General features: G+C 35.0%; 1 protein-coding gene and 1 long non-coding RNA gene across 5 annotated transcripts; both read left to right on the forward strand.

Moving 5' to 3' along the window:
- Nucleotides 1-11338: 11338 nt before the first annotated feature.
- LOC125668002 (N-acetyllactosaminide beta-1,6-N-acetylglucosaminyl-transferase-like) lies at nt 11339-48511 on the forward strand. Of its 4 annotated transcripts, XM_048901727.2 has the most exons (5): nt 14788-14896; nt 14986-15059; nt 17240-17483; nt 32812-33915; nt 41563-48511. In XM_048901727.2, the coding sequence occupies exons 4-5, from the start codon at nt 32835-32837 to the stop codon at nt 41838-41840; spliced, it is 1359 nt and encodes a 452-aa protein (XP_048757684.1). In that variant the 5' UTR covers nt 14788-14896; nt 14986-15059; nt 17240-17483; nt 32812-32834; the 3' UTR covers nt 41841-48511. The 4 variants fall into 4 exon arrangements, with proteins under 4 accessions (XP_056020042.1, XP_048757684.1, XP_048757685.1 ...); XM_056164067.1 differs by lacking the exon at nt 17240-17483 and having other exon boundaries at nt 11339-14896; XM_048901728.2 differs by lacking the exon at nt 17240-17483 and having other exon boundaries at nt 14986-15054.
- Nucleotides 48512-67647: 19136 nt separating this feature from the next.
- Nucleotides 67648-69421, forward strand: LOC130054408 (uncharacterized). Its single transcript, XR_008802719.1, has 2 exons — nt 67648-67748; nt 68226-69421. It is a non-coding gene; the product is annotated as an uncharacterized LOC130054408 (long non-coding RNA).
- Nucleotides 69422-72089: the final 2668 nt, after the last annotated feature.

Raw genomic sequence — 72089 nt, forward strand, 5'->3', positions numbered from 1 at the left:
ATGCACGTGCTGAGCAGTAATTCTAATTGGAAACAATTTGGAAGGAATACCAAGACACACCTAGAACCTAAAAGTAAAAAGAATTTGATTAAAAACAAAAACGTTATCGTCCTTTAAAAATTAAGTTTTGAAAGACGATGCACGCGCATGTGCGTGTGTGTTGGCATTGTCATTACACCAATATATAGATATACATATTATCTACCTATGTGGTGAATATCAACTCATTCGCTTGATTCATAAGAGAGTTATATTGGGATTTATGAGATTGATTACTGTTCGTTATCTTGAACTTTCATGAAATTATAACAGTTGTCAATGAACATTCATTGTTACATGCAGTGTAGAATGTGATAAAAATCATGGCCGCACAGATAGAAGAATAATCTTATTTTGCAGATGAAACGATAAATATAATCGCTTGTAAAATCTACAAGACATACGTTCAATTACTGATAGATGCGATAGCTAACAAATTCATGAGTTCTGTATAGAATTCCTTTAGAGATAAGTGAGACTGGTGTAAGGGTAGCTATAGAACGATTTTAATCCCGAAATGTAAAACAGACACATATGGATTTTCAGTATCTCTGATCAGCACGTATTGGCTGGATTAGGGGATTAGGGAATGATTACTCTTCTAGTCACCTGATCCCAACTCTGGTATATCCAAGGGTCTGTGTTTACCCAACTCTCTATTTTGTATTCCTTGTATGAGTTATGCGATTGATCACGTTGTTATCTTCACCTTTCACGAGAAGTTTAAGTAAATAATGGAAAAGGCTACCAAGTGATAATACAGCCGCGCACGCACGCACGCACGCACGCACGCACACACACACACACACACACACACACACACACACACACACACACACACACACACACACACACACACTGGAACATGCAAAACAAACATTAGAAACATGCACGTTTTCAAACTGTCCCAATATTCTCCTGGAGAGATACTGTTCTGCAGCTAAATAAGTTCTGTAACCGACGTCAAACAAGGGAATTTTGTCCAACTTAGGGTTCATTGTGTACATTTATGTTTGCACTCAATATGTCCTTGGCAAAATCTTATTTTTGAATCAAAAAGTCCTTAATACATTTTCACACAAAACTATCTTGTGTTTTAAATAGCATTATTTCTTGTTCATTTTTAGGCACATTTAAGGAATAGAATGTTCCGTTGTTTGAATCATTGTGTACATTTTATTTGGCTATATGTTCTCTCTTGTACAGTCATAAAGATCTGTAGCACGAATAAAAACAACAACAAAAAAATCATTCTGTATTACAGCAGAAAAGATGTTAGTACAGTTTTTCATTGTCATTGTTTTATGAACACGGCCATTCTTTATCGGCTCATAATAAAAGTTTGCCTAGTAACTCAGGTATCTGTAAGCCTCAACAATTGATAATCTTCAAACAATGCCAACAAGAATCAATATTTTATCTAGAGAGTAGTTTGAATCAATAGTCAAACCTCGTTTTGATTTAGATAACTGAGTCAGAAGTTGATTTATAAGAACATGATCTCAAAGCAACTTGTATTTTTACTGTAACAAGCAAGTTTTGTCATTTCGCCATTTTCTCGCCGTAAAATGGCTGAAATATTCCCCAAAACGACGTAAAACCTCAATCAATCAATCAATAAAATTAGTAATATTGACATTTTCTACTGTTTTTTCTGCGATGGCTCTTTACAGCTCCAATGTGGTAGTTTTTCTCATATATCACATAAACATGTAAATTTCTCACTTGCATGTGAACCACAAGTTTCGATGATATCAGTGTGCTGGGACTATGAAAATTAACATGGAATGTTATGTGTCTGGATTTTATTTGTTTTTATTTTGAATTTGAATATAAGGAACCACTGTCTAGTTTCGTGAGTATATGAAGTAACCAACTACAATGGAAAACGTTATGCTATATGCCCAAAGGTTTCGTCGTTATAGAAATTAGCATTCTTTTTCATTGTAATTACTCACATCGCATACCTAGCAGACTAGACAGTGATTTCTTCAATACATGTATATAGTATATTATATATAGTCTACTGATTATGACTTTCAGCTTTTGGGGTAAAACGGAATTGTGTGCTTACAATTTTTTCTATTCCGAAATCGCTTAGTTAAGGATGAAAATGTTTTTAAATTAGGTAAACAACTTTTAAGGCAACTTCATACTCGCAGTTTTATCTACTAAAAGTATAAAAAGTGTATTTATTTCCATTCATTAGAGTTAAAACTAATTAATTATCAAATAAAATATATAGGCCATCATACTTTTTAAAATGCGAGACATACATGTACATAAACATAATATTATATCCACGTCATAAAATAGCAGTTTTCCTTAAGGGCATGGACACGATTTGAGCTTAAATTTTCAACTTTTGTTTTTCCATATTTAATGATTAGAATGCTTATCTAAGGCATCTCTAATGGTCAACAAAATTTTGAATGTCAGTTATCGAGGTGTATGGGAGATACAGAGCTCGCAATTCTTTGTTATACAAACAAGATTTGTGCCATGTTTTTGTTTACATAGGTTGGATATATTAGGGAAAGTTCGTTTCAAGCAAATTTGTCAATTTACAACTTAATTCAGAACACAATTAAACAGTTATACGGATGTATATTTAATTGCTGTGATAAAATTTAGAAATTAATTTCAAAATTAAGGATTAGTTCCCTCAAGCATAGCTCTTATCCTTAGACGAATTTGACTCCACTTTTTGGCACTCTGTTTTCCCTAAATTAGCTCTTACAAGTTTATTGTTATTTCGGATTTAAAAATGTTCGGTTAAGCATCACTTAAGAGACAATATTTGTCAAAATGCGCATCTGGTGCATCAAAATTCGTACTGTATAAGTTTTACATTTCTAATGTTTTGCACATATCATTTTCTTTTACGCATGCGAAACATGACACGAAACTTGTTTATGTAACAAAGAATTGGAAGTACTGTATCTCACTTGTAACTAAAACTGTGTATTGGAATTTTGGTTGACCATTAGAAATTACTTTAGCTAAGCATTGTAAACAATAGTGTAACACACAAGTTCTTTTCACCTTTTATTCACAGTTGTAGTGTAATGTGATCAATCAATGATGAATCAATGAATGAATCAATGACAGTGCTCCTATAAATATAAATAAATAAAACACATTATAATTTGTTCTAGTGACTTAACCAATGTACAAGATTTGCTTGACCTCAATCATATATACAAACATATTTCCTTTGCAAGGATTCATATGTAGTACATGTATTATAAACATGCATAATTAGCAACATGAACAAATAGCAATTGCAAATACGCAAAGTTCACAAACCTAAACAAGGCACGCAATATCCGGCCCAAAAAATGGCCACCACGACAGGTCAAGGTCAACGTAATACACTGATCACCTACATTTAGACCTATTAATAAAATAAACACTGTAAATATACTGAAACACACATATAACTCAAACACCGTTGTGTCACCGAAGTACATGTATGTAAAACTCAATTATATTCTCCCATTAAGTATAAATAGAAAACATTAAGCTACAAACTAGTTCTCAATTCTATATGTCTGATTAAAGCAAATGCTAAATATTGAATTCTGCTTCCTAACAGCATTGTTTAGCAAAGAATCTCTTACAATACCTTGCACACGATATAGTGAATCTATGCACTCAAAATATTCACTGACAAATTATTGTGTACTTGAAAATGACAAATATATCACCAAAAACTTACACAACATCAGACACGTCTTTGTTGTTCTGTATCTCGTGCAAAAATACCGCCAATAGCAGGTTCTATTATTACACACACTGACCAATCACTGACCGTCTTCATAAGTGTGAAAAATATTACACGAAATTATTTTAACTCAACAAGAGATACTTTTACCCAAAATTAATAGAATATAATACTCTTCAAAGTCAATTATAATTAATTTTACAATAATAATCAGACACACAGAATACCAAAAATATCTACGTAGTTGCAGAGTCTCAATGGCGCAGAGGTTAATGCCTATCGTCCATCACACGCGACCTTCTCTCGGCACCCGGTTCGAATCCCATCTGATACAACTTATTTCTTTCTTTTTTTTTTTTTTATAAAAAATGTTCTCCCCTTACAAATCTCCCAACTTTTTATCATTGCTTACCACAGCAATGGGAAAATTTACTTCAACTCTAAAAATATGTAAACATTGACATCAAAATAAATTTTAAAAATATATACAATATTTCTTTCTGCACAAGACACTCTAAACTATGTCTCTATTTAGTCCAAGAATCACTAAGGGTTGCGCTTAATGTAACACCAAGATTCACAATAGCATCACTAAGTTCCTTAAAGTTTGAATTCTGGACCGAAATCTGATTACAAGAGTTTGACGACACGACACTTTGCGGTAATTTAAACGGATTGGAATGTTTTCCAGCCGTTGTTCGTTTACTCCGGCGCGGCTGTTCTGGTTCAACGAACTCTTCGTCTGATTTGCGATGACTCGACGACTCCTCAGCCTGGATCACTTCTTGTATTTGTTCTGGAATGTAATCACTATCTGAATCCTCCATCTCGGAATCATCACTACTAGCGGTAACTTTTTCACCGGTGTCTAAAATTTCCTTCCTAGTGACGTTTTTTATTGGACCAGATCCATCCGCGAGTTGAATAGAATACACATTATCACCAAGATATTTCACAACTTTATACGGAGTGGAACACCACGTGTCTTGTATCTTGTTGCGTCCAAGAACTCTGTTCTTCGTTAGAACTCGGGTTCCTATCGGAATAAATGAATCTGTAGACTTTTTGTTCCTCTGTTTGTTCCTTTGTTCAGCCGATTTCCTCAAGTTAGCGGATGAACACTCGTAGACTTCACACATCCTCTTTTTGTGGCTCTCTAACCAATCATCAAAGGATACAGGTACGTTAGCATCACTACTTGACGAATTCCTGGTTCCAAGGAGGAAGTCCACCGGTAAGACAGGTTCTCGACCAAAGAACAAGAAATGTGGAGAGTATCCCGTAGATGAGTGCACTGTGGAGTTGTATATATAAACCAACTCTGGAAGATACTCCGGCCATCTCTGTTTTCTTTCAGGTGGTAACGTTTTTAAGCGATCATGCATGGTGCGATTGAATCGCTCACATTGTCCGTTGCCTTCAGGGTGATAAGGCGTTGTGCGTGATTTTTCTATACGATAAAAATTACACAGTTCTCGGACAACAGAACTTTCAAAGTTTCGTCCTTGGTCGCTATGTATACGTGCTGGAACGCCAAACTTGACAAACCAGTCTTTAACAAGGATTTTTGCCACATTTGTTGCTTTTTGATCCTTGCAAGCTACAGCTTGCGTAAATTTGGTAAATATGTCCGTCATAATTAACACGTTTTCACGTCCATCTGACGACCTTTCCAACACTGTGAAATCAATAGCGAGAATTTCTAAGGGTTTGTATGCCATAAGATTGCTGACTGGGGGGTTAATGGCAGGAAGGGGAGCCTTCCCTATCAAACATCTCTCACAGGACTTGCACCATTTTTGAACATCTTGTAGCATGCTTGGCCAGAAACATCTTTTCTTTAGCAATGAATATGTCTTTTCAATGCCTTGGTGTCCCGCATGATTGTGAACACTCTGTAGAACTTTTTGTTTTAGAACTTCCGGAAGCAAAAGCTGATTCTGTTCTCCTGTTTCATCCTGAATTTTCCTGAATATCACAGAGTTCTCAAAAAATAGTCTGTCTCTTTGATTAAGTAGTTTCCTGACACTTTTGTGCTCCTGTTTCAATTCATAAACTGACGGTTTATCGTCTCGATCCATCCAATAACGCACTCTACTTAAGACCGGATCATGTTCCTGAAGTGCCGCAATGTCTGTTGGGATAAATTCAGGTAATGTAGCTGTCGCACACACGGAACGCAACTGAACGTTAGCTGCTTCTTCACCAATATAGTTCATGCTTCCCTTTAACACCTCCAATGATGTACTCTGCGTAATCCTGTTTAGTGTATCCACAACACTTTCTATCTCCGATGAAATAGGTCGTCGACTCAGAGCATCCGCATTTCGATTGACCCTTCCAGAACGGTATTTCACCGAGAAGTTGAACTGAGCCAATTCTCCGATCCAGCGCATTGTAGTTGCGTCGACACGCTGCTTGGCTTTGTGGATATAACTTAACGGATTATTGTCAGTATACACAATAAATTTTGATCCAAGAAGGTAGTCCCGAAATTTTTCGCTAACTGACCACTTGAGTGCTAATAATTCCAGTTTCATAGAACTATATTTCTCCATGTTTTTCTCTGCTTTTCTGAGTGATCTTGATGCGTAGGCAATCACTACTTTACCATTTGGTGTCTCTTGCGACAAAACGGCTCCAAGACCTTCAAGACTAGCGTCCGTCTCCAAGATGAATTCTCGAGTGAAATCAGGAAATCCCAACACTGGTGCAGACGTAAGTCTCTCTTTCAATGTTTCGAATGCCCGAGTACACTCTTCAGTCCATAGTGCTTGAAATTGTTCGGATTTCAGTTTGGTGTTTTTCGGTTTAGACAATAAAGAATGGAGAGGAGATGCGATACTGGCAAATCCCTGTACAAACTTACGATAATAACTAGCCAGTCCAAGGAATGAACGTAGTTGTTTTTCGGTGACTGGAATGGGCCATGATCGGATTACTGCTGTTTTATCTGGGTCGGTTGCAACACCGTTCTCGGACACAATATGTCCTAAGAACCTAACCTCCTTCTGGAAGAAATGACACTTTGACATTTTCACTTTAAGTCCATGTAACTTAAGTTTGGTAAACACTTTGTCCAGTCTAAGAATGTGTTCTTCTATAGTCCGTGAAAATACCAAAATGTCATCTAAATACAGTACAAGAATATCAAAGTTTTCATCACCGAGACACGCTTCCATCAGTCTTTGGAACGTTGCCGGACTGTTACACAAACCGAACGGCATTCTCACATACTCAAACAGTTCTCCAGTTCCTACTCGGAATGCGGTCTTTGGAATATCCTCAGTTTTGACGGCCACTTGATGATATCATTGTATTAGATCTATGCTGCTGAAGTATTTGGCTCCATTCAACACATCTAATGCTTCTTCTATCCTCGGTAAAGGGTATGCATCCTTTATCGTTTTCGTATTGAGAGCTCTATAATCTACACAGAGTCTGATACTATTGTCCTTTTTTCTAACTATCACCACAGGCGATGCGTAAGGACTGATGCTCTTTCGGATTATTCCTTGATTTAGTAAGTTTTCTATGTGTTATTTCACTTCCACTATCTGATTTGGTGGTATCCTACGATGAGGAATTTTTACTGGTTGATCGTCTGTCAAGGTAATAGGATGAGTGACAGTTTGTGTATATCCTAAGTCTTCGTCAGTTTTGGCGAAAACATCATGATGTTTGACAAACAGTTCACGTAGTTTATCCTTTTGTTCTGTTGTGAATGTTTCATGTCCCACATCCAAGTCAGATAAAATGTTTTCAACATCAAATGAATCTGTATAAGGCGACGTTGAAACTCTACGGATGTTGATTTCAGATTTCTCAATGTCAACAACATATTCATCCTCTGTGGATTTCAAAATATCAACAAGGTGTAACATACCGATGCGACTTTTTGGTTGAATCCAAACGTCTTCATGCCCAATGTTTATTATCCTAACAGGAATTCTTCCATTGTCAACAACACCAAGAGTGTCTATCACCATGACGTTTCTCGGCAGAGATCCATTTTCTGCAGTGACAGCCTGTACAACTGCAGTGTAGGGTTCGTTCCGCTTGTTTTGTCTTGTAGATCCCATGACAACTTTCATCGAATTAGCGGGAATTCTAACACACTCTGTACCAGCAACTTTAACAAGTCCAATTTTTACAAAGTTTTCCTTGTCGGCTAAAGTTAAGACAGACATGACATTATTCCATACTGGGTTATCCATTAACGAACAAGAATGTTCTGAAGTTCTGATGTTCTTTAATACATTACATCCTAATATCACTTGAATAGCATTTGGGTCTTTTGTCCACGACGCCATTTGTAACACACAAGTTCTTTTCACCTTTTATTTGTTCTAAAATGGTTAAGATTTCCTCGCCGGTTTTCCGTTGCTCTATAGGAAGTAAGCGGACTTCTGTTTTTGCACTACCAGCCAAATGGTCCATCACAAAATCTGCATGACCGTCTTTGGATGTTGTTGCTCTTACGTGTTCCCTCATTTCGGTTATCCAGTCGTTGACATCCGGATCTGTATCTTTCTCAGGACGTCCACTGAATTTTTGAAATTTCCTCTCACTTTTCACATACACAACTGGTGCAGGTTTCTCTCTAGACTCCTTCTCCTCGTAAGATTTTAATTTTTTCTGAAGTTGGTGCAACTCCTTCTTCATATCCAGATTTGCCTGATGTTCCTGTGTCTCCCTGGCTTCCAAGGCCTTAACTTTGTCAACGAGGCCTTGGATGAGCTGCTCCATGACTCGTCGAGTATTGCACACTGTCACACGAACACTAAATCGAAGTGAATCCTGTCCACGACGCCATTTGTAACACACAAGTTCTTTTCACCTTTTATTCACAGTTGTAGTGTAATGTGATCAATCAATGATGAATCAATGAATGAATCAATGACAGTGCTCCTATAAATATAAATAAATAAAAACACATTATAATTTGTTCTAGTGACTTAACCAATGTACAAGATTTGCTTGACCTCAATCATATATACAAACATATTTCCTTTGCAAGGATTCATATGTAGTACATGTATTATAAACATGCATAATTAGCAACATGAACAAATAGCAATTGCAAATACGCAAAGTTCACAAACCTAAACAAGGCACGCAATATCCGGCCCAAAAAATGGCCACCACGACAGGTCAAGGTCAACGTAATACACTGATCACCTACATTTAGACCTATTAATAAAATAAACACTGTAAATATACTGAAACACACATATAACTCAAACACCGTTGTGTCACCGAAGTACATGTATGTAAAACTCAATTATATTCTCCCATTAAGTATAAATAGAAAACATTAAGCTACAAACTAGTTCTCAATTCTATATGTCTGATTAAAGCAAATGCTAAATATTGAATTCTGCTTCCTAACAGCATTGTTTAGCAAAGAATCTCTTACAATACCTTGCACACGATATAGTGAATCTATGCACTCAAAATATTCACTGACAAATTATTGTGTACTTGAAAATGACAAATATATCATCAAAAACTTACACAACATCAGACACGTCTTTGTTGTTCTGTATCTCGTGCAAAAATACCACCAATAGCAAGTTCTATTATTACACACACTGACCAATCACTGACCGTCTTCATAAGTGTGAAAAATATTACACGAAATTATTTTAACTCAACAAGAGATACTTTTACCCAAAATTAATAGAATATAATACTCTTCAAAGTCAATTATAATTAATTTTACAATAATAATCAGACACACAGAATACCAAAAATATCTACGTAGTTGCAGAGTCTCAATGGCGCAGAGGTTAATGCCTATCGTCCATCACACGCGACCTTCTCTCGGCACCCGGTTCGAATCCCATCTGATACAACTTATTTCTTTTTTTTTTATATAAAAAATGTTCTCCCCTTACAATAGAAACGGAAAAATAAAATTTTCATCATAATCGTGTCCATGCCCCTTTAAACAGCGTTATCAAATTTCATAAATGCTGGTTAAACGATATGATAGAATTCATCACAGTTTTATAAATTTGTTTCTTCACAAAAATATACAAAATGTCTGAAAAATAAAGGAAATAATCACACAGTAGAGTTGATAAAGAAAGTAATAAAAAGAAAGTTATTGCCCTTGGATTCAATATTTTGAAATACATCATTAATTCTTCATATATAATTTAGACTTTTGAGATAGTTTATGTTTAACAAGATTTCTTACAAATAAATATAAGAAAAAAGTCCTGCAAAACCTATGTTCCTATCATGCACACAATCTTGTAAATTGAAATGATTCATTAATTTTGTAAACTCTGATGACATTGCAGGAGGGTGAAATCACTTTAATATATGTGTGTTAATAATGTTTTGCCAAAGGAAAGTTTACTTTAGAGTTTTGGATAGTCCAAATTTTATTTCTTTGAAGATGGTTACATAGTCCCCTAGTTTGTAAAAATGTTCCTAGAGAGAGAGAGAGAGAGAGAGAGAGAGAGAGAGAGAGAGAGAGAGAGAGGGGGAGAGAGAGAGTTCACGGTGGATGTTGTGATCGGTAAACAGGACACGTTTACTCTTCTTAGTCACTTGATCCTGTCTCTATCTTTTTTCATTTTGCATCCGATATTTTCACCATTACCACAATTATTATTTTAAGCATTACCAGTATCAATATACATGTTATAGCGTTAACTATACTTCTTGTGCTAGTAAGACCGTATGATAGTTGCTAAAATTTATGGGACACATATAAGGTAAACATAGTAGATCGTATATCTTTAACAATATTCAGTTTGTCAAATATTCTGTTTCACTGTAACTAAAATCTTTTATTTTGATGGCACTTTATAAAAATCATCTAAGCTTGTAAATAAAAATGACACTTTACCTTTCTGTAAGGCACATGTACATGTAAATTGAATGAACCGTTCTTAGATTATATGCTTTGATATAATAATAAACATCTACAAAATAGTCAATATCGCCATTTTACCTTGGCACTCCCTCGATTCCACACTGACACCAGAAGGTGCAGGTACATGTATTTATCGTGTATTTCTTTTCTCAAATCTTATCATAAAGCGACAAAAAAGATATTGTTATCACGAGTGGACAGGGAAGGGCTGGTACAGCTCAAGATAAAACTAGCAGATGAATTACCATTCAATAAAATGCCACTGAAAGCAGTATGATTACATGTAATTGTTAATTGACTACTAATACTAATGAAGACGTGGTTTTCGTATTGAGCAAATATGTTTTACAAGGAATTTATTTGAAAGAGTTTATCAATTTATCTTTATGAAAAATCCCTGGCAAAGTTATTGAAAATATATGCTTGGTATCAAAACGAATACAGAATATTGTCTGTATGCTGATAAGCGTTGATAAGTGAAGTGACAACATAATTAGACACGTTAGATAGGGAACGTGTTTAAATTCCAGCCAATAAAACTTTTAACAATATTGTCTTTGTAAGGATCATTATTACAAATGTGTTTTAAACGAATTTGGCTCTAATTTCACATTTGGGAAGCCTAATTACTCACCAACATTCCTTTCAAAACATGAAAATCTTTAACATCATGCTTCAGTTTTGAATATATTTATTATCCAAGTCAATGGGACGAATGAATGCAAGGTGAAGATAACGAACAGTGATCAATCTCATAATTCCTACAAGCAATACAAAATAGATAGTTGGGCAAACACGGACCCCTGGACACACCAGAGGTGGGGTCAGGTGCCTAGGAGGAGTAAGCATATGAATTAAGATACCTATGCTGGTTTCCAAACCTTCACAACCCTAAAAGAGATACATTGCTGGATCCAATAAATGTTCTGCCAAGTACCTATTATTACTTCTCACGAAAATAATTACTACTGTAGAGGAGAAACTTCAAGCTTACTATGTCGCAATATATGCCAGAAATGGTGTTAAACAAACATGGATTTTGAAAATGTGTAAAGAACTTTAAGTGGATTTGAAATCTTCAAACTTTTATCAAATCAAAACCGTCAACATGAATGACTTTTCATCCTTTAAAAGACCATTCTTCATGATAAATTAAAACTAGATATCTTAGACAGCTGCTTCTTCAATAAGAATGGGAATAGGAAATATTCACATCTTGTTATAAGTCATTCCTCTATAACTACCACTCTGAATCTACGCATGACTGCTCTAAAGATGATATAAAAAGATACTCGAGTTCCTCATAAAGAATATCTCCGTGGGATTCCCATGGACACAAATAGTGCTTCCTTATTAGTTGATCTCTTTCAAAAAAATATTCATATGAGGTTGAATGCATTCAAAAGGTTTTACACGAGAAGAAACAATTTTCTTGCTGTGACTTTCAACTCAATATTAGATATATCGACGACGTTTCATCTTAAACCTGTTCAAAAAGGTGAGTCATCTCTTTTTGTGGTCTAACATGAAAGGTGAAGATAACGAACAGTGATCAATCTCATAACTCCCATAATCAACACAAAACAGACAGCTGGGCAAACACGCACCCCTGGATATAGCAGAGGTGGGATCAGGTGTCTAGGAGGAGTAAACATCCCCTATCCACCGGTCACACCCGATGTGAGCCCTATATGTTGATCAGGTAAACAGAACCATCCGTAGTCAAAATCAGTGTGCCACGAACGGTCTAACAATCGGTATGAAACACGTCAGACAGCATTTGACCCAATGATAGGTTGTATAGGCAAACTAGATTGTTATAACGACCATAAATTGTGCAAATTGCTGATTTTAAACGAGACTGTTGGAACCCTTGTACCATCAACTTGTTTGTCAGTATTCTGCTTCGATCTAAAAACTTACCATTAGCAGACCAAGCTCTTGTGTATGGAATCAGTTGAGAGATATAAACTCCATGTGCAGGTGATAATGGAATATTGCTACATAAATATGGGAAGTTGACGATGGAAAAGCTGAAATCATCCTGTTTGTCATAAAGTTGATCTGTTAGTTTACCGTTAATATATACTTTCAATAAAATATCTAAGTATGAAGCATAATTCGACGTCTCTGTGTTGTCTTTTATTTCGAGTGCACTGCGATATATCGAATCGACATATGAATGAAAATTATTATTGTTAATACATGATACGTAGTCGATATATTTAATGTAAAACTTAAAGTCTTATATGGTACCAATTTTGATGCATCAGGTGCTCATTTCGACAAATAATGTTTCTTCAGTGATGCCCAATCCGAAATTTTGGAAATTCGAAACGACAAAAAAACTTGTAAATATCGAATTGAAGGCCACAGCAAAAGATGTTTTCTTATCACGTAGAAGTTTTTGAATAAATTATGCTTCATAGGAATATAAAAACACGTCATCTAACAAGGAGCTCAATTCGTGCCCATGGGAATTCCAACAAACTGTTGAAAGACCTAATCACCAAAGACCTTGAAGATATTGTCAGTGATGAACTCTGCATATTTCGTATTTCAACTTCAGAGTACTTGTGCATGGAATCAGAGTGGCGTTTAGAAAAGAATTGTTTTTGGACGACTGATCACTAGATAGGAATATTTGCGTTTCCCGTTTAGGTAAAAAACCTATCATGTCAAAAAGTATAGTCTTTAATTTATCGTGAAGATTGGTCGTGTAAAGGAATGGTAGTGATGTTGTTGATTTGAGAAAAGTTTTGCAAGTTTAAGTTTACTAAAAGTTCTATAGAATTTTAAAGAAGAAAAATCCACATTTGATTTACACCAATTCTGGCATACATGTAGCTCTCTTGTCGTCGTAATTTGAAATATTTTCTTTATGTAATCTTTTGTGTTTGTTGTACATTCTATGGCATGATATATTTGGATGTTTGAAAACAGTACATTAGGTCACCTGTAACTGTACATTAAGTTGAAAAAAAACTATCGATTCTTAATTTAATGTACTGCTACAGGTAACTTAATGTACTGCTACAGGTAACTTAATGTACAGGTACAGATAACTTCATGTGCAGCTACAGGTAACTTAATGTACGGATACAGGTAAATTAATGTACAGGTACAGGTAACTTCATGAACAGGTAACTTAATGTACAGGTACAGGTAACTTCATGAACAGGTTTTAAGTGCTGAAAGCAAAATAAAGTGAAATCATTTTTTTTCTGCAATGAAAAAGAGGAAAATTTGGATTTAATTCACATTTCAAACATTTGTAATAAAGCAAAATGTGTCATATTATTCACACAAAATATATTGGTAATGGATTGATTCCATAAATGGCTGAAAATTTATCCATTAACATATTCTTTTCTTGATCAAACTTTGAACGAGAATGACATGTTTCCTGAAGAAATGTTAATTTCCCTGCTAGTAGATACATTGCGAACAGAATCATCTTAAGGACAGGAACTACAACTTTTCATCCTTTTCACACACTTTCCATCATCTGAATCTGCCACATTTCCACGGATAATTTCACCAACTCTCTGCTGCTGTTCATTGTTGGTACGTTTGTAGGATCGAACTGCATTAGATGTGTGGACCGTTCCCCACCCCCCCCGATAATTAGCTGTTTGTCAATCCTAGCTTCATACACGCGGGTTCCCGCTGTTGCTATCAATGATTGATTTGTATAGTGTTCCTTGAATCTCCCTCGTTCACAAAGATTTGGGATAGTTTTTGTCAACAATACCCCTTCATTTTCCCCTTTTGTGGTTGTGTTTTGAAATGCCACTCAGTTTCCAGAAAATCAATTGAGTGCGTTACATAATAACCATCACCTGGAACAGTCTATTGAGTTAACAACAGATAAAATGTTTTAGGTAGGATAAAGTCCTCAAACTGTCCATTGTGTGAGAGAAAAGAACTACTCTCGGCGCTTTGGACCTCCAACATTTCTTTCTCTCACAGAATGGACAGTTTTCGGACTTTTTCCGTTACATGTCTCCAAGAGATCTACAGATCCGCAGTATAAACAAATAAACAGAATATCACACGCATTTGCACGTGGTTGTTTTTGCATCACAATCACCTTGTATAGACGTAATTTATCTTTGTCAAACATTCTCGGTGACCGAAATATGCAACGTAATGACACGTACAAAAATGTGGGATTCAATGAATATTGATGAGTCGTAGTTTCTCAACCATTGGAAGAAGAGGTCCGGGATTGACGGGTACATTAAACTTGATTCCGAGTATAACGTACCGCCCTCCTTTTGTGCATGTGAACTTATCCTAAATGACCGTTTCTTAATAATTTTAGTCATATTATAACGGATTTCCAGAGGTTACCTTCACTTGCATACATGCTGACTGCAGGGAATCTACCTTTGTAAGGTAATAGATATCATAACTACTGCTTTTGCAAAATCAACAATTTATAGATGAACTCTTATCCATGTCTTACATTGTAAAGCTTGCAAGTAGAATGCTTTTGGCCAGTCATTCAATTTTTTTAAAAACTTATTTCAATTGGCTTACCTACATGTGCAATACTGATATAATTACTTTCGAGTGTTTGACGTCTGCATATGCATTACCATAGTCGTTTTTCGACATATTGCAGGCTGCTGATTTTCAAAATTTATGTACGTTGATTTGGACGTGAGACAAGTTGAGTAGGTCTGAAACACTTAAAAACAACTTAGCGAAATGGAGATTTATTGAAACCTGGAAGTTACACATAATTGCAACTTGTACACATTGCTTGAATTCACAATTTCTGATATAAAGGTTTCCACAAAGTTGTGATAGGTTTCCGCAGCGTTTGTTTCTCATAACAAAGGTGTTTATTTCAACTATCCGCCCGGTGGAATGATTGTTCTTAAGAAAATATCACCTATCTTTGTTCAATGCTGCTGTAATCTTTGTTTTTATATGATTAATGAATGTACAATATAAAAAGATTAACTCATTTTAGAATGGTTTATTCAATAGATATTTATCACAAAGTTACAAGTTACCAAAGAAAATAAAAACAAAATAAAAAACAACAAACAACACTATCATCATTTCCTTAACTGGTAAAATATTCATTCGAGTCATAATACACACGTCACAATACAAAAGCGGGAGCAAGTGTCGGGGATGAACGAGTGAGAGATTGGGTCATATTGAAAAGTCGAAAGTCAGCGATATGGTCAGCTAATGCAGCTGCATTGCCTAACCTTCACATTTCCCCCATAATATGTAGCTTTCGCGAGGATTCAGTTATCTTGTTCTTAACACCTACATTACATTGACTTTGGAAATGTGCATTATATTATGTCTTCCCCTATCTGTGACAGAAATATAAATATATTGGTCATTAGTGTGTAATGTAAGATACGATTCTACTTTAGAAAAACTATTCAGGATGGGAGTTTGTAAACTCATTAAATATCACCTTTACTACAATGTAACGTTACTTTCTTTCCTACATGGGACTAAAACATTATGGAATCAACATTAAGTTCCCATTACCTGATCATTACTGCTGAAATCTAAAGAGTGCAGTTATTTATTCATAATAGTAAGATATCTTGAATTTGTTTGCATAAAAGTATCTCATCAATTTTAAAAGAGGCCTCTTCCAGAGACTTTCTGTGTTCTCCATTTCCATGCTAACATACTTGTTTATTTGATGATTCTATTCTTATCTGCATTAGTCGTATTGAATATTTGTTTGTTATTTGATGCATATCCAGTGGTCCGTGTTTGCGCAATTCTTTAATTATTTTGTATTATGTATAAGTTGTATCAAATTAATCGCAGACACTGTTCGTTATTTTCCCCTTTATAGGAGTTATGAGATTAATCACTGTTCTATATTTTCACCTCTCATGTCGTTTGTTGAGTCCCTATATGTCCGCCTGCACAATATGTCCGCCCAATTTTGGACCAAACTGTACTTATATGTCCGCCTGCACAATATGTCCGCCCAATTTTTTCCAAGCTGTCCTTATATGTCCAACCGCACAAATAATGTCTTTCTTACTAATTTTTTAACGAACTATCACAATATGTCCATCCACATTTGTATTTATTATTTCATTGCCGTTGGGTAATATTTCTTCATAAAACAATCGTCAAAACGAGTCAACATTATACGCATTCAAAAGTCGTCGTAATGTGTCCATTCTCGTAAAACCTTTACCAATATGAATATTTAATGCTCTTTTTATATACATATAGGGGCACTTCTTCGAAAATATTATGAGAAAATTGACCCTCAAAATTATCATAAAATAGCTGTTTTATTCCAATTAATTGATTAATTAGTTGGAATTATATCATTTTAAAATAAATAACGGACGATCATACAGTTGGAAGGTTACAGGGGAACATTGAAAGCGTGGGAATCTCTATAAATTAAAGAAAATTGTCTTTGATGGCTTCGTTAATAATCCATGTTTAAAGTGGCATATAGGCCCGATGGGCCGGTGTTTGATTTATTTTTACACGGTCTGTTAACACAATGTTTGTGAATATACACATGTAACTATAAATAAATAAACTACTACTAATCCAATTACCAGGTACGGAGTGGGGTGTCACGGACAGGTGCGCCATAGGGTGTGTATACTACACATTGCAGGAACACAGGAAACGTGTCTAGAGATGCCGCTCCGTACTCTTCTGTCATCCTCAGTCCGAATTCCGTTAATTGCATAGCGTGTGGATATTCGACACGTGATATCATGTATTCTCCAACGAAATAACGCAAACATTCATTGATAGGCTACATGTGTGATTTTTTCTCAATCGATCATTGAAGAGATGGTGAGTAGCATAAGCAGGCCTATGTATTAATAACATTTAGTACTCTAAAAATATTGATTGATTCATATGAATTCCCCATGACACTGTTTAAGCACACAGGCTACAAATCTTATGTTCTACCTCTAAACGGTAATAATCATTCACAAGTATGCAAATTAAGTAAAACATGTACCTATTTTGATTATGTTTTATCATTACTCAGGATTTTAACTGAAAATTTTCAAATTTTATTATATATTTTTTTATGTTTACAATGCTTAACTATGGTGCATTTATTTCTATTTTCGAGTTAAAAAGAGATTCAGAGGCCAGAAGTCTTTGTGATGTAGGCAAGGCTCGTGCATTTTTTTGTTTACATAGCTTAAATAGGTAATTATTGTTGATAATGACTTTTGTGTAACGTGTTAATTGTGTATGTTCTATTGTGTATATTTTGGATAAGTAAAATATGGTAAATATATATGTTTTGTATAACATGTTAAATTTGTTTCTTTCACGTTTGATGGATGTTGGATATGGATTTTTTTTTATGCTTGAGCCCCCTCCCCCCTTTTTGGGATGCCTCATATTGGTATGTTTCTTATCGTCGCTGTCTTGGGTGGAAATTTCCGATCAGGCAAACTTAAGATGATGTAATGTTTTGTTTTAGGACCCAGTACTTAGCCTATTACATGGATGGCCAATCACAGCGCGCCGTTAGGACGCTTTGGTCATTCCTCTTTGTTTGCTTGGAGTGCAAAGACTGCTCAAGTATTTGTGTACACAAGGAAAATTAATTTGATACCCACCCTCCACCCTCCACATCCTCCTTTGTTATGCCACTTTGATATGTGTGAGCTGGCCTGTTTTATTTGTAAAACCCACCTTATTTGATTGCAAGCAGCCCTATTTCGATTTTTCATTATGTGTTGTAGGGGGTCAGATTGCATAATCATACCTATGTGATACATATGTTCTTGTATTTTTGTTTTCGACTCATGCTGACCCCCACTAGCTATTCTGTTATATAACTTTGTCATTTTCAAAATAAATGACATTTTCTTAAAATCCACATCACTGTCCTGTTTTACTGCCCTTATCAAGTAAAAAGCAAATGCTATTTGGCAAGTCATATTAACTAAGGAACATAAATATGCTAGCAAAAGTTTCGTTCAACGCAGATTTATTTATTATTTTCAATTTTCAAGTTTATTCTAAGCACAATTAAGGAGGTATGCTACACCAGAGAAATTTGATGTAGATGAAAAGTGGAGGATATGTACAACAAGGTTTTGAAGTTGAAATTTTCAAATTTACTTTATTTTGTCCAAAAAAAATGCAGGTTTAGTAGAAGGTAATCTGGAAAAAAATTAAAACCCCTGCTGGACTTGAATCTGCGACCTACAGTTTAGTAGTCGGTATGCTAACCTACTAAGCTACGCGGCTAGGTATTTGAATTGAAAAGGAAAAGTCAAATATTGCTGATATTGATTTTTTTCCTCCATGTTTTTAAAGGAAGTCCGCCATTATGACGATGTAGAGTACCCCCTTAAATGGTTTCTAGTATTTGTAACGCCTGATTTCGTTTTAAACATGATATGGCCTTGTTTACAGAACAAAACAACAATTGTGAGTGCTTTATCTCTCAATAATTGTCAATCAAATTTCTGTAGACCATTAGAAATATCTTAGTTATTAAGCATTGTAAACATTTGGAATGGGAAAATAGAATTTAAAAAGTATATGTTCGAATTGTAACCATGCCCATAAAACATGACGATGACATAATATTGTCGGGAGACTTTAATTAAATATGAATTCCCCGAGGGTCTCTACAGCCCAGTAGCTAAGTACTTCGTTACTAGCTCGAAAATACGGGTGTATATTTAATTGCTGTTATAAAATTTAGAAATTCATTTCAAAATTAAGGAATATCTCCATCACGCATAGCTCTTATCCTTCAACGAATTTGACTCCACTTTTTTGACCCATTGTTTTTGCCTATAATAGCTCTAAAACTTCATTGTTATTTCGGATTTCAAACATTTCGGTTGAGCACCACTGAAGAGACATAATTTGTCGAAATGCGCATCTGGTGCATCAAAATTGGTACCGTATAAGTTTTACCTACCAGATGCAATGGTCTTCAATTATCTCATTACATGTATTTATATCAGAAAACAAACACTAGTGTGTCATAACAACGCCTCACCTTTCCAACTTTCCCCCGATTTACGTTAGGAAACACAACAAAATCGAGTTACTAGCTAGAATAGTTGCACATAAAAGTATCACTCTGGGTCAAGGATCTATGAGTTAGTAACGCGCTTCATTGCAAGTTTTTTTTTAATATTTAAGTTAGGAAACAGCATGTTTGCTTCAATTCAATTTATTCTCATATTGCACAAAACAACATAGAGAAGATATACATATATACACAATGTTAAACAAAGAATTTGGTTCATGCAATGGATGAAAGAGTGTACAGTTTATAATTTTTTACCGGGAAGGGTAACTCTCTTGTGAATTATATTTATGAATTTGGAAAGATTACTCATAACAGATAACTTTTTGCATGAAAACAAGGTAAAGAATTTTATGACATTTGGTCTGTTTGTGTATTTTGATGGTAAATAAAATTGTCTACTATCCCTAAGAGCTGAACAAGTCATGATATAGTGAAACTCATCCCAACCTCATTTTCACATAAATTACAAATTATCTGGTTTCTGGGCACACCACTCCATCTGCCTGTCTCAATAGGTAACCTGTGATTACTTGTTCTAAATTTTGCTAATCTAAGAATAATATTTCTTGGTACGTTGGCTTCTAGATAACTTCTCGACGTAAAAATACTATTTATAAATAGATTATAAAGTACACCTTTTCCTGATGTATTACATTCAGAAACCCATTTCTGTTGAAATTGATCATTCAGAGTTTGTTTAATAACACAAATCAGCCATTTTTCATTTTCTACAGATTATAAAATCCAGATATAATCTAAACCACATTTTTGTAAAATTTTCTGTATATCTCTAACCCATTTAAAATCAACATTGTCGGTTGTTGAGTTATATAAAAATTTGTACAAAATACTAGACAACTTTGTGTCTTTACCATTCAACAATTTTTACCAGAATTTGATCAATCTAATTTTGACATGTATATACAATGGGTATCTATTAAGTTCACCATAAATCACATAATTCGGGGTAGTTGTCTTAAGATTCAATATAAGTTTACAAAATTTTAGATGCCGTCTCTAGGTGATATCTAAATTTTCAAAACCCCATAATTCACATCCATAAAGAAGTATTGGAACAACTATCTAATCAAATAAATTAAGTTGACAATCGGTAGATAAATTCAGTTCCCTTGTTTTTTTTAATGATGGCATACATAACTCTGGTTGCTCTTTGCACAACATATTTTCTGGTATTGTAAAAAGAACCAGTTCTTGAGAAAATAACTCCTAAGTATTTGAATTCTTTAACAATTTCAATTTCATTATTATTGTATAGAAATATCAAATTTGAGGATTGTCTACCTTTGTCAAAAAATAACAATTTTAGTTTTATCCATGTTCACTTGCAACTTCCAGTCTTCACATTATTTTTGAAAACAATTCAGTTGGTAATGGAGGTCATCTTTAGTTTCAGACATCAATACTGTATCAGCTGCATACAACATTATTATGAGCCTTATAAAACAGTCCAATTTTTGTTCAATTTCATCAGATGAATTGCTCAAACCAATAACATTTTCTTGTATCAAAAATTCTTCTAAGTCGTTACGATATAATGCAAAAAGAAGAGGAGACAAATTTTCGCCCTGTCGAACTCCATTTTGACAAGGAAAGTATTCAGAATAATTATTATTGTGTATAATTCTAGATTTACAACCATTATACAAGTTAACGATAAAATTCAGACATTTTTCTGTTAAGTTATATTTCAAAAGTTTTTTTTCCATAATCCCAATCGCTGTACTTTATCAAATGCAGCCTTAAAGTCAATAAAAGCACAATGTTATTTCCTTTTCTTAAGTAATGACAATTCAATCAGGGAATATAGTACAAACATGTTATCAGCAGTAGAATATTGTGCCCTGAAACCCGTCTGATTTTCCTTGATAAGATCAATATTATTAGCATACGATGTCAATCTTCTACACAAAACAGATGTAAAAACTTTCCCAAGACAACTTAATAGTGTGATGGGGCGATAATTTACTAGATCAGTATAACTACCGTTTTTCTTAAAAATTGGTGTTATATTCCCTAATAAACATGCTTCTGGTACAGTTCCAGTATCAAATACTAAATTAAATAATTTTACGTACAATGGTACCAGAATATTAATTGTTGACTTAATATATTCATTGATAACACTATCCGGGCCAAGCGATTTATTATTTTTTATGGTTTTTACAACTTCTAATATTTCATTTGGTGTAATCGGATCATTAATAAGAGAGTTGTTTGTAAACAATTCGTGAGAAGGAATGTCTAGTTCCTCATCAGGACCATGTTCATTTGCATTTACATTTCTAAAGTAATTGTAGAAATCTGTAATATCTATCTCATGGTGCTCATGATTGCGTTTATTGTTCACAATTTTCCAATATTTATTGGATTTGAGCTTCTTAATTTCTTAATGGCATGCTACAACTTAGCTCTATACTTTCTGAGTGATTTATTTAGAATTGATTTGTCTTTGGGCTTTATCAAATTCGAGTCTGAATACGTTACTTCTGTGTGATTTGTATTTGCGTCTAATTTTCGTACAAATTGTCTAGCTTTATAACATTCAGCGTTATACCATTGTTTTGTTTTGTTAATCCTAGTAACATCTCTATAATGGTGAATAAGTGCCAAATGTATGCTTAGCTGAAGATAATAATAGTCCAGCTGTACCATCAAATAAGTATTCTACATCTGCCCATTGAATAAGATCAGGATCTATTAATTTATCATCAAAAATTCGTTCAATTTCGTGCAGGTGTAATGTATCTATATTGCTACAAAAATCGTTTACTTTTGTTGAATCCCATGATTTAATCTTTTCTGTTGGGATGCTTTGCAATCTATCCTCTAAATCATCACCATCAATCTTCATGACATTACAACCTAAATGGCATGCCAATGGCATTATTATATCGGAATAAAGACAATTAAAATCTAATGCATTTGTGCTTCAAAATGTCTAACAAATTTAAACAATCTGCATCACATATATAATAATCAACAACACTTGATCTTGTAGTGGAAAAATTACCGCTTTCTGCATCACTGGATATTCTTCCATTCATTATATATAGGGGATGCTTAGTTCTCCTAGGCACCTGATCCCACCTCTGGTGTGTCCAGGGGTCCGTGTTTGCCCAACTATCTATTTTGTATTGCTTGTGGGAGTTATGAGATTGATCACTGTTCGTTATCTTCACTTTGCATATATATAAACTATTTGATTTACAAAAATTCAACAGCTGATAACCATAGTTATTTACCTTTTTGTCATAACTTTGTCGATCAACATTAACATTATATGTATCCTGTTTAACCGGTGGCCTAGAGGTTAGAGCGTTTGCCCCGCATGCGGGAGGCCGGGGTTCGAATCCCGGCCGCGACAGGCCTAAGTCGTTAAAACAGGTAGTGACAGTTCCATCGTCAAACGTTCGGCATAAGGTGTGGATGTCACGGGTCCTCAGCGATGACCTTAAAAACAGATGCCCCGTGTCGCAGTAGGTGTGGCACGCTAAAGAACCCCCACTGCTCAAAGGCCGTAAGTGCCGAGCAAAGGCCTAAAATTTGAAGCCCTTCACCGGCTTTGGTGTCGTCTCCATATGAGTGAAAAATTCTCGAGAGAGACGTTAAGCAAGATACAATCAATCAATCCAGTTTGTCTACATCTGTGAGAATATCACATTTGCGCATTTAATGATAATTCAAGGTCAGACAATTCAGTTTCTTAAAAAAAACATTTTCTGTTAGATACCCGAGCGTTAAAATCACCTGTCAGACATAAATTTTCAAATCGACTTATGAGGTTTATATATTCGAGTTCAATTTCATTAAATGCATCTGGTGAGCTGTATGGTGAACCAATAGGTGGGATATAAATAACCCCAAATAACACATAATTTTTACAATTAAACAAATAACCATTCACTTTTAACCAATACACATATTTACAATCTGTCTCTATTGGTGTAATGTATCTAGATAAGGTTTTACGAAAACCAACTATAATACCAACCGATCTCACTCGTGCACACACTTTTCTATTTTCAGTTAAAAGTACATGTACGTAGTCTTTCAGCTCAACACTGTCCAGGTCGTCTGTTTTTGTTTCAGTGAAGCACAATAGGTCGTAATGGTTCACTAGTTCCATGGAATCAGGGTAATGTAAGCGTCTATGAATTCCACATACTTTAATGGATAATATATTTAGATTGTTCGAATTGTCTGTGTAGGTACTTTCTGTGTAGGTACTTCCTAGATAGTTAAAGTCTGAATGTTCATTTGGGTCGCTGCTTACGTTTTCTCGACACTCCTGGTATTCCTAGCGACGGTTTTCTCCTCGCCCTCTGGTGTCTCCTCGTCCTTGTTGTCCTCCGCCCCTGGGCCTTGGTGTGGATGCTGGGGCCGCTGTTGACAGTCTTTGATCCCCTGTTCTTTGACTGTGTTCCTCATCACTGCGTTTTGGTGTAAAGAGTTCTCCATCTATATATAACTTGTTATATAATAGTTGTGCTCGCTTTTCCTGACGCTTTGCCGATTTACTATGGGTATAGAATTTTCCGCTTTTTCACTAATGCCAAATTTTCGGTTTTCTCCTCCTTTCACTTTTGTGAAAGCTGGCTTCCGAACGAGTTCTCTTTCCTAGAATTGGACGAATTTCGCAATGATAGATCTCGTTTTCTCAGGATTCCGTTGTCCCATACGATACAGTCTGTGAAATTCTATATCTTTGTGTATTTCAAATGTTTCTTGGATGAAACTGGCTAGTTTCTCCTCACAGTTCTCATCGTTTGTCTCTTTAATTCCATAGAAAATCAGGTTGTCATTCATGCTTCTAGCTTGTAAATCTAAATGTCGGTCATGCAATTCTTTCATTACACAATTCATTTTGTCCATTTCCGCAATTAAATTGGCATTTGACCTTTCAAGAGTTTGTATGCATTCTAGTTTTGCTTTGATTCCCGTATTTGTATTATTGTATTCGTCCAGTTTCTTGCTTGTGAATTTAACGCTTTTTTCTGATTCATTAACTGTTTTCTTAAGTTCTGTCACGTCACTAGTCACATTTGTCATCTTTTGTTCAAAGGAATTTATTTTTGACTCTATTTTGTCCAATTTCTTTAATTTTTGGAACATTTGGTCCAGTTTCTGAGCTAGATTGTCTATCTTTGACCCATAATCAGTTTGTGTTATAAATCTCGCTAGTTGGGCTATCGCTGGGTTTGGTGGTTGAAAAACCTACAGGTGACACATTATAATTCATCGTATTCATTGGGTTTATTGTTGTGTTTGTGAATCAGTGTAGAGAAACAAAATCTTAAGTCTCTAACTGCTTCGTTAAAAGTATTGTCATTAACATTGTCTTCGTTCTGAGAAGTGCCCAGGATATTTACTTTGTTACGGTTCTTGTTACTCATGTTTGCGTCCTTTTTCCCTTTCCGACCCTTTTTGGACTTCTTTTTGTTCTTTCCTGTATGCTTAGTAGACATGGAAGCACATTTTCACATATACTGTGATGAATTGAAACAGCTCTTTCGATTAGTTTGATTAATCCCTTGAAAGTTGAAGACGAGAGAAATCTCCGACCACACACTCTCGCGCATGCGTACCCTACTACTTCATACACTCACGGATGTCTTCAATATGACATAGTGTTAATTTACAAAATAACATTTCACTCTTCAAGTATCTCATGACATGTATTCACCAATCCGATTAAAATCAGATACTAAGATACGCTCACAGTCGCTTCTTACGCAGATTATACGGCACGGATCTAAGAAGTTTGATTTTAATTAGATTGATGTATTCATGTAAGAAAACACAACAATGTTACGTCATACATTCGCGGTTAAGTTTAATTTTATTATTTACGTTAGCGAACACAACATGAATACACTAGCTCATACAAATGCGTAGAAAATTACAATTTTAATTAGCCATTGCGTTATTCTACGACATAACACCTCACATTTCAATGGGTTTTTTTTTTATAAAGATTTACGCGAGAGAACACAACAAAGTTAGTTACTAGCTCATACACTCGCGTACCCGTTTATAGACAATGTGAAATGAACAAACCATTAACTGAATATCGCTTTTCTTATTTCTTTCATTATTTTCTGAACTACTTCCTGTGTGTCATCAAGAAAAATAAATGAATAAAAACCCATCATGGTCACTCATCCATAGAGAAGTTATGAAATTCTTTTCCAATTGTAGTCATATGGAATAAGAGTCAAAATGTTACGAATTTCGAATAGTCCGAAAGCAATACAAAATCAGGAGAAATTGGAGATGAATGGAAAATCCCAAGATTAGAGATTTGAGGAAAATGGTCCGCTGCATTTGACTCTATCGAACACACTATCCTGTTGCACCGACTTTAACATCTGTTCGGAATAATAGAAAAATCACTAGGCTGGATATCATATTACCTCAGTGACCGTCACCAAAACGGTCTGTATACTGTAGAATCATTTAAATTCGTGGGGGCCAATTTTCGTGGATTGGTGGATTTCTACGGGTTCGTGGGGACGTGATTTCGTGGATTTATATATTTATAACAAAGATGAGTCTGGAATGTCTTTATTTGTTGAGGATGTAAATTCGTGGGTGACGGGTACCCACGAATTCCACGAAAATTGAGCCACCACGAATTCTAATGATTCCACAGTAGATGTTGTCAAGTCAAGGCCAGTGAAAATGAATTTCAGTGTGCCACAAGAGTTTTTGCTGGGTCCAAAATTATGTACAATGTACACAAAACCATTTCGTTTCATCTGTAGATATCATGGACTTGATCACCGTTTTTACGCTGATGACTCTCAGCATTATTTGTCTTTTAAGCCTACAGGCATAGCTACACAGGCAGAGACATTACATCGTATTGAGCGTTGTCTATACTACATCGTGTTTTGGATGCATGGCAATATGTTGAAACTCAACACGGATAAGACCGAGGTTATTGTGTTTGCGTCAGGTCGTAATGCAAATCTCATTAGAAACATTTCAGTGACAGTAGGTTACTCACAAATTAATCATTCAACATGCGTTCGAAATCTTGGTGTCATGTTTGACTCTAAGATGGATATGGAGAAATAAGTGAACTCTGTCAGCAGATCTTGTTATGCACAGTTGCGGCAAAAAGGCCACATCAATAATATTTAACAACAGAAGCAACTAAATCTCTTGTGAACTCCCGAGTTACATCAGTTAAAATTACTGTAACGCTCTCCTCATTGGTGTTCCAACGACAGTCCTGAGCAAGCTCCAACATATTCAGAGCACTGCCGCACGTCTCATATTCAGGACCTCTCGTTACAACCATATCACTCCAATACTAAGAGAACTACACTGGTTACCTGTGCAGTATCGGACACAATATAATATACTTACTTATGCTTACAAAGCCTCACATGATGAGTACCCAATTTATATCAAACGATTACTAGAGGTAGATAAACCTACCCGAAATCTTAGGTCTATAAAACAATCGGTCACTCTAGTTGGTCCAAAAAGTCGAACCGTTACGTACGGGGATCGGTGTTTCAGCACAATAGCTCCATAACTGTGGAATGCCCTTCCAGAATATGAAAGGGACTGTAGAATACTGTGTGCGTTCAAGAAGTCACTCAAAACACATTTTTCCATCACGATTTTGAGGACTAGTTTCTATCAATTCAGTCATTTGTGTTTGCTGTTTCAGTGCATTAAGATTGCCTTGACTGTTTTGACTGTGTGTTCTAGTTTCCGTGTACCATTTTGTGATGTTTTATAAAAAAAAAAATCTCTGTTTTAATTTATTATAACTGAGACATTATATGATGTGTGTGCGTGTATGTATTTCATTATCATTATTATTTTAATACGCCATCAAACTTATGTTTATTCTTATGTAGCATATTTATGGCATCTTATTTAATTGGCGACAGAACTTCATCTCTATTATGAGTTCTGTCGAAGATTATGCCAGACGATGGGCTAAATATGAAAAAGAAGAACTTGATATATTGTCAGAATGGGTTAAAAGCATAAGAGGGTTATTAAAATCCCGCATTAGACACATGAAAACAAAAGTACGCACCATCTATCCTTCTGTGTATAGTAAACCAGAAGTGATAAAGGAATTAGATAGGTTACATGAGGATTATCATTTGGTTCCAGCTGACAAAGCTAGTAACAACATTGTCTGTGTTTGTAAGGCTCATTATTACAACTGTATTTTAAACGAACTTGGCATTAATTCCACTTTTGGTAATCATACTTATACTCCAGCTGCCCTTTCAGCAGATGAAATTCTTCAAAACCATGCTTCAGTTTTAGACACATTTAATACCCCAGTCAATGGGTGAATGAATATGAGTTACCGTACCTATACTGGATTCCTAAACTACATAAAAACCCTTACAAATCCCCTTTCAAACAAAGATACATTGTTGGGTCCAGTAGGTGCTCTACCAAGCCCCTAGCTTTGCTCCTCACGAAAATGTTAACAGCTGTGAAGGAGAAACTTCAAATTTACTGTGCGACTACATATGCCAGAAGTGGTGTTAATCAAATGTGGATTCTAAAAAATTCTAAAGAACTTTTAGTAAACTTGAAATCGCAGAATTTCCCCCAAATCAATAACATTAAAACCTATGACTTTTCAACACTATACACGACCATTCCTTACGATAAATTAAAGACTAGACTTTTTGACATCATAGACATTTGGTTCTTCAACAAAAACGGAAAACAGAAATATTCATATCTAGTGATCAGTCATTCAAAAACTTACTTTGTTAAACACCACTTTTTGATTCCACGCACAAGTACTCTGAAGTTGAAATAACAAATATGCTAGAGTTCCTCATTGACAATATCTTCGTGGTCTTTGGTGATCAGGTCTTCCAACAGTCTGTTGGAATTTCCATGGGCATGAATTGTGCTCCTTTGTTAGCTTACCTGTTTCTATATTCATATGAAGGAGAATTTATTCAAAAACTTCTATGTGAGAAGAAAAAATCTCTCGCTGTGGCCTTCAATTCGAGATTTCGATATATCGATGACGTTTTGTCTATTAACAATAATAACTTTCATTCATATGTCGATTTGATATATCCCTGTGAGCTCGAAATAAAGGACACCACAAAGTCGTCCACTTCTGCTTCATACTTAGATATTTTATTGAAAGTAGACATTAACGGAAAACTGACATCTCAACTGTATGACAAACGGTATGATTTCAACTTCTCCATCGTCAACTTCCCATACCTATGTAGCAATATTCCATTATCACCTGCATATGGTGTTTATATATCTCAACTGATTCGATATGCAAGAGCTTGTTCTGCGTATAGTCAGTTTTTAAATCGAGGTAAGCTACTGACAAACAAGTTGATGGTTCAGGTGTTTCAACAGTCTAGATTGAAGTCAACATTTCGCAAATTCTATGGTCGTTATAACGATCTAGTTCGTCAGTACAACCTCGCATTGGGTCAAATGCTGTCTGACGTGTTTCATACCGATTGTTAAGCCGTTCCTGGCACACTGATTTTAACTGCGGATAATTCCTTTTACCTGATCAGGATATAGGGCTCACGGCGGGTGTGACCGGTCAACAGGGGATGCTTACTCCTCCTAGGCACCTGATCCCACCTCTGGTGTGTCCAGGGGTCCGTGTTTACCCAACTATATATTTTGTATTGCTTACAGGAGTTATGAGATTGATCACTGTTCGTTATCTTCACCTTGCATGTAATAGAAAGGAAGTTACGATAGGATCTTTTAAATTCTATGGAATTGATGCAAAGAAAAAAAGAGAAATAAATTTAAAGAAAACAAAATGTATTTCAATATGAACGTCACAAACATTACTTTTCTGTAAATGTTTTTGAAGAAAAAGGCATCAATTAAACCCTAAATATCTCATTTGATTTTTAAATGCCAAGCTCAATAATATGCTTTAATGATGTTTAGTAGTTTATTTTAACATAAGTATAAGAAAGAATTATTCCCTAGCCTGCTCATAGAAGATTTAACCCCTGCAGTATGTAATTTTTCTTCATTTATGAAAGATTGGCATATTGCCAATTTTTAAGAGTTGTCTGCCCTTTGATGAGTGATATGTTTAATTATGACTTATGCCATTTTGGAAGGCTATTGTCAGTTGTAACTATGAAATTCATTTCATGATGTATAACTTTAATTTTATTTTAATAACATAAATGTACACATAACATATTTGAATACTTTTTTAAAGGCATTACCCAGTATCTAAACCCTAATATCTCATTTGATTTTTAAACGTCAAGTTCAATAATATGTTTTAATGATGTTTAGTAGTCTATTTTGATATAAGTGTAAAAAAAGATATGTCCTACCCTGCTCTTGGAAGTTTGAGTATTCAAATGTATACTTTTTCTTTATTTCTGAGAAATTGGCAATATGCCAATTTTTTAAGAGTTGTCTGTCCTTTGATATATTGCATGTTTGATTATGACCTATATTAATTTTGAATGGGTATTGTCTGCTGTTATGTAATTCATTTCATGATGTCTAACTTTAATTTTGGCTTAAAAAATATAAATATACATTGTACAATTAACACTTTTCAACATTTAAAAAAAAACCCATGGATTATCTAAACAGTCATTATTTAAATATCTCATATGATTTTCAAATGCCAAGCTCAATGATGTGGTTCAAGTATATTTAGTAGTCTATTTTGACAGTAGTATGAAAATCAATTATTTCCTAGCCTGCTCTTGGAAGATTTGACCCTTCCAGTTTGTTCTTTTTCTTCATTTCTGAAGGTGCCTCCGTGGTCGAGTGGTTAGAGCATTGCGCTCAAAATCACACGGCCTCTAACCTTTGGTCGGCACGAGTTCGAATCCCCCCCCCCCGCCGGTAAGTGAGAAAGTTTCCCAGTTTACTTTCGGAAGGTCGCTGGTACATTGTATGTGGATTCTTTCTTCCACCAATAAAAACTGGGCGCCAGTAGATAACTGAAAAATTGTTGAGTGTGGCGGAAAACAGTTAATCAATCAATCTCAGAAAATTGGCAACATGCCAATCTTTAGGAGTTGTCTGCCCTTTGATGTGTTTCATGTTTGATTATGACTTATGCCGGTTTTGTACCTGTTGTAACTTTGAAATACTTTTGAAAAAAAAAAAAATAATTTTTGTGTGAAATAAATTATATTTGATTTTTACCTGTTATCTGCATATTTACATATGATATTGATAAACATATAATGCAAAATACAGATGGCACTGCGTATGGTGACCATGTTGAAAATAGCGATTTTTGTGGGAATGTTTTCATTTACTATTTTGGGTGTCTACCTACCTACCAAATTTTATCAAGATGTGGTAACCCACGACTTGGACAGTATTGCATGAATTTTTGCTAGAGAGGCTCTTAAAGTGTTATATCAAATGACACCAGATTGTTGGGATATTTGTAAATTGGGTAAACACGAGAAAGAGAAGACAGAGCTCCAATGCTTTTATTTATGTTACAGGAGTCAAAACAAAATATTTAAAAACTTTTACCACTTTAACAGCAACTTTATAGAGCTTTTTTTTCTCAGGATTTTATTAGAAATTGCAAACTTTAAAGATCTTTTAAATCGACCAATTTCATATCGCAATGATTTTCAAGTGTCTTGCCGTTTTTCAGTAGCTCTTCTTCATGTTTGTTTGTCAATTATATTCAATATTTTTGTTATGGGTCGACACGAACCAGTCCATTATATACATGTTATCATTGAGTCAAATACAGATTATTAGGCCGTTCATTGGACACTGATTTTGACTATGCAAAACTTCGTTTACCTAATCAACGTGCTCACAGTGGGTGTAACCGATCGACAGGGACTGTTTGCTCCTCCTAGGTAGCTGATCTCACCTCTGGTATATTCAGGGGTCCGTGTTTACCCAACTCTCTATTTTGTAATGCTTAAATGAATTATGGGATTGATTGTTGTTCGTTGTTTTCGCCTATCATGAAATAATATTTGAAAAGTTGCATTCATTGCTGCGGGACAGATGTCTGTGACTGCAGATGTGTATTAATAAAGAATAATGTTTATTGTAGTCATTTGTTTACTTTGCGAAGGACTATATGTTATTTTTTTATTGCCACAAAAATAATTCATGGTACAATATATACAACTGGTTTACCAATGTATGTGATCCGCTTACCATCGTGAGATTCATCGAATACGTCAAAGTTTATGTATAGCGAAGGCGTTATACTACAAGATCTGCAAGCAAGTGCCACATCTATTATCGAATAAAATGCAAGTAAATGGTGTTTTTTTGCGAAATCAGTGGTATAGGCTAAATAAACACATTTTAATTTTTTCTAATTTGGATACAGATATAAAGTGGTTAGCATGCTTTAGAGGTCTTTATATCTTTTAAGTTTTACCACGTGACTTTATGGAAACAGCCGAAAACAGATTTTTTTTCGCATCATGGAAACGAACGAAATGAAAGAAGTTGTTTTTAATTGGACTAAGTCTGTCAATTAATCGGTTATACGTGTATCGTAGATAGCTTGCCGTTCTATTATGAAATTATTTTTAATCGGAACTTTAAATCAATCGGTCGGATAAATTTTGTACGCCTGCTGTTGAAATCTGTTTTGCGAATCGAACTAAAATCTTAAGTCTAGCTTCAATATTGCCCCACAGCGTGAGAGTATACAATTCATTTCTTTCCGCATTTGATCGAAACTCCTCTAAATTTCACAAACCTTCGTGTAGCCTGGTTTCCGAGCCTTTCCGACTGTTCACTATGCTATTATCTTATGTAAGGTGAAGATAACGAACAGTGATCAATATCATTACTCCTATACGCAATACAAAATAGATAGTTGGGCAAACACGGATCCCTTGATACACCAGAGGTGGGGTCAGGTGCCTAGGAGGAGTATGCATCCCCTGTTGACCGGTCACACCCGCCGTGAACCCTATATCCTGTAAATTTAAATCACAAATGTGTAGAAAGGCGGCAAAAGAGTCATTTGGAAATAAAAGGTATTATTGAAGTTGCACTAAAAATTACAAGTACTGCTGTTTAGTATAATAATTGAATTTTGTTTTGTTGTAGATAGACAACATTCTGTATTGGCGATGATGGGGCTGAGACGAATTCGTAAATTGCTCTTGATGTTAACGTTCCTCGTTGTCCTTACGTGTTTCATGATTCACCATAGAGTATTCTATACATCTTCATTACTGATGACACCGAAAGAGGACATTGATATGATGAATATGTATGTAACATTTTCGGCAAATTACACCAATAAACGATTGGATATGGCATCTGAGAACCATCCACGTTCTCATCTAAAGCGTTTTGTGCATGAGGTAGATTGCCAACAAATAATTGACGGTGAGGAAGAGTACATATCAGTTGCCAACAGAACGATGTCTGAACGGAATTACACGTTTCCAACAGACAAAGAGATAGGAGATCTTGCACAGAATTGTGAGAATTTCTTAGAGGTGTACAATTATAAATATTTCTTCGTATCGCCTGAAGAACTTGGTTTTCCCATCGCCTATACAATATTAACTTATAAAGATGCTGTTCAGACAGAGAAACTGCTTCGTGCTATTTATCGCCCACACAATTTATACTGCATACACGTAGATCAAAGTTCAGATAATACTTTACTTTACGCTATGAAATCCATCGCTAAATGTCTTCCTAATGTACTCATTGCTTCAAAATTAGAGGATGTGATATACGCAGGATTTTCTCGACTTCAGGCAGATGTGAACTGTATGTCTGATTTATTGAATAAGACAGATGTTAAATGGCGATATGTCATAAATTTACCTTCCCAGGCATACCCTTTGAAAACAAATTCAGAAATCATTAAAATTCTTACAATATATAACGGAACAAATAGCATAGAAAGTGTTTACGATCATAATGCGATCTATCGATTCAATGAAACATATGTTGTCAAAAATGGGAGATTAAAGTCTACGGGGAAAAAGAAGGATCCGCCGCCATATAATATCACTGTAGGAAAGGGAAGTGCTTACGGTGTGTTCAGTAGGGACTTCGTGAATTATTCTCTAAATGACCTCAAAGCCCAGGGCATTTTGAAATGGTTAGAAGATACATACAGTCCTGATGAGACCTTCTGGGCCACGCTAGTATTTAACAAGCATCTTAATGTGCCGGGTGTTAACTACACAGGTGAGTATATCCTAAACTTACATGATGTACTTTGGCAAAAGTTAACGATTTTTTTTCTATCAGTTTCATTACTTCTCTCTAAAAAAGCCAAAACAAACAAAAAAGTAGAATGATTTGAAGCTGAATATTTTGGACTTTTTTGGAGAGTCAGAGTCTGTTATAACAATCCCCCTCTTTAATTGTCGTATATTGTTTGGAACCTATGACATGCCGTACTATACCCCAAAATAAAATGAGCCTGTAATCCTTGGAATTAATAAAAAGTGGGCATTATCATGAAGATGTCTGTTTTAATTCTTCCTTAAATCAAAACTTATCGCAAGAACAATATACAGGTCAGCTGATGATAGAGAGATGAATCGAATATGTACATTGATCTACCATATTTCGTACTTCGAGTAAAAATACTTATCGAAACAACTTCAGTCACCAATGCATTTATATTTCTTGATTCAGCAAATCAAGATGTCAAATTGAAAAGTGTATCTTATTTTTGTCAACATATACTATATCAAAAGAAAGGTTAGGATTACGAACAGTGATCAATTTCATAACTCCTATAAGCAATACAAAATAGAGAGTTTAGCAAACACGGACTCCTGGATAGACCAGAAGTGGGATTAGGTACCTAGGAGGAGTAAGCATCCCGTGTCGACTGGTCACACCCGCCGTGAACCTTATATTTTGATCAGGTAAACAGAGTTATGCGTAGCAAATGTAACATCGAATTATCAGGAGTACTGGTTGAGTACTGCACTTCTCGGTAGATTTGCTTGTGTTTTGTCAAACGTCCCAAACAAGAATTGTTACACTCAGTAAAATGAAATCAACTTTATTTGAAGTAGCAATGGGGGTCCTTGTCATGAAATCACTCTCCATGACATGGGACCTCACTTTGCAATGCCATATACAAATCACATGTGACTTTCACTCCCAATGTCAGACCCTAGGAAAATTAACAGTCACCAGTTATGTTAAACGTTTTGCACAGCACTGGGATGGAGAATGAAATCCAGGTCTTCGCGAATCGAGCACCTACTCTGTATCGGCTGATCTCAGGTAGATGATTTCGCAGAATGTCTATAATTGTTTCGCAATTTAATACACCGAAAACTTCTTATATGTACTAGCACTTAACATGTATAAAATGACTGGCTGTTATTGTATTTCGCAGGTCAAGGACTTGCTTGATGAAAGTGAAAATGACGAACAGTGATCAATTTCATAACTCCTATAAGCAAAACAAAATAGATAGTTGGGCAAACACGGATCCCTGGATACACCAGAGGTGGAATCAGGTGTCTAGGAGGAGTAAGCATTCCCTGTCGACCGGTCACATCCGCTACGAGCCCTATATCCTCATCAGGTAAACGGAGTTATCCGTAGTCAAAAGCAGTGTTCCTAACAATCGGTATGAAACACGTCAGAGAGTCAGACAGCATTTGACCCAATGATAGGTTGTATTGACAAACTAGATCGTAATAACGATCATAGAATTTGCAAAATGCTGACTTCAATCGAGACTGTTGAAACCCTTGTACCATCAACTTGTTTGTCAGTAGCTTCCTTCGATTTAAAAAAAAATGACCATACACAGAACAAGCCCTTGCGTATCGAATCAATAGAGAGATATAAACACCATATGCAGATGATACTGGAATATTGGTACATAAATATGGTGAGTTGACGATGGAGAAGCTGAAATCATCCCGTTTGTCATCATTGATATGAATATTAACTTTAAAAGCTGCGATCACGGTTACTGCATTAACGATCAGTCGATTAATATCCGTGACTAGAACTTACGAAACAATATCTAGTCAGTCATATTTCTCTACAATGTGCAATAATTCGTATAAATTGATTAGAACTGCAAATTTCCTTTATCATGTTTTTTTTAAGTAATTGATAACTCCGTTCACCTGATCAGGATATAGGGCTCACGACGGATGTGACCGGTCGACAGGGGATATTTACTCCTCCTAGACACCTGATCCCACCTCTGATGTGTCCAGGGGTCCGTGTTTGCCCAATGATCTACTTTGTATTGCTTATAGAAGTTATGAGATTGATGACTGCTCGTTATCTTCACCTTTTATTGAACCATCGACCTTGTATCTCTGCTGGTGGACTGTCTGTCCCTGAGGATACTTGTCGCTTGATATATGTTCCTTCATGAATATCACAATAAGGAAAGAATACGGGCTGACACATCGCCCAGTATAAAAAGGTGTCACTCGGTGGAATCTATAAAGGAAACAGGCTCCTACAGATCGATTGGCATCCCTCGGATTATCCTTCGAGATACCAAAGATTTGTCTGATGTACAATCGTCAGATTGTGAGCTTTGGTAAAGAAACCAAAATTCTTATACCCAAACTAAAAATTGTTATGTTCCTTTAAGAGCTATTTTTGGTAATTCCTTTTCAGACCCCATGTATCTAATCTCAAAAAATTGCAAAACTTGTGATATACTGATCACTAGAAATTCATTTAGTAGTAATCTCACTGGATGTAGTATCTGTACCGAAACTTTTGATAATCTGACTTGTAAATCTTTTAACGTTGTCTTAGCCATTGAATGTAACCTCTGTGGCTTAATCTATGTGGGAGAAACCAAGGGTTCATTTAATAAAAGAACATCGAGGCACATATTTCAAATATATAATGGTGGTAACCAACTTCTTTACAGGCATTTTAATGCACCGGACCACTCCATCTTCTCTATGAGGTTAAGGAATTTTTTTTAGGGGGGTGTTACCATCACATCAACAATCCTACATTAAAGACCCAAAAAAACATACCGTACGGTTGCTCCACGGATGACTGAATGTGGGCGGAGCTTATCCATGGTCGATCAGTTGTTGTCTATATTTTTATGATATACACAGGAAATTTCTCAGGTTATTACAAATTATGCTAAGTGTCTTGATTTGTGCAAAAAAAAAAAATTTAAAATTTCTACCTACATGCATACCGCATTTCTATTTCCCGTAAACCTTCAAACTTGGTCATATTTATGTATTGCAAATGACAGGTTTAGCCCATTTCTAAACCTTTGCTTTTTAAAACTTCTAATTAAATTGTTATATATCGTATATAAATAATTTCCGAAATATAATATTACCCGGCGTTTCCAGGCACTTCCTGGTGTCCTGGGAGTTCGTGGTGTCGTGGGTGTAGTAGGTAAAATATCCATGTTTCGAGAGAATGAATAAATCCAAGTAGATCTGTGTACATGTACAACCAAATGAAGAATGGTCAAGATACCCCTCAATATGGGCCGTCTGTAGGGATTCTGTAGCTGTAATGTTTGCGTAATGGTGGTATCTCAAACAGAAGCTGACACGAAGTCTCCCCCCATCCTCTCTCTCTCTCTCTCTCTCTCTTTAGGGTTTCAGTGGACGTAGTGTTTGTGTAACGATGGCATCCCAAACAGAAGCTGACACGAAGTCTACCCCCCCCCCTTTCTCTCTCTCTCGCTTACTCTCAATCATTGACTAAATGAGTAACCATTGTCATACGTATGCAACACTATTGCCATGCCATATTATTTCATCTATATCATTGCTACAGTTCTACACATTTCTCTCTCTCTCTCTTTATAAACATAAAACCGTGATAAATTATAAATAGCTCAATAACTCTCTCTCTCTCTCTCTCTCTCTCTCTCTCTCTCTCTCTCTCTCTCTCTCTCTCTCTATAAATATAAAACCGTGATAAATTATAAATAGAAATATCTCAATAACTCTCTCTCTCTCTCTCTCTCTAAATATAAAGCCGTGATAAATTATAATTAGAAATATCTCAGTAACTCTCTTTCTCTCTCTCTCTCTCTCTCTCTCTCTCTCTCTCTCAATATAAAGCCGTGATAAATTATAAATAGAAATATCTCAATAACTTATTTATGCTTTTTTACTGTTGTTTGATTTCTGATTGTGTAATTTATAATCCATGTGGTATCTCAAACAGAAACATTTTTTAAACTACTGTAACAGTTTTACGCATGGGCAATATAACCATTATACATGTTGATGTGCTGCGCCAATAAAGAATTGTTCATGTTTCTATAAATATAAAGCCACAATAAATCATTAATAGAAAATATTCCAATAACTTATGTTTGTTTTTGTTTTTTTTATTATTATTTTTTGATTTCTGATTGTTTAATCTATAATACATGTATAGAGATGGAGAGAGAAAATACGATGATAAATTGCATTGCATAGGGGACGCTAGAAATTAAAATATTCTAGGTGCGAGTCAGTGCTATCAAAACTCAGGTATACTGGGGCTTTCCTCGAGATCTGAAGACTGCCGGTCATCATTAGCCATGATTGTTATCAAAACATCTTTCTCAGGTAGCTGTAGACCACAGTCTCTGCAAACGTCAATAAACCTAATCTCTATTGTTAAAAGTTTGATTGACCAGCGGCTTATCATTGATCACGACACAGGTAAAATTTGGGGGCGTTAACTCAAAGTTGGGTCTTTAAGCACCCCTTTTCGTAGAAAACGAGAAGATGACTGGATCAGAACCCTAGGTACGGCATTTCTATATGGATGTAATGATAATGTATATGATGTGGAAAATTTGACTTGTCCACAAGGAATTAACGTTAATATGATGGGACTCTCTCCCAAATAGTCAAAGACAGAAGAGCAGTCATGGACATCATTCATATATAAGACCAAGCATAAATAATGTCACGCTTGATTCACTTTTGTCTTACGTCAACAGACAATTACAATTAGGTCTATATCATTTTCGTACAAATATTTACTTTGTTCCATTATTTGAAGAAACTACAGCTAGTCTATACTTGGGTTTTTCAACACCTGGATATAGACTGAACTGTGTGATTATAAATAAATAATGGTGGATATTGCCAATCACAGGCTCTTTAAACCAGCACTGGTCATGGACGATATTCCTCCTAAATCATGTTGCAAGTTCCTTAAGCTCAAATTTACAAACAAAAGAATAGATGCTGTCAACATAAGCAAAGGTTCTTCATCATAAAAAGATTCCATCGTGTATTCCAATTTATTTCAAGTTCAAGGCTACACCCTGTATTTCCAACAGTTATACTTCTATTATTGCATCCAAACTTTTTTTAATTACAAGCAAATTTTGCAGTGCCTATATATAGACCATCTTATACGTAATCCACCAACGTGTTCTTGTTCTTCGTCTTCTTTCAACTATAGTCCAGCTGGTCATGTCTTTACTGTTGATGTTGATATAGTTGAAAATGAGGACCCCCGATCACTTATTCTAAAAGGTCCTAAATACAGAGAACCTCGGTCTTTTAATTGGCGACAGAACTACATATCTATTATGAATTGTGTGGAAGATTATGCCATACGATTGGTTGGCTAAATTTGATATTGAAGAACTTGACACATTGTCAAAATGGGTTAAAAGCATAACAGGAATATTAAAATCCTGCATTAGACATATCAAAACAAAAGTACGTACCATCTATCCTTCTGTTTTTAGTAATACAGAAGTGTTAAAAGAAGAAGATAGGTTACATGACGAATATGCTTTGGTTCCAGCTGACAAAGCTGTTAACAACAATGTCTTTGTTTTAAGGCTCATTACTACAACTGTATTTCAAACGAACTTGGCATTAATTCCACTTTAGGTAATCGTACTTATACTCCAACTGCCCTTTCAAAAGATGAAATTCTTCAAAACCATGCTTCAGTTTTAGACACATTTGATATCCCAGTCAATAGGTCGAATTAATATGAGTTTCCGTACCTATACTGGATTCCTAAACTACATAAATCCCCTTACAAACAATGGTACATTGCTGGATCCAGTAAGTGCTTTACTAAGCCCCTATCTTTGCTCCTGACGACAATATCAACAGCTGTGAAGGAGAAGCTTCAAACTGGCTGTGCGACTAAATATGCAAGAAGTGGTGTTAATCAAATGTGGATTCTAAAAAATTCTAAAGAACTTTAGCAAACTTGAAATCGCAAACTTTTCCCAAATCAATAACATCAAAACCTATGACTTTTCAACACTATACACGACCATTCTAACGATAAATTAAAAACTGCACTATTTGACATCATAGACAGCTGCATCTCCAACAAAAATGGGGGAAAATATTCATATCTGGTGATCAGTCATTCAAAAACTTACTTTGTTAAACACCATTCTGATTCCACGTACAGCTACTCTGAAGTTGAAATAAAAGTATGCTAGAGTTCCTCATTGACAATATCTTCGTGGTGTTTGGAGATCAAGTTTTCCAACAGTCTGATGGAATTTCCATGGGCACGAATGTTGTTCCTTTGTTAGCTGACTTGTTTCTACATTCATATGAAGCAGAATTTATTCAAAAACTTCTACGTGAAAAGAAAGCATATCTTGATGTGGCCTTCAATTCGACATTTAGATATATCGACGATGATACCTTTCATTCATATGTCGCTTCGATATATCCCTGTGAGCTCGAAATAAAGGACACCACAGAAACGTCCACTTTTGCTTCATACTTTTTATTGATAGTAGACATTAACGACAAACTGACAATCCAACTGCATGACAAACGGGATGATTTCAGCTTTTCCGTCGTCAACTTCCCATATTTATGTAGCAATATTCCATTATCACCTGCATATGGTGTTTATAACTTTAACTGATTCGATAAGCAAGAGCTTGTTCTGCGTATGGTCAGTTTTTAAACCGAGGCAAGTTACAGACAGACAAGTTGATGGTACGGGGGTTTCAACAGTCTCGATTGAAGTCAGCATTTCGCAAATTCTATCGTCGTTATAACGAACTAGCTCGTCAATACAAACTATCATTGGGTCAAATGCTGTCTGACGTGTTTTGCACCGATTGTTAGTTCGGTAATGCCACACTGATTTTGACTACGAATAACTCTGTTTACGTGATCATGATTAAGGGCTCACGTCGGGATGACCGGTCGACAGGGGATGTTTAATCCTCCTAGACACCTGATCCCACTCCTGATGTGTCCAGGAGTATGTGTTTGCCAACTATCTGCTTTGTATTGCTTCTAGGAGTTATAAGATTGATCAGTGTTCGTTTTCCTCGCCTTTCATCGATATAAAACACTAGAATATTAAAAACGATTAAAATATTAAAATCCTGATTGGTCATTCATTTTTTTCCTTGTTTGATAATGGAAAAGTAAATAAATAATATATTCACTTTGAATGCACATGTAGTTGCCAATCAGAAAGCTTCGAATTAATCAATTATATGTGGAAAGGTTATAGTTTTCAAAACCAACAGCAAATATAGAAAATTTATTTTCAAAATATTTGACCTGTGTCCATCACAAAGCAAATATTGTTTTGTTGTGTTGACTGACAATGCATAAAGTATAATCATTTTTCTGATCCGGGCTATTGTGCCTTGAGATCTAAAAAAAAATCTTCAGAGGTACAGGATAATAGGAAACTAATGTTAACTGGATTAGATGCATAATATATGATATCAGACATATTGTTATTTGTGGAAACTATTGTTTTCTTTACCTAGCATGACTTCTTTATCTTTTTCCAAAGGTTTAATCCGCTTCACTGACTTCAAAATCATTCCTTGGATGATATGAATAAAACTTTACTACTGATTTTAAGACTAACCCTCTTTTGTAGGTGTTCCAAACAGGAAATTGTGGATAGCCGTCAGTACGACATGGCAGGGGCCTGCTGAAGTCTGCCACGGAAAGTATGTCCATGACATTTGCGTTTTTGGCATGGGTGATTTAAATAAATTGGTCTCGGAGAAAGAACTTTTTGCCAACAAGTTTTACCACGACTACCAGCCTCTTGCATTGCAATGCATGGAAGAGTGGATGTATAACAAAACGATAAATACTATACCTCTACAAACATATTATTATAGAAATTTGATAAAATCAGTGCTGCATTAGAAGTCTATAATATATTTTCCTCGTGGTTTATCATCAATTATACAGTTTGTAAGTAATTTTGATGTTTTAGTTACCCGAGGAGTACACCATTCAACGAACCCGTTATTTATAACTAAATTACAAGGCCTAATGGAAAGTGATTAGAAATGCAATTGTTGATTGAACGATCAAAATATGATGATGAAGCATATCCCAATGATGGAAAAATCAAGTTGATTTTCCCCATGAAGGCAGATAGAGGTGAACATGATATTTCATTTATTTCTAGTTTTTGAGGTCCCAGCCAATCAGAAAGCTCGGTAACACTTGATTATGTGGTATAGCATTTTCTCTGAAAGAGCGCATATTTTTATGATGTGGATTTTGAAATCAACTCTTGAAATGATTACCTGACGAGCTTATAACATATAGCTAGTGACTCTGAACTTAAGTATGGAGGACTTAAACTGTCCCTTAGTGACCATAAAACCTTGATTTTATTTCGAAAAATCAAACATGAAGAATTCAATAATGATTTTATCTTTTGTGCTCGATTTCAAAATGTTTTGTAAAAATTGTAAACCTGTACATGGATCACTAAACATTCATTTACTTGTATTTTCATCGGAAGTAGTTTGTGTACCAAAAGTCTGGGAAATTTGACTTGTAAATCTTTATACGTTGAGTGCAACCTCTGTGGTTTAATTAATGTTGGGGAAACTAAGGGTCCATTCGATAAAAAGATATCGGGACATATATTTCAAATAGATAATGGTGGAAACCAACTTATCCATAAACATTTTAATTCTCCAGGCCATACCCTCTTGCCGATAATGGTCAGGATTCTAGAAATAATTACCATAATACAAACAATGGAACTTTAAGTACCCGTTTTTGTAGACAATGAAAAGAACACTGGAGTTTGGCACTGCATTCCCGTATGGATGCAATAATAATGCATTCAATGTTGGAAATTTGACTAATCCACAAGGAAATAACGAGAATGTGTTGTTTTTTTTCAAATACAAAAAGACGTAAACGCAGACAAAGACATTGTTCATAGTGTAGTCGGGTTGGGTATTCTGATTAGTTACAGTTCACTTCCGGTAACCTATGACGTGGATAAGCATATATATATATATATATATATATATATATATATATATATGTGGGAATTCCCTGAGTTGACAGTCGGAACCATGCCTTAGAACTATATTCACCTGCTTGTTGTCTTGTGTCATTGTGCCTGTTGGTAACTATGTATTTGCTCTGTTGTATGCTTTATATGTGATAAGTATGTTTTAATGCCATGCATTAAGTAATAAATATTGTAGGATACGTTTTAGTATACCTGACTTGTGTTTACACACTATTGTCAAACTAACACAGCCAGTTTAACAACAATGGCGCTGCGAGCTACTCACTTCGAGATTCTCGCTTTTCTGGAACCTGCTGACCATGCTATATTAACATAGGCCATTCAGGTGTATTATTTAGTGTTTTCTACTTTTTCACTTAGCATTGTCTTATTTCTTATTGCATAAACATTGTGCATACATTCTTACAATTTGTTTGGTGTTGAAGATTTACCATGCGTCTTCAGTACCTGATATATGTGTACATTGTTTTGTGCTAGAGATTTTTCAGAGATCTATAGTGCATTATATTTTTGCAATTTTTAAATTTAGTGCTGCTTTGCATTCATTGCAATTGTAGCATTATTAGTGGTCAAATTGCCACAACTAATTTTATAACTGTTTTCGATTTTGCATTGTTTACCTTTTGCAGCTCCGTTTGGACAGTACCTAGATACGATCTGCAGTTTCTGCAATAATTCATTTAGTTGTAGAGTATTTGTAGACTATATTTTGCTTCCTAGTGTTGCAAATATCACAAAGTGGGGAGGAAGTATAGTAGAAGTACACATATATAGTTATATTATTTATCTACAAGCTCAATAGTACTCCTTTCAGGGCCGTAAATTAACCTTCAATTTGAAGGAGGCAGGAAATTAGGCGGGGGTCTGGGGGCCGCCCAGGCCCCCAGACGCTGAGAACATTTTGTGCACACTGAACACGTTTCGTGCAAAATCCTTGATTCTAGGGCCCTCTAAGATGTTATTTGACTAACTCATTCTAAAAGAAAGATTTGGAATGCTTTTTAAGGGAGGTATCATGTTCTTAGTTATTGGAAACAACATAAATTCTAATGAACTTTAAATTTTAATTTTTTTTGGCTCAAAAGTTGGAAGAGGCAGCTGCCTCCTCCGCCTCCATATAATGTACGGCCCTGCCTTTAGATTAAATATATCTAAGGTGTGGTTGTCATTAGTTCAATAGCTTAGTAATCTTGCTTAGATCGGTGTCATCAGTTATCAATTTGACACAGTTGTTTACTTTAGTTAAATATATTCAAAATACGTTTTAGACACATTAGTTAGTGAGTTAGTGCTCAGATATTCCGTGTGTTAGCAATACCTGAGTTAGTGCTCTGACATTCAGTGTGTTATCAATACCTGAGTTAGTGCTCTGATATTCAGTGTGTTAGCAATACCTGAGTTAGTGCTCTGACATTCAGTGTGTTATCAATATCTGAGTTAGTGCTCTGATATTCAATGTGTTCGCAATACCTGAGTTAGTGCTCAGATATTCAGTGTGTTAGCAATACCTGAGTTCGTGCTCAGACATTCAGTGTGTTCGCAATACCTGAGTTAGTGCTCAGACATTCAGTGTGTTAGCAATACCTGAGTTAGTGCTCTGACATTCAGTGTGTTATCAATACCTGAGTTACTGCTCTGATATTCAGTGTGTTAGCAATACCTGAGTTACTGCTCTGATATTCAGGGTGTTAGCAATACCTGAGTTAGTGTTCAGTCTTTATCCACAGTTGTGTATCAAAACTTAGTATTTTCTATATAAAGAGGATAAAAAGCTGTGGAAAGTATTATATATTTATCAAGCAGTACAATACTGGTTTTCATCCAACTAAAACAACTAACAAACAATTCCTATGTTTTAGTTCTTAGTTTGGCATTCGTGGCTTTGTAGGCGGATCTTAGAATCAATGTAGATCTGATAAGTTAACTTCAATAGGAATGGTGGTATTATTCTACCATGTAGGTTTCATTACGTTCCATTAAAGTGTGCAGACACTGCATGTTTGCATATCTTTGGAAATGGGTGCATTTTCTTACACTCTGTAGCCAGTGTTTTATGCACTGTTACTCTTAGTATATTTTGTATTCAGTGTCCTATATACTGAATTTATTTAGTTAGTTTCTATATTTTTGTTTAATAGCCAGTGATCTATACACTGTTGGTTTAGAGATATAGTAGAGTAGTGCTCTTACTTTTAGTTTTTATACTTTAGTTTTTGAAAGTATTTAAAAATAACTGTTTTGTTTAGACGGTTTTCTTATAACTCTGGTTCTTTACGAATAACTGTTTCGTTTAGTTTTCTTACAAGAGCTAGTAGTTCTGATGTGTTATTTATCAGGCTTTGGACTAGGTCAGACAAATAGTAGATTACTATTATAGCAGTATGTTATCTATTTTTGGACGAATTCAAAAATGTTAGTTTTTGTCACTCTCTTTGAGAGACCAGTAGTTTAGACCAGCTAAAACCATTGAGTTTTGATCAAGAGCCTGCTCTGGATATTTTATACCAGTCCAAAGTTTAGGTAATATCCAATCAAGTTTCAGACTTAAGACTTAGACCAGTTTATTGTGAAATGTATGGTGTCCATCATGGCTATTACAATCAATATGCTATGCCCCAAAGCTATCCTGCACAAGTTCAACTGCCACAGTATATACATTACCAGTTCACTATGCCGCACTACACTTATGCACCTACAGTCATGCAACAACACCTGCATCCCTACGAAGTTCAGCAAGCTATATATACAAACATGCAGGTACCACAGTACATGTATACACAACATGCCATGCCACAGAACATGCAACCAAACATGTAATACATGGAAACTGTGCCTCAGCAACAAGGGCAATGCATCCAGCCATGCACATGCATCAATTGCATTAAGACACAAAACCTAAATACAACAGTGACCTCTGACCACACAGTGGGAATACTATCAGAATCACACACTCCCACTCAAAACATTGAAACAAATGTGGTTAAAAGCTCAGAATTGCTAGAATGCAATGTCAATATCACTGTGCCAGTTTCTTCTATATGCAGAAAGTCAAGTCCAATACCAGACAGTATTGCTGGAAAGAAAGAAAGGACTGACCATGAGCTTGAAGGTAACAGGACAGATATTGAAATACAGAGAAATCTACCTTCGGTTGTGATTCCCACGACAGTAGACACAGAAGTACCAGTCACATTGACTGACGCTGTAGACTGTCCCATAATGGTTGAGTCACAACAGCAAAGGTGCTCAAAAATCGGATCTAATTTGTCAATGATGGATCACAATGCAGTAATTGGTTCGCAGTCAAGTTCAATAGGAATTATTTCCTTGATCTTGCAGAAAAAATTGTTGGCAAATTGTTTCAGAATCAACATCGTATCAATTTAGATGCAAGGGAGTCAACAATTTATCTTGCAGAAACATTTGTTGGTAGAATGTTTCAATATCCAACACTGAGAATATCAAGTGCAAGAAAGTTGACTTTATGTCTTGCAGAAACATTTGTTGGTAAAATGTTTCAAAACTGCGTATGTTCCATTCATCCAGAGACAAATCACGAGCTTGTCTCAAAGGTCAGTTCAGCAGCTGAACCCGAGACTGAACCAGGGTCTGTCATTGACGCATGTGCACAAATACAGTCGCCGGCTCATCGTACTGTGCCTGTCATGCTTATCAATACAGACTCTATGGAGCTATCGCCACAGCCTGCTGGAACAACGGTCGCATTGGCTGTGCTACCAGTTAAGCTTGGCAGTAGTTGTGCACCTAAAGACTGTATGGAGCTATCGACACAGCCTGCTGGAACAACGGACGCATTGGCTGTGCTAGCAGTTAAGCTTGGCAATGTCATGGTGGAGAGGAAAACGGTACATACTAACATCAGTATACATGCACACTTTCGTCCGTAGACGGACACAAACACATCTGCTCGATCAAGGCCACTTCCCAAACATCACTTCAGGGCTCGCACACATGCATTGTGTTATGTGCCATATACTCAACACAACTATAGCTTCGGCTTGCCTACTGAGAACAAGTGCTGGACTGTACCTTGGGTTTACCCAGAGTGAACTTCAATTTCATTAGACAAAATGGTCTTCGTCTTTACCAAGATCTACAGTCTCTGGCTGTGAACATTACAGTATATGTCTGTGTTTATTTTGGGTTGTATTTTCTTACAGTCGCTGGCTGTGAACATTACAGTCTATGACTGTGTTTATTTTGGGTTGTATTTTCTTACAGTCGCTGGCTGTGAACATTACAGTCTATGGCTGTGTTTATTTTGGGTTGTATTTTCCTACAGTCGCTGGCTGTGAGTATTACAGTCTATGGCTGTGTTTAGTTTTGGTTGTATTTTCCTACAGTCGCTGGCTGTGAACATTACAGTCTATGACTGTGATTATTTTTGATTGTATTTTCCTACAGTCAATTTCTGTGAATATTACAGTCTATGGCTGTGTTTAGAATTTACACCTGACTGTGACGACAGTAAATGGTGACTATTACCTGGCTGTGACTACACAGTAAAGGGTAACAACCGTCATACAGTGTCTGACTGTATCTCGGTTTATCACATGCAGTCTCTGACTGTACATTGTTTTACACACAAGAGTCCCTGGCTTTGTGTTTAATATTGTCTCAAGAATGATTTTGTTCCAGTTTGTGAAATTCTAAATTATGTATATTCTCAATTACTGAAGATCAACCTCAAAATAAGAAATATTCTAAGTTTATATTTCATTATTTCATAGCCTGAGACCATGTATAATTTAATTTTGAATATGCATATGATTGTCATTTATACAAATATTGTTTATATATTGGTGATATTTTCTAAAACCCAATTTGTTTAAATAGTGGAGGCAAGTGTTAAATATGTGACTGTATTAATTCACTTTATGTTGTCATTTTGTACAAATCAACGTCTCCATAGATTTTGTCAAGTGGTATAATTTTGCTTTCACACACTGTATTTTTATTTAAAAAATATTGTAAAACAGGCATTTAGTTTCAGATCAGCGGTGGATCATGGTAGACAACAACCCCTCTTCGTTACTAATTCCTAGAGCTGTGATGAACATTCAAATGCTGTGATATTCGCAAATATTGGACAGTGCTGAAGAAACAGTTGCGTGAATGACTATAAGTCGACTTTCAAATTGTAGGCGACTTTACACGTACTTCTTAGGAATCACTCCAAAATTCCATATTTGTGGAACTTATAAAACGGGGAGGAGTGTAGTCGGGTTGGGTATTCCGATTAGTCACAGTTCACTTCCGGTAACCTATGACGTGGATAACTATATATATATATATATATATATATATATATATATATATATATATATATATATATATATGTGGGAATTCCCTGAGTTGACAGTCGAAACCATGCCTTAGAACTATATTCACCTGCTTGTTGTCTTGTGTCATTGTGCCTGTTGGTAACTATGTATTTGCTCTGTTGTATGCTTTATATGTGATAAGTATGTTTTAATGCTATGCATTAAGTAATAAATATTGTAGGATACGTTTTAGTATACCTGACTTGTGTTTACACACTATTGTCAAACTAACACAGCCAGTTTGACAACAATATAAAAGAGAAGTATACAGACGTTCTCTCACTTGTTGCACTGTTGTCTTGCATAAAAAACAATAAGGTCCTCAACACATTCGTACAAAACTTTACTCTGTTACATTGATAGTTTTGTATACGTTTTTTGGATGTCGACAGAGCTAGTCCATCTTGCATTTTTGAACATCTGAATAAAGACCAAATTCTATGATTATGGATCTTGTTCATCACAGGTTTTTTAAACCACCGCAGCTTGTAGATGATGGTATACCCAGGGGTCCTTGTTTGTCCAACTCTTTATTTTGTATTCTTTACTGGAGTTACGAGATTGATCACTCTTCCTTATTTTCAGCTTTCATGCCTTTCAAATCATGCCTCCAGTTCCTTAAGCTATATTTACCAAGGAATAGATGCCATCAAGATAAGAAACTTTCTTCATCATCAAAAATGCTGTCTTCTATTCCGACATATTTCAAATTCAAGTCTATACCTTTTGTTTTAATATGTCTAATGCGGGATTTTAATATTCCTCTTATGCTTTTTACCCATTCTGACAATATATGAAGTTCTTCTCTTTCATATTCAGTCCATCGTCTGACATAATCTTCGACACAATTCATAATAGAGATGAAAGTCTGTTGCCAATTAAAAGACCAAGGTTATCTGTATTTGGGACCTTTTAGAATAAGTGATTTGAGGTCGTTTTCACCTATATCAACATCACCAGTAATGATATGTCCAGCTGGATTATAGTTGAAAGAAGAGGAAGAACAATAACACGTTGGTGAATTACGTATAAGATGGTCTATATCTAGGCACAGTAAAGTTTATTTATTATTAAAAAGTTTGGATGCAATAGTAGAAGAATAGATGTAGGAAATACAGGGTGTAGACTTGAACGTGAAATAAGTTGGAATACACGACTGATCCCTTTTATGACGAAGAATGTTGCTCATGGTGGCGGCAACTATTCCTTTGTTTGTAAATTGGAGCTTAAGGAACTGGCAGCATGATTTGGAAGGGATATTATGCATGATCCGTGTTGGTTTAACATCCATAATGAAAGGTAAAGATAACGAACAGTGATCAATCTGATAACTCCTATAAGCTATACAAAATAGAAAGTTGGGCAAACACAGACCCCTGGACCCACAATAGGTGGAATGAGGTGCCAATGAGGAGTAAGCATTCCCTGTCGACCGGTCACACCCGTCGTGAGCCCCATATCCTCATCAGGTAAACGGGAGTTATCCGTAGTCAAAATCAGTGTGCCAAGAACGGCCTAACATTCGGTATGAAACACGTCAGACAGCATTTGATCCAATGATAGGCTGGATTAACGAACTAGATCGTTATAACGATCATAGAATTTGCGAAACGCCGATTTCCTTCGAGACCGTTGAAACCCGTGTACCATCAACTTGTTTGTCAGTAGGTTGCCTTGATTTTGAAAACTGACTATACGCAGAACAAACTCTTTGGGTATCGAATCAGTTGAGATATATAAACACCATACGCAGGTAATAATGGAATATTGCTACATAAATATGGGTAGTTGACGATTGAGAAGCTGAAATCATCCCGTTTGTCATGTAGTTGAGTTGTCGGTTTGCCGTTAGTGTCATAATGTCATAATCAGAGAGTTCAGTCTATATTTAGGTGTTGAAAAATCCAAGTATAGACTAGCTGTAGCTTCTTCAAATAATGTATGTAACATTCTCAATGGAACAGAGTATTATTTTGTATGAATATGATGTGGACCCAATTGTCTGTTGACGTAAGGCAAAAGTGAACCAAACGTGTCATCATTTATACTTGGTCTTTTATATGAACGATGTCCATGACTGCATTTCCGTCTTTGAGTATTTAAGAAAGAGTCCCATCACATTCACGTTATTTCCCACATCATGTACATTATCATTGCATCCATATGTACCTAGGGTCCTGATAAAGTGAACTTCTCGTTGTCTACCAAAAGAGGTGCTTAATACTGGATTGTTTGTGTGATGATATTTTTTTTTGCAAAATCCTTACCCTCATGGACAAGATGGAGTGGTCCGGTGCATTAAAATGCTTGTAAAGAAGTTGAATACCAGCATTATATATTTGAAATTTGTGTCCCGATATTCTTTTGAGTGAACCCTTGGTTTTCCCAACATAAATTAAGCCATACAGGTTACACTCAATGGTGAAGACAATGTTCGAAGATGTACAAGTCATATTATCAAAAGTTTTGGTATAATAAATAATAATCTATTGCATGAATATTCGGAGATATGAAGATTTATTCACCCAAGAAAATCCACATTACCCGCTGGCATTGCCCTCGATGAATATGATTTTCTTGCGTGAATACATATTTATATCTCCTTCATTATTATGCATTAAATGTATAATATCATACACATGTTTCTTTTGCCAGTTACGACTTTTTCATTTAAATTTGTTTTGTCAGATGCAGGTATAACATGAAAAAAGGACGAAAAACTGCATCATTGCGCGTATTGCATGATGCCAACGTTTTCCGTCTTTTTTCGTGGATACCTCCAGCCAACAAAAAATGATAAATTCATTCCTTATCATTTAAAAATTTTAAAACATTGAGCTTGAATAATAAAACATGATATGGATTCAGTTGAATTGACGATTTATTCTTGAACCAGTTTCTATATCTTTACGACATGGGCTTAGTAATTTGTGAATACATAACTGATAAAACTAAGCCCATGAATGGTGACTTCCACGAACTGTTTGATGTTGAACAAACGGGTTTCTTTTGAACTGAAAAGCGCAGTTTTAAAAGGATGAGTGAGAGATAAGTCCTGTTGAGAGAAAACTGCTGAAATTTTATTGAGTGGATCTGGAATTAAGTCTAAGGTTCGATACCGATACTAATGGCAAGCGTTGGGCATGTGCATGATCGTCATACGGGATGCAATCAGAGACAAAAGAAATAGGGTTCTACTGAGGTTTGGCACGGCTTCCATGTGGAAAAGTGAGTGTGTAACGAAGTTCTTTTGGATTTTGTGTAGGCAATAGAGAAAATGATAAATCGTAGAGTAAACAAAAACAAAATTTATTTAGATAATAAGATGAGAAATATAGAGATGTTTGAAAAACAAAGTAATCACTCTTTCACATACACAAACCCACTCTGTCACCGAGAAAGAAAAATATAGATTGATATAATAAGCCTGGCAATGTTGACAATGAACTATTAAGACAATACGATCAATATGTCAGTCCAGGCTGAACATGTAACTGGTAATACATAATTTACAAAATGGTTCAAATAGTGACACATTCCTTTAACTACAGAAAAAGTTAAACTGTAGTAAATTACGGTATGTCAATACAAAATTTACTCAGATTCTTTTTTGATAAAATTTACTTAAACTGAAAACAAACGTTTGGCTACTCAGCACAATTTAATCGAACGTCACGTCACACTTGGCACAACCAGGCCTCCATACACAACAGAGCGCTAAAAGCCTCTCCGCTTTCAGTCCCGGACTCACCCCCGACTCATGGGTTTCCAACTGGACAACGATACTGGGTAACACCGACTTCAAACCAACACCAACACTAGGCCCCCAAAATAGTTGTTGAATCCACCACGTGGAACACCCATGTATAGCTCAGTATCACGTGTTCTGATTCCATAGACTGGCAAATCCACGTCGAACACTTTCTGAACTAGGGAGTACTGATGATATGGACCAGTTAGTTTCTTAAAACCCCTCTGCACTGAAACAGCAATTACTTAAGCTAAAACCTATACACAAAGGGACTTGATTAATAACACACAAAAAAAACCATATACACGAGAAAATTAACCCGAAACCTCGCAGATATTTCACACAAAATAGCTTAACGGCTGGAGGAAAACAATGCCCACACAGTAAAATGCTTGTCTCCCTGGCTACATGTACCCATTACCCAGACTGACGTCTGGAATTCGCCAAGAAAAGACCCCTGAAAACGTGGCTGCGCACTCGACAAACAGCCGTTATTCTGACTGACCAACCGGTATACTCAATATACATTATGTAACTTTATCTAACCACACTTACACTACGGAAACACCTTACAGGCATAAACAACTATTTACAGACAACACCACAAAAACTAGCTAAAATGAAAATTAACTTCATCACTGAGTGTTACAGAGGATTTTGGAGTTTTACTAGTGAATTGCTAAGGCGTCAATCCTCTTGTATTGTCGTACGGAAGGCTCGTTTCAAAGTCCACTCATAAGTATATTATGCCGGAGTTCGAAAACATCGTCGTAAAGGGCTTGGATATTGCAGTTTGCTCTGAGATTGTGTGCGGTCTATCTGGCATTTGACTTTGCGACATGAAGAAGTCAAAAGGTGTAAACTGGACTCTGGGTATCCCCGGTTGAATATATTTGACTATCAGATTTGCAGACGCAGACGTGTTATGTTGTTGTCTTCAAGTAGCAATGTTTATTTCTTTTGATTTTCAATTAATTATTTATTATTCATATTTAATATTTGTTTGTTTTTGTTAAATAAGTTCATATAGATCGATAAAATTGTTGTTTTATTTTAGGATTCTCAATTCATAAATAGATCTATAGATACAAAGCACCCAGAGGAATCCCCTGCATTCCAATAAAAAGTAGTTCAGGGATTTTTTCATTCTTTGGATACGATATACCACTAATTTTTCATCAATGAAAAACCGTGTAACACATAAAATAATTTGATTTGAAAGTCCTCTCTTGCTTTAACTATGCTCTACTGGAGACAAACATAGGTACATGTAATTTCAAATCATTCCAAACGAAGGAATACGGGAATATTTCATTACGCCGTTGATTCAAAGGAAACGTAGTCCCCATTAATTTAAGATTCTGAGACTCCATTTGAGTGTTCAATGTCACAACTGTAGATAGGAAAGGATAATTAGGCTCCCAGACCCACATGTTTCATAACTGAAGAAAATGCATGCATATACAGCTCAAAACATCTAATAAAAAGGTTAAGATAACGAAGTGATCAATCTGATAATGCCCATCAAGGATCGAGATAAGGACTAAAGCGGGACCCTGAATACACCAGAGGTGGGGTCACCTGCGAAGGTCGGAATGGTGACAAAATTCATTCTTACGTAGGGGAAAACGCCCCAAAAGTCAGCAGTATAGTTGATTTAAACAATCAAATAGCAGAATACACGTATCTTCATCTTTCATCCTATTGTACCTGGATAATGGAGATTGCCACGGGAAGCATGTTAGTGGCATATGCATGTTTGACACAAGTATCTATTTTGTATTGCTGATAGGAGTTATGAGATTGATCGCTGTTCATTATCTTCACCTTTCACGTACAGCTTTCATTTTATCAAATTTCTATAATAGTACGTGGTATATTACTAGACGTCTTATTAAGTATCTATTTCCTCATACATTGCATTGCAAGAGACTAGTAATTACAACAACAACAAAAACACTGTTGAGGATAAATTCCTTCTCCGACACCATTTTATTTAAATCACCGAAACCAAACACGCATATGCTACGAACATACTTCAAGTGGCAATCTCCATTATCCAGGTACAATAGGATGGTAGATGAAGATAACGAAAAATTATCAATTTCATAACTCCTATTAGCAATACAAAGTAGATAGATTGCCAAATACGAACCCCTGGATATACCAGAATTGGGATCAGGTGCCCATGAGAAGTAAGCATTCCCTGCGGACCTGACAAACCGACCGTGAGCCCTATATCTTGATCAAGTAAACGGATCTATCTGTAGTCAAAATTGGTGTGTCAAGAATGGCCTAACACCCGCTTTAAAACAACTCAGGCAGCATTTGACCCAATGATGTTTTATTGGCAAACTAGATTGTTATAACCACCATTGATTTCGCAAAATGAAGATGTTAAAGGAGACTGTTGAAACCCCTGCACTATCAACTTGTATCTCAGTGGCCTGCCTCAATTCATAAACTCGTCATATGCAGAGGAAACTATGGGGTATTGAATCACTTATATAAACACCATATGGAGGTGACAATGGAATGTTGCTACATAAATACGGGAAGTTGACGATAGAGAAGCTGAAATCATCCCGTTTATCATTAAATTGAGTTGTTAATTTCCCGTCAACTTCTATTTTAAAGAGAATAACTAAGTATGAAGCAGAACCCTTACCAAAATGTAAAGTTTGCTACAAATTTGCTGCTAGTTTTCTGCAGGTTTGCGGCAAACAAATCAGTGTGCCAGAGCTGTTTGCCAGAAGTGTGCAGCTAATGCTGCTAGCGGCACAGAGTGTGCCACTAGCAGCACACTGTGTTCCACTAGTGCTACAGTGTGCCAGAAGTGCACCACAAGTTTTCCTAAATGAAACAGTGTGCCAGAAGTGCACCATAACTTTTTCGTTGGTATTCAGAATCGTGTGCCAAAAGTTCACAACTTTTTTCTTAAATATTTAGAACTGAAACAGTAAGGGCACCAAAGTTCACGACTTTTTCTTGAATATTTAGAATAAAAAAGTCATTTCAATATATCCATCACAACATTTTCTACAATATGTTCTTGAACAATTTTGGGAAATGAATTTAATCTGTTCTAGCTGATTAATTAATTCTTTATAATATCTCAGTTGAACTTAATTATTAAAGATACCGGTAGATCTACAAAATTTTGAATTCTTGGAATGCTCACAAGAAGCATGAAGAATATTTTTTAGGTTTATCTCTCTCTCTCTCTCTCTCTCTCTCTCTCTCTCTCTATATATATATATATATATATATATATATATATAATGAATTCATGATTATTTAATATTTAGAACTTTTTAAGAACTCGTACGATATATATATATATATATATATATATATATATATATATATATATATATATATATATATATATATGCATGTATGCAACATTTCTTGCACCCCTTCCATCTTCCTGTCTTAATGGGAATTAACTGTCATTTTGTCACAAAATATTGAACTCAATGAAAGTTGCCCTATATATAGATATTATATATTAAAGTAATATTTACACTAGTATTTAATTATTTTAAACACCTTTTAACCTCTTGAAAATGAATATGTGATTTTGGTAATTGAATATTATTGTCTTGCAAGACAGTATAATTATTCTCTAGTTACCTTGGCATGCTGTCAGCAAAATGTATTTGCTGTTTTTGTTTTTATTTGAGAAATTATTTGATTGAGGTTCAGTGAATACTTCTTCCGTATAATTCCGTATAATTTAGATTTCTTTACACTAAAAGTGGTTATCGAACGTAGTTTTGTTAGGGTTAATTCTCTTGTTTTTGTACATAATAAAAAATAAATGTTCTTATCAGTCATTAATATGTATTTCAATATGATCGAGATATTTTGAAAAAAAAAAAAAAAAAAAAAAGGTTGCCATCACTTTCACAGCTAATGCTCTTTTAAAGTAAGATGTAAGTGCACAGGTATCTGAAGTTTAATCTAATTAGAAGTGAAGAAAAAAGTCTATATCTAAATAAATGGAGAGAGAGAGAGAGAGAGAGAGAGAGAGAGAGAGAGAGAGAGAGAGAGAGAGAGAGAGAGAAAGATTTCTTTTCTTTATTTACATGCATATCTATTTGATCAAAATACAGATACCTGTTTTTTTGAGTTGAAATTAATCAAATGAGACTGGTAATACTTCACCTTTATATCATGCAAGGTGAAGATAACGAACAGTGATCAATCTCATAACTCCTATAAGCAATACAAAATAAATAATTGGGCAAACACGGACCCCTGGACACACCAGAGGTGGATCAGTTGTCTAGGAGGAGTAAGCATCCCCTGTTGACCGGTCACACCCTCCATGAGCCCTATATCCTGATCAGGTAAACGGAGTTATCCGCAGTCAAAATCAGTGTGCCAAGAACGGCTTAACAATCGGTATGAAACTTTATTAATCCAGATACGTTATTCTGGTTTGTGGAATGCTAATTTATACTAAGTTAGAATAATCTGTCTACCAAAGTAGGTCTTCATGGGGCTTTTTGGCTCTATGCATCGCAAATCGAGATCCGGTTCAATACGTCGGGTGTGGGATTCACTCAATATTTTGAGCGCAAAAGTTGATATCAACAGACGCCATGATGTTATACAGGTTAACAACATCTTGAACATGAATAGAGAACAGGAGTTGATGCAGATATTCTGAGGAGAATCTTCCAGTCATTGAGTAAGTGGTTTACTGTGTATCTTATAGTTATAAACTCTCTAATATATTGTTCAAAACGAAACTGACCATCGCTCATTGTATGTTGTTGCGTCATATCTTGCAAGTTAGCGTTCACGTTCATTTACATGCTTCATTCAATTCTTTGAAATTATGTTGAATTGATCTTTTTTAAATTTCCTTTGTATGAGATTAGACTCCTTCTAGTTGCATTATCGTAGCCCTCGCGGATTTTTTTTTCTTATAGATTTGGACAGGACCATATAGGCACTAACAAAATGGAAAGAGAGGGGGAAAAATAGGCCTATTTCCGTAATATTTTTGCTATTTTTTGTTTACTTTCTACTCCGGTTATATTTGCAAAACTGAATAGTTTATTAAGTAAAGGGTTTTTTTTAATGAATGGTTGATTATTATTTTCTTCAAATGCTTATGATTTGAAACCAGATGTCCAGTTAGAAAAGTGAAACTGCATTATGATCAGGGATGTGACCTCCGGAATCTCAATTTTGTCACTGAACTGACAAATTGCCATCAATGCATATACGTTCAAATGGATTGAAGATCTTGTCTTGTCAATAAAGCTAATTCGTACGTAAAGTCGGGTCAGCATGATATTAACAGTTGTACATCAATTAAATATTACATTTATTAGCCCAATGGGCTATAACGCAGCATTGATTATTGTTCGGTTTTGAAAATCGATGGCCCCAGGTGTCGGGCGATGGTAATAAATTACATGTACACACCCCTGAATGATTACTACTATGTTAGACCCCTTGCAAACTTGTATATAGGAGGGCGTATGGTATCTCGTAATTGTTTACAATTTTATATCTTTTTCAGAATATATTTCATGATAGTCGTGCAGATACAGAAGTTGTGATGGTGTGTTGATAAGGCTGTCTTCAACTTGTCATATCTGATAGTTCCAACATGCAGACCTGGATTAATATGTATAAATCACAAATGAAGTTACTTAGGCTACAGTTTTTTTGGTTTACGGATTTTAAAAATAAAATTTAGGGTCAGTCGGGAGAAAAAAGAAATAAAATAAAAAATAAACATTTTTAATATCTATCGTTGTTTTATTTTCAATAAATCATTAACATTATTTGGTGAGCACAAATAAACAAAACATGTATTTTAAAAACATTAGATAAAAAATTCTTTAGAGTGACTTGTAATGAATTTTGAAAAAAAAAATGCAATTTCAAATTCAGTGGATAACTATTACATGTATCTATGTTACACTTTGGTAGAAGATAAGCTGAGAATGTATAAGGTCATATCTCTTTGATGTTGTAAAGTATCCAGTATTTATATAATGTTGTTCAGTAATTTTGCTGTATATGCTCAATAAAGATTTTACATTTACAAATTGTAAACATAAAGAAAGAAAAATTAATATAAGCACTATTACAATTGTATGTAGTAATTCCATTTTTTAATTTCAGAATGTTTATACCCTTATGAAATAATTTTTAACCCCATTTTCCCCACATAGACATGCCCATGGAATTATCTACCACCTTTTTGAAAAAAATGTTTCTTGTTTTTCATTTTTATTTGATACTCAAATTCTTTCCACCACTACACAAGGTATACTAATTTACGAGAAATATGCATACTTTTCTGAGTTTTATCTGGTCATATTTTCTTTTACAGGCGTTCATTATAATATCAAAAGCATCTAGCAATTTCTCACACTGTTCTATTCCCTGTTAGAATTTTTGACGGAAGAGATGTATGTATATGTATTCAAATTCATAACATTTATTATGACATGTACTGCCGTGGTATAAAGTCACTAGTTAGAATAATCTAATTGTGCCTTGGTACAGGCCCTCACCACATTCAAACCGGGTCCATAGGACATTATCACTTTAACGATAGAACATCCTATCTAGTAAAGTCGCTAACAACTGTACCTTCCTCTCATCTTTAAACACCCAACTAGCACTGCATTTTCATGTTATGTTACCAGCAAGAATACCGCCAATTGTATGAGAAATATTTATTTCTATCAATTCCTTTTTTTCGTGATGAAATGCCATCTGGCATCTGTTTCATCGACAGGAACGATATAGGTATCGTTACTGTCATCGTACGTAGTCATATCTGTTTACATGGTTTTTAAAAATACGGAATAAAGATATTTCGCAACACGAATAGTGATTACCAAATACAAATCAATAGGTTTGCGTTTCACGATTTTCTAACCGTAAAATTGAAAATGCATTTTGTTTTTATTTTCGATTTGACTTGTTGGATAGAATCGGTGGAATTAAAAAAAAAAGTAGAAATTTGCATTTTCTTTTTTGTTTTCGATTCCCCAGAAATTAGGATCGGTGGATCGGTAAACCAAGAAATAAAAAAAACCTGTGGCCTTAGTGTTATTTAGTTTTTAAAAAAGAATGACATTTCAATTTATACACACTTGCCAAGTGAAGCTGATGAGACTGCTTCATGTATTTGTGAGTAAAGGCACTTTGTCTTAACCGAAAAACTATTTACAGTTTATGACAACAAATGGATGGGGCAATAGAGTTGTTGCGGACAATATGTGATTGTGATGACGAAGTACTGAACAAATGGAAGATAAGAAGAAGGTCCAGAATTCAATCATGTTTATTGATTCTAAGGTGCAGACAGCATGGAGATAGTCGTATTATTCTCCCGTTCATCTATGAATGGAGAAACTTGTGTAAATGTTTACTGTGTTCTCCCTAATAATTAAGTGCCCACAAGGCTGTATTAATTTATCAGAATATAAAGTTCTTCACAGTACTGACTTTAAAATTAATGTAAATTGTCTCCAGATTTTTCTGAGGAAAAGTGCATAGTTTACATGTGTGAATTTTGAATATATTTCATTCTTGTCTGCAAATGTTACCAAAACCTGTTGTTATTGATGCACATAGTCATGTTATGCAAATGATAGACCTCCTTTTTGATTACATGTACTTAAGATCATGTCAACTCATTTGTCTTAATTTTATACACAATTCTAGCATTAGCATCATTTGATATAGCACTTGCTAGTTTAATAAGGATTTTAAAAAACCTTCATTTGACATGATTGATCTAAAACGGCCAAGATTCACAAATCTTTTTAAATCACAACTTGACCCTAGGCCAGAAAAGTGCCACAGTGGGTTGACATTTTTCTCTTGGATCTTGAAAGAAATTCTTTGTGCAGCAGTTTCCAAGTAAAATGTACTCTCATGGCCATGGTGGGACTTCACCCTGAACTTTTAACATTGCACATTATGCACAATGCAATATTTGTGGATTAGAAGGTGTTGCAGTTTCTTTAAGTTTTCTCTCCCATCTTGTTATTATATTTTATATTTTTGGTGGGGTTACACAATGTGCAAACAGTTTATAAAATGGTGAATGACTGGTAGGCGAGCGACCGTAGCGTCTCTGTAATAGTATCGACTTTGTGTAATCAACTCCTTTCACACCTCTCACTTGATATTTCTCAAACTTTGTACAGTTGTTAGGGATACATTGAATATGTGCATGTGCCTTTTTGAAAGTAATCAGACATTTTTCGAAAAATGTACATGTAGTTGAACTTCGTCATTTTTTAAGCATTTCTTTAATCGACAGTACCTATTCTGTGTAATCAACTCCTCGTATACCTCTAACTTGACATTACTCAAACTTTGTAGAGTTGTTATGAACACATTGAAGATGTGCATATCTTTTTTAGAAAGTGATCAGACATTTAAAAAAAAATGTACATGTAGTTGAACTTAGTCATTTTTAAGCATTTCCTGAATAGATGGTAACTATTTTGTGTAATCAAATCCTCATGCACCTCTAACTTGACATTCCTTAAACTTTGTACCGTCGTTATGAACACATTGAAGATGTGCAATGCGTCTTTTTGAAAATGATTAAACTTTTTTTTTTTTAATTACGTGTAGTTGAACTTTTATGCATTTCTTGAATAGATGGTACCTATTTTGTGTGATCAACTCGTACACATCTAAATTGATATTCCTCCAACTTTGTACAGTAGTTATGGACACATTGAAGATGTGAATGTGTCTTTTTGAAAGTGATCAGACGTTTTTCCAAATAATTCCATTTAGTTGAACTTTGTCATTTTTTAAAGCATTTCCTGAATAGACGGTACCTAATTTTTTTTTTATCAACTCCTCTTACAGCATTTATTTGACATCCTTCAGACCTTGAACAGCTGCTATGGAAGCATTGTAAATGTGCATGTTTCTTTTCGGAAGTGATCAGGCATTCTTTGAAAAAATTACATGTGCATGGTGAAGTTGAACTTAGTCATTCTTTAAGCATGGTACTTTATGTAACCAACTCAGCTTTTACTTAACATTTTCCAGACCCTGTACTTCATAGATGTTATAAAAGCATTGAAGATATACATGTAACATTTTTAAAAATGCTTCTCTTTTTTCTTCTTTTTTTTTGTTGTTGTTGAAATTTAATTTGTCATTTTCCCAGTATGTTTATACTGTTTATATATTTTACAACAACCCGGCCATTTCTATTTTTGAATCTTTTTTTTTAAATTAGTATTTTTGAATATGTTAATTACTTGATATGTCATTGTTCTTGAAATTATATTGATTGAAATTGTTATTGTGTTTTTGTAATGACAGTTTATATAGGATCCCTTAATTTCGAGCAGACAGTGCCAGAAGTCTGCAGCAAGAGTGTGCCGCAAGTTTGCCGCAAACAATGTGTCAGAGGAAAACATTGCATACTAAAAATATAATTGTGGCAAATATACCGCACACTGTGTGCCAGAAGTGTGCAGCAATTGTGTGCCGCAACTGTGTGTGTCAGAGAAAAATCTGCATACGAAAAATATACTTGCGGCAAATATGTCACACACTGTGTGCCAGAAGTGTGCAGCAAGTGTGTGCCGCAAGTTTGCTGCAAACTGTGTGCCAGAGGAAAAATTTGCATACGAAAAGTATACTTGCAGCAAATATGCCGCACACTGTGTGCCAGAAGTGTGCAGCAATTGTGTGTCGCAACTGTGCCACAAACTGTGTGCCAGAGAAAAATTTGCATACGGAAAGTATACTTGCGGCAAATGTGCTGCAACTAGTTGCGGCAAACTTGCCGCAAATGCGCTGCAAATTTGCAGCAACTGTGTGCCAGAGGGCTTGTATTTTGGTAAGGGAAGAGGACAACTCTGTGGTGTATTTTATTTGGAGTTCACAGGGATATATGGAATCGACATATGAATTGAAATTAGCATCGTTGATAGATAAGACGTCTTTGATATATCTAAATGTCGCATTGAGACCGCAGCAAGATATTTTTTCTCCAAGTTTTTAAGAGAATCTATCTGTAACCATTGATAATTCTCTTTAAAAAAGTGGAAAGTGTAAAAATCACAAATCTGAACGAAATTCTCACACTTTTGTGTATAGTGATAGTAAATGTGAAAAAAAGTGAAAATTAATGGAACCATGCATAGTGTTTCCATGGCAATGGACCGTGCCCACAGTTAAAAAATTAGATGTTGAGTTTTTAAACTTTTTCACAATTGTTTCTAATAAAACAATTTTCCAACAACGTACAGTGAATGGAAATTCAAGAAAGCACTTAGATTATTGTACTTGTGTTTTAAAAAATGTATTTTCTTGTTTATTCTTTAAAATAAGTCATAAATTAAGGTAAAAAAGACCATTGTGACTTCTTTTCAGACACTATTTTCTCTGAAACACAGCAGGGCTGACATTAATTGTACATGCCATTTTTAAGACAGCTCTTTATACTACCAATATAGTAAATAAAAACAGTTAATCAATTTACCCCATTTTGTAAAACCCCTCAAAACTTTACACTAGTGCCTACTATTTTACACAATGATTATCCCCCTTGATGCGAACTCTCTAGAATTAAAGGAAGAAATGAATGAATATCACTTAGCAGACGTCATCAAAAAATATGGATGGTCATCAGGAAGTCATTTAACAGGAAACTTGAAAGGTTGTGTAGATATTTGCCTATTTTTCTGTAAATTGAAATTTATCTTAGTTAATAGTGAAGTTAGAATCCATGTAATCATTCAAAATTCATACAAACTGTCTTGACAGATAGTAAATTAATAGTTAACACCGAAATCTAGAATTAGACATATATCTATTGTAGAACACTTGTTTCTCTTTAAAAGAATAACAATGATCCGTCTAATATATGTATAATATGTCATGTAGATGGTATATTCGCCAAAAAAAAAAAACCCGTATCAAATAAGGACGTCTATTCAACAGGTATTGGAGATGTCCACTTACCGAAAATATTAGATTCTCTTTATTCTGATAAATCCACGAAACAAAATAATAAATTCCATTTGTATATCGCTAGAATTTTACAACACGTTGTCATCCCATTATACAGACTCCGACACACTTCACCCGTGCCAAACAGGGTGTCTTCAATCAGGGGAGATGTCAGAGTCGAGAATTTTTTTCTGTATTGAATTCTTGTCTGGTCGAGGTTTTGCAGTTCATAGAAATCGGGAATCTAGTATCTGGTTGGATATATTGCGTGCACAATTCAAAATTTATCGATGATCATATACAAACTTGGATATACAAATAAGGGAATAATAATCGAAAATTTATATTTTTTTGAAATGTGGGTATTACATTTGCAATCCACAATAAACAGTTGATTACACAAAGACACGCGTAAAAGAAAATTTATAAACGAAAATATAGTTTTGTTGTCTCTTTTGGAACCACATAATTATTTACGGTCTCTGTATGTCCATATTCATTGATTGAACAGGAGAGAGAGAGAGAGAGAGAGAGAGAGAGAGAGAGAGAGAGAGAGAGACCGTCCTATTTCGATGTACAATACATGTATATATCATTTCACAGAAGGAAAGAAAATTGATAACTGATATAAATGTAAACTTACAAGCATTAAAAATTTCCAGCTAGTTAAAAATTTATAATTGACAATATATTGGAAACTTACAGGAGTTGGTGGTTATAGTTGAATTCATTACAAATTTTTTTAAAAAGTTAGTTTGAACTGTGCATGTAGAAAATACTGACTTTGTATGTTAGAATAACAGGAAAACAGTAAATTGTCAAAAAAGTGGGGAAAGCAGACCAGCTTTCCTGCCCACCCCAACCTCCTGTATACGTGCCTGGAACAACATATAAATTCGTGTTGAAAGAAAGGTGCATATCTGCATTTCATTAAATTCCAAAAGGAGCTCGAATTTTATGTGTTCCCCTATTAATATTTTTGTATGCAGGATTCGTTCCCGAATTTAGAATCATGCTTTCAGTCAGAGCAGAAATGAATTCATTTTGAAGTACATCTAGTTTAAATGCAAATGTTGGGTTCCTTCTCTTAATTTCATCAGACGCATTGGATCACCCTCACCAAACTATGCAGCTTTATTTTTATTGATATCTAAATTGGTATAAATGAATCCGAATATAAATTATATGTTTTGTCATGATCATATAGATATTGATACACTGATTTATTAATGCTAACATCTTATCGAATACATTTGAATTTGAAATTTTGACGTACAGTGGTATAGCCATTGCGCCAGATCTACGAAATGAAAATATTTATGAATAAATTACACTCAAGCCTGAAAGTAATCATTATGGCATGTTACAGAAACATTAAAACACACAAGCTATAGCCCTGCAATGCATGCATGCAATTTTTCTGAATACATGTATTTATGTATTCATGAATGAAGTTCCTATGCTTGAAAATATCTTGGGCTTTATGCATTTTGTTTTGTGATTTTGGTTTACCATTCCTTACACTGTGTGAATGAAGGAAAACTTGGTAAATGACACAATTATACACCATACAATCAGTATGCATGCATGTGTTGGAAAACAAAATGTACATGTAATAACCGGATATGTATTGTCAGTTTTCATGGTGGGGGTGGGGGTGGGGGTGTTATAACAGGGGGGAAATTGGATTCTTCAGAATTTCTTGTCATTCAAAATAATAATTAAAAAAGATGAACAGCAATAAAATAAAACAAAACACCCAAACAAACCAAGATGTTTTGTCTGATGTTCAAAGTCCTAAGGTGGGGGTGAAGGGATAAAGAGTCTTACTTTGACTGCCTCAATAAGTTCCCTTAAACTTCATTTTCTTCAATCGTTGGGGGTGGGATGGGGTGGTTAGAGTCCTCTATTATGAGCGCCTCATAATATCTTCATTTTCTTAATTGGTGGTGGTGTGTGCCTTCTAATATTATATCAGAACTTTCAAGCTGGGGTCAAGTGGGGAGAGGGGTTGTCACCCAATATATCTTTTATTTGCATTAAAATATAACAAAAAATGGATACTGTTATTAAAGGTGGAGGACAGACACTCTTGTCCCCTCCCCTTGATTCTATGTACTTGATAACGACGCATGATATGATAAACTCAATTATAACATTTTACATTAGTACAATTTGCGTCGAGTTCAACGCAGAATGTAATAACGCAAAATGGCATAAATATATAAGATCTATGGACCGCCAAATCAGCATAAAATGAAGTAATTGAAAATAACATTATGTAAAGATACGTTTAATTTTTTAATTATTGCGTGCTTTAAATGAATCAAATAAATTTTTATGTAATTGTGAATGGTTTGTCGAAATACGCATCTGGTGCATCAAAATTGGTACCGTATAAGTTGTACAGTGTATACCCTTTGCTTATTCCATTTTATCAATAGATAATAGATGAAATATTTATCCGCGTTTTTGTGTATAGTTTTGAAATATTTACTGCAAATTCACGTAAATAAAAGGCATTCTATATATATTTATCCAAAGCTTTTATAATAATTTACTACTGTTCGATATGTTTATCATAATTTTGAGCACTGCGTGGTGTTCCAAAATGTGATTTCATTTCTTCTTGATGTCCTATAAAGTATGGGAGATGTACGTGTTAAAAATGTACCTGTCAAAGCTACCCGCACAGGTAAAACAAAGACACTGCTGTAAAGTGAAGCGTAGCAAACTTCGTCCCCTTATATATCATGCGAACCCCGATACATATAACAATATAATATCCAACTAATATGGCGGATTAGCAGAGAAATATGGCGGACATATAGAATTATACTATATTTATAATTCATGTCAGCTTTAACAACAGATAGTTTTACTACAAGAGTACGAATACGCATCAATATCTTCATTTTGGATCATATCATCCCAGACACACAAAGCGTTCTATTCTGTACAACCTAGCTAGGGGGATATGCACCATATTCAGTGATGAACAAAGAAGAGAAGAGCGTTTACATCAACTTGAAATTTACTTGACAGAACAACATTACCCTAAAACATAATTAAAGATGGAATTAAAAAAATCCAAGGCGCTTAACAGAGAAGAACTTTTCTCTCATATCTACGTATGTAAGATACATATATTCTATGAAAGAAAGGTATGAAAGATATTTCTATCTTTCATATCACATGACATTTATCTTGCATACCCCATGACGTAATTAATCAATACACAAATAGCCTGCAATTTACCTCGCCTCGATTGACGAACGATTGTAATTTCCATAATAATTTTTAGGTGTATGTGACCGGACAAAAAAAATACACATTCCTTGGAACAATTACCGCACACTCAACAACAGTCACAAATTCCTCATATCGAAAATTAAATGTTGTCGAGTACATCTATGTCATCCAGTGCATTATGTAACTTAAATTCACAGAAACCCATCCCACACGGTCTACTAGCTCTAGGCCTACCTCCAAATTCAATCTGCCAACGTCTACTGTCCCTATATGCGAAACAAGTGCCTCCAATGTCCATGAAACTCGAGTCCTTGCACGTGTGGAAAACGGTGACATGCCCACATGGAATCTCTCTTCACACACTCGTATTAAATAAGTAACTGCTCAATTAATATCAATACCAATGCTCCTTTAAGAAGAAAGCGTGCAGTTGTGGATTCAAATTATGCTGAGGTCTGTCAAAATGTTTCGCACTGATGGACTGCCAAGTGACGTCACACATTACCCTGATTATTGATTTATTGTGTACTTATTCAAAGAGGAATAACTCTAATAAAATTCACTTGTACACTCGTCGGCCGAATTTTTTGTCAGCACGAAAATATTAACAGCTGTGAAGGAGAAACTTTATACTTACTATGCGACTACAAATGCCAGAAATGGTGTTAATCAAATGTGGATTCTAAAAATTTCTAAAGAACTTTTAGTATACTTGAAATCGCAGAATTTTTCCCAAATCAATAACATTAAAATCTATGACTTTTCAACACTATACACGACCATTCCTCACGATAAATTAAAGACTAGATTTCTTGACATCATAGACAGTTGCTTCTTCAGTAAAAATGGAAAAAGGAAATATTCATATCTGGTGATCAGTCATTCAAAAACTTACTTTGTTAAACACCACCCTGATTCCACGCACAAGTACTCTGAAGTTGAAATAAAAAAATATGCTAGAGTTCCTCATTGACAATATATTCGTGGTCTTTGGTGATCAGGTCTTCCAACAGTCTGTTGGAATTCCCATGGGCACGAATTGTGCACTTTTGTTAGCTGACCTGTTTCTATATTCATATGAAGCAGAATTTATTTAAACATTTCTATGTGAGAAGAAAAATTATCTCGCTGTGGCTTTCAATTCGATATTTCGATATATCGATGACGTTTTGTCTATTAACAATGATAACTTTCATTTATATATCGATTTGATATATCCCTGTGAGCTCGAAATAAAGGGCACCACAGAGTCGTTGTAGTGTTGTGCAATTTTGTTTGTTAGAGTTACCCCCCTTTGTACATTGTTTCGGGCATGTAATCCTCTCCGGTTCATTTTTTATTCTGTTTACATGAGGATAGGAGGCCATTTTGGCTGTTGTTTTTGTAGTTTCTGCTTGTTCCAAGCATTGCACGTGCCTTGTGGGTACACTCCTGCACCATATGTAAGTAAAACCAAGGATTCACATGTATTTTTCCTAAAGTAGTCTCTATAAAATGTTCATTTTTGGCACATGTCCATGTCTTAAAACATTGCTATGTATCGAGTCATTTTTAGTAAATTCAGTGCTACAGTTCATTTCATACTAGGATAGGTTTATCATATCTTGATGTATATTAAATGGATTATAAGCCATTGTAAAGTTTTATTACGAATGTAAATTCTATAATTATCCTCAGTCAATTTAGGTATATTCTGCATGCAGCTCAATAGTGCATATAATATTCTTGTGATAGCTTAAGCCAGTTTCTGATTTAATTTTAATTTCAGAATTTTGACTTGTATTTGACCTACTAAATTGTTACCTTTTCAAGCCTGTCCTATTTGTCTACAATTGATGTCTTGCTTAAAGTTAGGGTCATTGTTTACCTTTTAACTGTACTATGAACTTTTTGTAAATTTGTTTTTTCATTATTTTCAGTCTCTTACCACATCCACGTTCAATCATTCACTTAATAAAAGTGACCCACTTTGACAGTGTTGATTACTGAATTGATAGACTATCTGCACAGAGGCAGAATAGTAAGAGAATATGACCAGGATCAAAGACTGAGATCATTTCAACAGTCTCGATTGAAGTCAGCATTTCGCAAATTCTATGGTCGTTATAACGATCTAGTTCGTCAATACAATCTATCATTGGGCCAAATGCTGTCTGAAATGTTTCATACCGATTGTCAAGCCGTTCTTGGCACACTGATTTTGACTGCAGATAACTCCGTTTACCTGAACAGGATATAGGACTAACGGCGGGTGTGACCGGTCGACAGGGGATGCTTACTCCTCCTAGATACCTGATCCCACCTATGGTGTGTCCAGGGGTCTGTGTTTGCCCAATATCTATTTTGTATTGCTTGTAGGAGTTATGAGATTGATCCCTCTTCATTATCTTCACCTTTCAACAACGTAGTTGCCAAAATGAAGGTCGTAGAATTCGATTCTGGTGTTATTTTTAATGTACAGCGAAAAATTGATTAATTGGAAAATTCTCAAAATGGCGTCGCTAGGCACAAGGAAAACGGAAACTTTCTAGAAATATGAGAGAATATAAGACTCTCTTATGAGTAGCCATGAAATATTAAGGTGATTCCACCCTCGGGGTTGCAAAAAAGCGGTAAAACCCTCGGCACAGCCCCGGGTTTCACAGCTTTTTTGCAACCCTCGGGTGGAATCACCTTATCTTTCATAACTACTCATAAGAGAGTCTTATAATCAACCCGCCTCCACGAAACCACGTAGATTCCAAAAGATTGCCATTGGTAACAACCCATATCCCCAAAAACCTGAATATGACTCCTGTGGTTCATCAACTTAATAGTATTCTGAAATCAGATGAAAAAATGACACATGTCCTCCGAAATTGCAAATTTATTAACAGTAAAAGAAAACCAAAAAACCTCCGTAGAAGACTATGTCCATCCAAATTTCATAGAAAATCTGATTCCGGAGTCAACAGATGCAAATATCCCCGGTGTGGAACTTGTCCATATATAAAGGAGGGACAAACTTTCAATTTCAACGGAAAAGAATTCACAGTAAATGCTGTTATGTCTTGTGGTTCTAAGAATTTAATATATGTTATTACATGTAGTGGATGTAAATAAATTTATATCAGAGAGACAGGAACAGATTTTAGAGCCAGAAATTGTGTTCATAAGCAACACATTCAAGTACCGGAATACCGTAAATTAAAAGTGAGTGAACATTTAGACGTGTGTCGAAATGGACATTTTAACGTTTTACCTTTTTACTAACTTTTCACGGACAATTTGGAAACAGAAAATATTTCATTCGCTCATTTAGACCTACGCTTAATATGTTAAGGTCAATTCTTTCTATTACGTCACAATAATACACTCCAAATGACTCCCTCTGTATTGTGACGTCATTATACATGTATTGTTATTTGTTTTCATAATTTAAAACGTCTTAAGATTATTTAAAAATGAAAGCACTTATATATATATATATATATATATATATATATATAAACTACAGCAATATGTGATTGTTTTTAAAGATACACAGGTTGGTATATATATATATATATATATATATATATATATATATATATATATATATATACATGTTTAAATTAAATCCAAATGATGTTTAGGTCAACTAATTAAATATGAACGTCACTGATTAATGTATGTGACCTTGATACTGTAGGACAAGGTCATTTACAAGTTTCAACATAATTTAGCATGTAATTAGAAAGCAATTGATGAACCCAGATGGCAAATGTTCTTGACTTAAAGTAGATCATTTTCGAAAATGTAACTGAACATGAAAAAAAGGTGGGGTTTTTTTTGGTCATGTCAATAACAAAAACAAAAACAAAACAAAAAAAAACAAAAAAACAAAACAAAACAACAACGAAAAGTTGTTTGACTGATTTCATTTATTTTGTTTGTAATGAAAACCTAACATATGTTATTTCTTTCTATATGAAAGACCTTGCCTGATTGTGTTGCGTTTCTGGAAAAAAGTTGGCTGAAAAATATATTGTTCTATTGAATTTTTGACTGTATACAATGCAAGGTATGTGGGTTTCCATGGTAACCATTTTTGCTGAGATATTCAAATTTCTTATTTCAACAAAATTTTAAATAAGCCTTTTTCATTTACCTTAAACTAAAAAAAAATATGCATCTTATTATCTTAATGAATTGTAGTTATTTTGAACTTTCAAGAGGTATACTTCACTATTTTTCAACGACGTGTCACCGTGGTAACAACAAAGTGATCAATAACTTTGTGTTATTTGAGTTTAAGTGACTCACACATGCGTTTTCAATGATTTTATCAATATCACTACATAAAATTTTAGAATTCTTCAATATTTTTTTTTTGGACTTTCCAAAAATTCTCCACGATTACTGACAGCGTCTCATAGCTGCTATCCATAATTCTCTGATTTCATTGCCTAGAAATAAATTTGATAGTAACATTAGCTTCCAAATTACATAAATACAGACAAAAGAGACATTTGGAATCAACCCAGCTACTGCAAATATAGTTTAGTAGTAGATATGTTTCTCTATATAATTCTGTGCTGTATTGTACTAAATACAAAGAACTAATGAGATTTTATCCGCTAAAAACAGTACAACTATTAGTAAAACTGTATATGTATTCTTTATTGTTTAGCCCTATGATGTGGTCGAGGAGTAGCTTTTGGAATCACGATGAAAGTCCTTGAGCTTTGTTGTGCCACATAATTACAGAGAGGAAAAGACTTAATAAGAAATGTTTCTGTCATGTTTGGAAACAGCTGTGAAATGACTGGGACGTGTATGGGTATAATTATATCAACACGAAATTTCTCCACAGGTACAATTTTGTGAGGAAACCTACTCCGAATACCAGCTGACATAAATTTATTTTGAAATGAAAAGAATTGGTGACGTCTGTCTGTCAGCTCATTGTAGGTTAATTGATACGATAACATCCAATGCAACAATACTACAATCTCTTAACCTTTTCTTCTTCACAGTTCTATTATGAATTGCAGCTGTTTAGCAGTTACAGCGAGTTCAAATGGAACATTCTTTCCATTGACACATTCCGAAATTTTAGCGATAACATGTTTTTTGATTTTCAAATTTTCCCGATAGTTTTCGAGCAGTTTTTATTCTTTATCTAATCACATAATTTATTTCGGATCAGCGACTACAATTGTTGTGTTCACAACATTCCGGTCAAACGTAAATTTTTGATAAAGAAGTTTACTTGCTGACCTTTTCCATCTAACATTAACGCACCAGCATTAAGGTGAACAGTCACATGGTTTTAGTAAACAAAAGCACAAAACATGTCCAAATGTTCCCGCTTGCTCTTACTCCATGTTATTTTTCTTTATTACTTCAATTTCGTCTCACGCAATGTGTTCCTGTACCAAAGCATCCACGAATGTTAATCAGGGGATCCATATCAATATCATACTGACCTAGTTAAAAGTATCAGACTGACCCAGTTATTAAGTCACCAATACAATCAAGCATTGCAAGGACATGTCTTATTTCGATCAATATTTTTTTTCTTCACTAAAATGAAATTAAGTAGACTATACTTTCCATAAAAATGCTGTAACCTTAAATCATTTTTAATTAATGTAGCCGAAAACATTGAAAATCACCGACAGACGTGTATTGTGTAAGGTACCATGCACTGCAAAATGAAAGTAATGAATAAAGAACATTACAAGAGTTCCTCGGTATTTTTCATATAATTAAACCTATCAGTTATACATCAGTTATATTTCATGCAATTTCATATTGGT

The sequence above is a fragment of the Ostrea edulis genome, chromosome 4 (assembly GCF_947568905.1).
Source record: "Ostrea edulis chromosome 4, xbOstEdul1.1, whole genome shotgun sequence".
Classification (NCBI taxonomy): domain Eukaryota; kingdom Metazoa; phylum Mollusca; class Bivalvia; order Ostreida; family Ostreidae; genus Ostrea; species Ostrea edulis.

What these genes read in the sequence shown, in the direction of transcription:
- LOC125668002 (XM_056164067.1), top strand. Translation starts at nt 32,835, where the DNA reads ATGATGGGGCTGAGACGAATTCGTAAATTGCTCTTGATGTTAACGTTC. An exon ending in GCCGGGTGTTAACTACACAG is followed by an intron (nt 33,916 to 41,562) that starts GTGAGTATATCC and finishes CCTCTTTTGTAG; the next exon opens with GTGTTCCAAACAGGAAATTG.